The sequence below is a fragment of the Amblyomma maculatum genome, chromosome 1 (assembly GCF_055883805.1).
Source record: "Amblyomma maculatum isolate TAMU_Amacu chromosome 1, ASM5588380v1, whole genome shotgun sequence".
NCBI lineage: Eukaryota > Metazoa > Arthropoda > Arachnida > Ixodida > Ixodidae > Amblyomma > Amblyomma maculatum.
Window position 1 is genome coordinate 244,585,026 of NC_139344.1, and position 71,773 is coordinate 244,656,798.

Genomic DNA, 71,773 nt, shown 5'->3' on the forward strand with positions numbered 1-71,773 from the left:
AATCTTCGTCTCATTGTGCACGTTTGCTTACCGGCTACGCCGCCCCCCCCCCTTTTGTCATGTCTCGGTGAGGACCTCCGGTGATTACCGAGCGCGTGACAGAAATCAATAGATTTTTTCGCATTTTTTCAAGCCTTTTTTATGCCACTTCACTTCCATAAGTACGCCGATGGCCTTTCTGTTCGGATAAAATGCTTGGACTGAGTGGTTAACTGCTGACTTCCTTCGAAAGGTTGCTTGGGACTTACTGCGTGTTGAGCTAGATATTTTCATCAGCTATTAACCCTACTCTGTGTCTTGAGCTTCTTGGAAAGACTTTTGTGCCACTTTGTCATTCACACTTTGGGGAGACATTTCTGTGTCCGCCCTGCAGGACTGACCTGATCAACAATATCGGCCCGAGCTCGACTAGACAGCTGAATGGCGACCCATATGTCTTAACGGCGTACGATTGCCTTGTAGGTAGCAGGAAAGGTCAGCCCTGTTATTCACGAGAGCGCTAACGAACACGAAGACGACGAAAAGGAAAGAGTAAACGGACGAAACAACCTCTATATGCAGAAAAGATGCGGAGAACTCCTCAACCGCGTACGTCCTGTGAAGGCGGGAGTATAAATGTGTTATCGTTACTGACGCTTGTTTTCCTTGCTTTCTATTTTTATTTTTGAATGCTTTGACTTTACTCTTTGTATATTTTGTTCTTTTACTATTTTTATGTCATTATTTTCCATTCTTTTATGAAACTTTCGACTGCACCTCGCATTCACTAGATCTCCCTGTGTTCAGCTCCAGCCAACCAGCATTCGTGACCTGTGAATAGCGCGCGTAGCCAACTGGCAATCTCAAAGTGCCACGTTGTTTCGACTCCCACGCTACCTAAATTTTTCTAGATTCAGCTCATTTACTTTGCTTTATTTAAATAAAGCTTCGTCAGAACGTTGGTGCCAATTCAAATATTTTGACTTGCGTTTGAAGTGGTTCCAGCAACAACCATAGCCCTCCATAAAGAAAATAATGAAATTAACATAAGAAGCGGTGTTTGGAAAGGCGATAGGATACACGTAGTACTGTTAACCACATCCTTAAAGGATATATTGACATACGTGAATTTCGAGCAGTTAGGGTTGCGTTCACCAATAATGATTAGTGATGTAGACGCGAAAAGCAGAATGGTAGGCCTAAAATTAATATGCTTGAGATTAAAGTAACGGTGGGCATAACATAAAACATGCATGAGATTAAAGTAATGTTCAATAGCCAAGGAACAAAACAGGAATTTACGACAGGTAGCAACGTATTAATGTTGTATGCGAATATGTCTACTTGGGACAGGTAGCAACCGCAGATTCTTACTACGAAAGGGAGATAACTAGCAGAATAAGGTTGGAATGGAGCACATTCAGCAAATACTCGCAGATTATGACTAGCAACTTAGCGGTATCACTCAAGAATAGTATATACCACTTCCATCTCACCGGTAACTCCCCTATATGGGGCAGAAAAGTGGAGGGTAGCCAAAAGGATTCAACGTAAGTTGAAGAGTGCGCAGAAGACTATGGAGCAGATATTTGTGTTGTGTAAAGTTTACAGACGGAGATTGACAGGTCATGTCAGTTTACACTACACTGCAAAGCATTGCAAGGGCCAAGAAAGCTATCTTCTTCATGCGGAAATGTAACAGGTAGCATGAACCACGGTATTGAAATGACCAGGAGACTGCTTTTAAGTGCGAGAATGTGAAAAAAATTAGGCTACCTTGTCAAGTGCGAAGACATGCTGCGCTACGTACACACAGAATCATGAGTCATGACTACGCGTAATGTTTGTACAAGCTCTACACCTTACCTTCATTTCGTTAATAAATAAAGAGTCGCTACTCAAGCTACATTGCATAATGACTATGAGTCAGAAGACATGATTTGGATAGTGAGTCATGATTATAAGTGGCGATTGTACCAAGCCTACACCGAGCATCACGTTACTTCGTAAGGTACTAAGTCATGCGACATTGCGAAATGAATTTGAGTCATGAGTCATGCGTATAACAGTGAGTAATGGCTGTGCGTAATGACTGTACAGACTCTATACAACTTATAGCACGTTACGTTTCGAAATTCTCTTGTCTCGCTACGTAGCGTAATAAAAATGAGTAAGGATCTATCTGGGGTCATTCGTGAGTTACGCTTTAACATTAATGGCTATGATATCATCTTACATACGTTGTGGCACCGTTCATGGGCGTGATCACGTCATTCGAATCTTGAGCCACGGACGTTGCCGGAGTTTGGCTTATGGGACCAAAATGATTTCTCTTTAATAAGAATGAAGTCAAGTGCACTGGCAGGCATCCGCCGCAGGTCATGAATGGCAGTTTATCGTCAACAGCTGTATCTTTCCGGTACTCACAAACTAAGAGGGTATAGCAAAAAACGGTTGAAGTTGGCGTGAGGACCGCGCAGTAACGTAAAGAAAGGAAAATCATATGCACAGTCTTGGTAAAAGTCCAGAGCCCAGTTGGTCTGCTTCTGAGCCACTTCGTGCGGTTTGTAAAACATTTTCTGTGTTCCGGATCGTTCGGTGGTAAGATTTTTTGTCCTAACCTCTCCGATTGGAAAGACCTCCACTAAGGCTAAATTAGCGCCACTGCACGACTCAGGAGCATACTCTGTGGGATCTGCACTTTTGACAAGGGCTGTATATGCAACGTACTAAGTGTCAGGAAGAGAGCTGGATTGACTAAGGAATAAACCTGAGTCAATGACATCCCTGTTGAAATTGAGAATAAGCAATAAGCACGAGCAGACTAGGCCACTCGAAGGCAACATAAGCGATGGTCGCTTAGTGTAATGAACTGGGTTCCAAGAGAAGGCAGACTAGACAGGATGCCGCTGAAGATCACAAGCGGGGGGATAAGTAAGTTTGCTGGGTTGAGGTGGGTGCTGCAGCTGGCACGGGAAAGGACTAACTGGTGAAAAACCCTTCATTGTGCACAGTTGTGATAATGACGATCATGATGACGTTGATAGCAATTATTTTTTGCCTTTGAAAACTGCGCACGCGAATTTGGGACGACATGGACTTGGTTTAGACTGTGGAGAGCAAAACACATTCCTCAGTGGCACACCAAGGTCGCTGGCCATAAGCCTGTACAAGTTCTAGATTTCAGGTGCTCTCATGAAGTTGCATAATAGTTCAGAGGAGGTACAGAAACGTGGGAGCTCTTTGCACTAAGCCACCTAATTGGCAAAGCAGAAATTTCGTTTTTGCTTAAATTATATCGTAATTACCAATAATTTGTCGAAATTAGAGTTTTCTGAAACATAGCCTTCACCTACATAATCATCACCTATCAGTACAATGCGTATTTCTTCTCTCAGGAACTGTGAACTTGCGACAATATTACTTTAACGGCTCTTGCCTCCTAGCCGGAAGTGAAACGTTAGTGCTGATAGCTTTCCTTCAGTGGTGTCTGAGTTTGCAGGAAGCACAGAGGGGGAAAAATGCAGCTTATACCCTTAAGCTCTGCTGTTAGGTGCATATGGCGTGGTAGGGTTGAAGGCTCTCGTCTGCGGCCCCTTTTGCGGTGCCTCTTTCGCGTACATGTAGCTTCTACTAGATTAATTACCAATATCTTAATTTCTGCCTCTGGTATTTCACACAGTCTTATTAGCATACAGTATTAAGCTACCACTTTACCCATTTACCGATCGCAGGCGACCACCCGACACTCCGTTTTAACCAAGGCACATAAACCTGCTTGGATGGCCCAGTAGTAGAGTGCCTTACTTGGCATCAAAGAGGTCTGGAAGGTTGATTCTTATTCCATCTTTGAGGGACGCCTCAAATCATGAGGAACGCCTCTACTCTGGCGCGCTCTTGGCCTGAGTCTCTTCGGTACATTAAGCTTCTCATACCACCGTGTATAGGAGCCAACACGCAGCAAAATCGAAGCACTCTACTTACACTCACGAGATTTGGTTCGCTGTTTCATGAGAGGTAGTACATAAGCGGCAAGCCGCGGAACAGAGCAGCAAGATTCTTTCATTTTCACACCTGTGTAATTCTCCGCTATCACGGCGCGCGTTCTCCTGCCGACTCCGTGATGCGCGATTTTTCCCGCGCTTATGATCGGAATTTCGGTGTAATTAGGCGCTCATATATATTGCGGAGTCTGTAGCAGCGTGATACACAATGCATGTTAAACAGTGAGAGAAAATGAAGAAATCAGGACCGTTGCGCTCACCTGGTAGTCCCGATATTTGTACTCAACTTTATCTTGGCCCACGTAGCAGTAAGCGAGGATCGTGAGCACCATGCCAGGTATCACGTTGCCCTCGTGCACCGCGCGCCCAACATAGGTGATCGCGCATCCCGTGTTGTTGCCTCCGGGCACCGCGTTTACCGGGATTTTGCCTCTTTTGCAGGTCGCCCAGACGCATGGAGACTTGTAGCTGATCGCTGCGAGGCAATTTCAAAATTCTATCACATCCGCTGGTGAAACCTTTTGCGCAATGCAACCCTTTAGAAAGTGAACTCCATTTGAAGCTGTGTCTTCGCGCACGTTGTACTGTGGTTCTTCGGATGCTCAACAAGACGCACTCGTTACGGTGACAGGAAACGCAAGATGATCGTGCATAGAAATTTCTTAGCTAATAACCTTATGAGTTTAAATCAACTCGGGCTGCTTTGCTTGTGGGACATGCACCACCGTTCACGCAGGCTCCCAGCCAAATGCTACTTGGCACTTATAGTAGATACATAGTTGTCGAACATAAACTACTTATTCAACACCGGCCCTGCCCATACGTCAAATTACGGCTGCCCGAAATTTCACTTCACTTGATGGTACAGATATTTTTTAACTGAATTTATTTTCGTTGCTTACAGTTACACCTTATAGTGAACACGTAAGCCAGCGGTGTAAAAAGCTTACCAGAACAGTTGTGCCGCTGGCCTTTAAGCCATACCTACATCACATCAACTGTTGTTCGCTGTGTTATAGGCGATGACACACCATGGACCGCGGACACTTAGAGTCATCTTAGAGTCGAATATAATCCTATTCGTTTTAATCAGAAGCCTTAATTCGATGTATTATAATAAGCTACTAACCCTTGGTGAAGCTTCTATGCTCGCGGCGCCCGTCTTTGTCGCAGAAGCAGTGATATTTGATGTATGAAGTTCTAATGCAGTACCAGAGCGGAGGTGGAGGGATGTGACGCCAGAAAGGAAAGAAATCACTCCCGGAACAGGTCTGGCTTTGTGGCACGCCCTGCCCACAGGAATCGCTTCCGGCATAGTTGTGGTCCACTAATGCTGGCTCCCCGCACGAGTGATTATTGGCAAAGTTCTGGTTTGGCGATGCTGCCCGTTGAAACGGAAGCTCCTCGGCGGTGTTCTGGTCCCGCATTTCTCTATGCCTACATGGGTCGTGTCTGGTACAGTTCTGGTCTGGTAAGGCTTTTTGTCCATCCGAGTTCCCCACCGCACAGTCCTGGTTCAACGATGGTCCTTTGCTATAGGAAGCGTCGTCACCACAAATCTGGTTCGGCGGTGCTGTCTGCTCACATGAGGCGTCCATGACTCATCAGAAGCAACACCCGAGTCACCAGAGTTGACTTGTACTGCAGGAGACGGAAGTCCACGACGGTCCAGCTGCCCTACGCCTATTTTTCTCAAATATTTGCGGCAAGGTGACGTCCGCAAGCTGCCGGCTCCGCTTGTTCTTCTTCTTCTGCCTTGATAAATGGCACATACCCACGAAGGGGGATTGGGTTCAGTGTGGACTGCCAAGTGTCCTACATATACTGAATTAGTGCAATAAATTATTTATAGTGTAAACAATACCCTAATATTTAAGATTACACAATTGAATGAAAGGAAAAAAATACGGAGCAAAAAATTTGGAAGTTTGTAAATTTGGAATACAATTAGCAAGGGAATCTGTCCGTAGCTGCTCGCTGAACGAAGGTGCGTGCACGAGTCCACGAGAACAGAAACACGATGTCTGTGGTACTCGTATTGCATGCGTATTGCCATTCCCTGAAAACTGCAGCAAGGGAAGTGCCGGGTGGCGTAAATAAAAAATGAAACCCAACAAAAAGGAAGTCAATAGCTGTATGTTTTCTGAGTATACATTGAAGGGCACAAACTAAAATGCATACGCAATAAAATAGTTTTATGGATTAAAATTCCTTGCTGAAATCCTCTGATCATGCCAGTTGCGTCCGTCGCGCTATTATCAGTACGTTGAATCTAAACGAATAACAGCGCATTTAAAGAACGCTCTACCCATCGCGTCTGTGGCGCAATAGATTCACGCCACGTACGTGATTGAAATGCATGTGCTCGATTCGTGTAGGTACAATTTTTTATTTTTTTTTTGTAAACGCACAACTTTCAAATAATATACGACCGTATTTCCTGGAGTATGTTCCCCTTTAGGTTGCATAATCGCATGTTTTTGGTCTCAACAGCAGCAAATCCAGCCGCGAACGCAGCCATAATATGACGGTAAGGCAACGGTTACACTATACAATTACCTTCACTGTAATCAACTCCTGTCTTCAGTGAGTGTATGTTCCCTTTAGGTTGCGTTCAGACAGAGCTCTCAGCAACAATCACCTTTTAACATGCTTTAAACTCTTTTAACCAGTTTACGCCACGTCGATTTTTGAAATTAACATATTCAATGTCGCAAAGATGGCGCGATGGACGCCACCGATATCTTATGCTCTTTACAGTAAGTAATTTTAATCCATACAACTATTATATTAATATTTCATTTCAGTTTCCATACAGCGCTTCATGCTCAAAGAAAACGTAGGGCTGTGTTTTATTTTTCAGTGACGCACCCGGCACTTCCGTTGCTGCAGTTTTCGGGGAATGGCAATACGCGTCACAGACCAACCAGCGCACGTTTCCACGCAATCCCACTTCTGACACCACGCACACCTCTGCCCTTCAACTACTTCGTCTTCGTTCCTCCGTGTTCCTCCGTGACAATATCGAACATAGCATTCTCATTCAGTTTAGGTTAATAGAGAAGCTTGAATACCATGCCTAAGCGGTTGCTGATGATGGCGATGACAATGAAACTCTTGAATTTCTTATCTCTTATCTTCTAGCAGTTCTTATTCGCAGGCCACGTATCCCGTAAAGTATGTACTTCTACTCTTCGGAAATCCCGTCGTGTGCATCAAGAAATTTTTCAGCTTAACGAATGTTACAAATGCAGGTAGTTGGTTGTGTATATTTAAATTATCAGCGCGCTGACACGGTGCTTAAGTGCTGCTCGCCTTATTTTCAAGAAATGATTACCATCATGTTCCAGTAAATATATTCACTTGTTTCTGCGGATTTACCACATATTCCACACGTCTGATCTTCTTGATTAAAGTTTCTTTTTTTTTGCGAAAGCAACACTACACCAGCCTGCTCGGCTCGTCGCGTAGGCTCGTATGCCGTAGCCGCAAATGACAGGAGCTGCCAACTTGGGTCTCTCGTTTCACATGCATGGGAAGATTATGTCTGAATCAGCCTGCCAGTAGTCTGGTATTCACGTTACCCCTATAGGCCACTCAGGCACGTTCATACGGCTTGGTTAAAGCGGGGCTTTATATGTGGGATGGTAGCCTACGCTGTCGCGCGTCATACCCTTAATGGCAGTGCTTAAGTGTCCCCCATATTATCTGCAATAAACGCCTTTACCACCACCACCTAAAACGCCGGTGAAATTAGATGCCTTCAACGGAACGATGGTTGTGTTCGATGCAACGTTCGGTTGCCCGCAGCCAAAGCTTTCGCTCCACACTCGTAGGCCGTAGCCACAAATGGCGGGGACAACGGAACCTTCAGGAGACGACGTGCAGAAGAAATGGACGAAGAGCGCGCTGCACGTCTCGAGAAAGGAAGGAAGAGGGCTTTGGCCGGAAACGTCGAAGGTGGTCGGCGCGCAGACTTTGCACAAATAGTGGGCGAACACGAGTCGGCAACGCGAGAGTTTCGGTTTCACCGCCGCTTCACGAACAACCCGTTTGGAAGTGTGCGTTCTGTGTGCGACCGGCTGTGGCATAAAAATGATCTAACACCGGTGAGGCAACTTATGCATCCGACTCATTTGACCTCAAACATAGCCATGCAGCCATTGCTTTTGCAATTCAACTACGGTTAACCAGAGCTCGACCACAGCCAACTTTTGTAGCTGCGTGTTCTAAGGCACCCTGATCTAGCTTCAGATAGTAGGGCACTGCCTCTTGAGTGGAAGGATATAATTTGCGAATTGAAGAGTATAGTCGTTAGCCACCCATGGTGAGGAAGCCCTGAGAATGTAAAGAAGAAGACAACATACATTCAGCACTTTCTGAGCAAGTTGAAAAGCTTTCGCGTTACAAAGCTGTTCGAAAACAGCTGAGGTCGAGGTCAGAATGAATGAGATTGTGAGAAGAAGATCCTCCGCTCAGTGCGTAAAGTTCAGGTCGCCCGCTCTAGGAAGAAACTTCCCCCGTGATAGCCTTAATTAAATGTTGTGTCCTTTGTTCTCTAAATGGTGAGCTGTAATTTGCTCCTTTTTCCACCATACTGTCCAAATTACATCCAATCACATTAAATATCGGCACGAGCTGGATGAAATTTAGATATTCTTCAGCTTTCACATTTGCAATATGTTGACTTTATATTGCAGCATTTATTTCACTTATATTACAGTAGGTGAGAAAGGGGTTTTTGCTGGCTCTCGCCCGTAGCTCGTAGCTGCCTACGATACTGATCACAATTACTTGAATTTATTGGGACTGCTTATATGCACATTTTTCAGTGAATATCCGCAGTGATTGTGTAGCTTTTTGAATTAATTTATAGTGGTGACTCCAGTTCATTTTGCCATTCATGTTGATCGCCTTGATTCACCGGTTTATTTCAAGGACGCGTTGTCATCCTATAAATTGTGTGTAGTACGTGTAATGTTCGGTGATTTTCGGAATAACACCACGGCTCGTGAGCGTTGGTGCCCAGTTGTCGCAAAAAGGATAGAATGTGCCGCTGTCAGGCATCAAACTGTCGATATAAACTTAAGTCACTCATAAACGAAGGCTGGCAGTAATCACAAGACCTAAATTACACACCTACGCCGGCAGTTTCACACTCAAGCGAAGTTCTTGCTTTGCTTATGTATGTCCGTGCCATATGCTTTAGGCGGCTCAGTGCGCTACTTACTTGCCTCAGTCCGCTGTGCAAATCACTATTTGAACCAATTAAGAGCGATTCACCCCGAATGAAACACTGTGTTAAACTGCGGATGTAAGGTTTGCATCTCTGTTGGCGCTTCCTCTTGTTGCCTCTTTCTTAAATATTCCATGGAATGTCTGCTAAAGTGGATGAGCAGAAGTGGTTGCGTGGTCGGCGCCATGCACAGCGATGATGTAATACCGGGCAAAATTGTCCGCTGACGAGACTTCTGCAACGTGTCCTACGACCAGTACGAGCGGCAGGAATTACCAAGTAATCAATGCGCCATTGACGTAGGTATCCTTTCACGAAAGTCTGTATTTGCATATTTATAGTCGTCAATACTTCCAAGATGTGCTTTTGAAGCTTTGTGTTTTTGTGAGCATTTGGTAGCAGGGAATTCGTTCGGAATATGCTGCACACGTGTCGCAATGTAAAACTATTTTCGCTGGTCCAGGAAACGTTGCACGTGTTATGAGGTTTTTCAAATTGACATCACTCCGCAATAAATGCTGACTTATCCTTACACTTGAAGGCATGGTGTTGCGCCGGCTATCGATACGATGATTTAAAATGGCTTCGTCGCCATGCCACACCTAAAAGAAATGATAAGGCCTCGTTTGGTTTACGGGGTTTAACGTCCCAAAGCAACTCAGGTATGAGCGACGCCGTAAATAGTGTAATGAAGGCCTCCGAAAATTTCGCCTAACTCAGTTTTTGAACGTCCACTGGCATCGCACAGCACCCAGCACAAAGGCTCCTAGCTTTTCGCCTCCACCGAAAAGCGACCGCCGCCGCCGCGATTCGATCCCCATCCCTGGATAATCGAGCACCACTGCGCCAACACGGACGGACAAAATACAAAATGCCTGTCTGCTATCTTCCCAGCCATCCCGAGGGGTGAAACATTTGATGAACATTATTAGTATGGAAAGAACTTGAGCTGACCATATCTCAAATTCCCGTGTTGAAACCTTAGTTTGGGTCCCTTAGATTCCTTTTGTGTTCGTGTAACCTGGTCTTCAGGCATCTATGCTATCTCCCTGTTCGGCTTATATAGATGTTTCCGCAAGATACCGGAATCGAATATACATCTTTTTCGCAAATCACGAGACGTGGACGGCGCCTCGTAAATGCAGTCGGGTGCATGTTCGGTGTCGGAAGTTACTCCTTTACACAACTGATGCAGTTTATTGGAGCCTGAGAAGACGATATCGACTCCCTCTCTGTTTCCTATTCTCCTTAGTTTATATGAACCGGAAGTAAGTGTGGTATCACCGCTACGTTAACTTCTTCGACGTTGATTTCTTCGACGGCCCCTTTCCAGGTGAACTCAACCCTTTCATGCTTGAAATTAATTAGCCTCAAGCTTTGGGAACACTATATGGGATACAGCAATCATAATAATGCCCTAAAGCGGGTTTCTACGCAGAGTATTCGGCGGCGATCGGTTTCTGTGCCACATACAACCGTCGTTTCACGTGAGTATTTCAACTTTTTTGAAGCGAAAAGCTTCCCTATGCTAGTCAACTCCATGTCTCGCGTGTGCCGGCAGGCTGAGTTGACATAGCCGTCCCATGTGAAACGAGAGACCCAAGTTCGCAGCTCCTGCCGACCACACAGCGACGAGCGGTTAGACCTGGCGTAGTATTGCTTTCGCAATAAAAGCCACCGCTGCGCATGCGCAAATCACGTGACGTCACAGGAGAGTCGCAGGTCGTCCGAGCCGCCGCTGCCGCCGCAACCGCCTCCGCGACTACGCCGGTTGGCATTTAGCCGCCGCGCGCTTTCACCGGGCTGTGTTTATGTCTATAGAGAAGTGTAACGGTGATGATGATGTGGACTGGGAATAAAGTTTAATCCTATGTGCTGTACGGCTGCAATCAATGTTTCACCGTGATGATAAGCCATGGAATATCTATAAGGTGCAACCGTGAACAACAAGGTAAGCCACAACTACGCCAAGGAACCACAAGCTAAGCCACGACTTCACCGAAGCTTTTCATTTCTGAGATCCAGGCTTAACCAAGCTAAGCCACCACCAACGTTTTTCTTCTAAAGTCCAGTTATGTGCTCCCTGAGCCGGTTTGAAGCTTCATTTACCCCACGAAATAAGATCGCGATATCGCGTTGAATATATCAGTCAAGTTTCTCCTTTGCAGGCGAAGCATGAGAGGTTGGCTGCTCTTCTGCTTTGACAGCGTGTTGGATGCGAGGATCGGAGGCAATGGAACTGGCGGCTTCTCAGAATGACTAAAAGAAGAAGTCGGAATGGTAGGAAAACATTTTTGGTGTTGGCTGAGGCTTTGATGAAGCGTTTAGTTCATGAATTCGTTTTGGATAATGTGTTCGCAGGTACTGTTAGTCCAAATGCATTAAATTATCCATGAGTATGATGAGCGCAATGACCACGGTGAAGGCGATGGCCATGTGTGTGATGGAGGCTTCTGTGCTCTCCATGCGATTGATAGTGGTTCCATAGTGGCTCTGCCCGCAATGCCTATGCACGAATGACCAAAATGTTTTCCGTCAGCGCGTTTTCATTCACAGCCATTTATGTTCGGTGATTTTCATTTCAATAATTCGCGATTTGTGATGCCGCCAGACGGATAAGGCCATCGGGAGCACTTCCGAACAGCGGCATTTTTGCGCACATTTTGAAAACTTTGGTGAATTGCCTACACCATACTCTCCAACATATACCCGCATTGCGATGACTGCTCAAAATAAGCAATATGCCCTCTGCTGCATGCGACGTTCACCAGCCATTTCAAGTAGGATTGAGTGCTACTGTAGCTGAAGATGCTGTATGGGCTTCTGAGAAGTTGACTGTCTTGCAGACGAGGACTTCGTAGTCGGTATAGCGATGCTCGACGCCGCCGTAGGTGACTATCGCGCAGCGCTGAGAAGGCTGCAGCCTGCCGGCAGTCTTCATTCCCTTGTAGAGAGCGCGTGCAACGTAGAGCGGCTCTCTATCGGAGGTCATGCCCCCTTGGATGGCTCTTTTCAGCACTGCGCCATCAGTCGCAGCCTGCCACTCCAGGCGTGCACCATCGGAAACGAGCGCCTGCGAATCAGAGTTTCAACACCGAGTGTGATTACACTGGATCTGATTGGTAACACAGTATGCCATCAATCAAACGACGTGAGAGGCGGGCAAAAAGGGTCTGAAGAACAAACCCTTACAAAAATAGATATTGAATTTCTGTTACGCACGTTATGTGTTTTTGATGAGTCATCAACCTCTCAAAGGAGATTCAAGATTAGATGTGTTTTAACGTCAGATCCGCAACAGACTTTCCTTTGAGGTCACACAAGAAGTTTTGTGCTTGGAAAACGCAACAGTATTTTTGGGTAGGAGCTAGTGTGGAAATACATTGACTTTCTCAAATGAGGAAAAGTATACATCACTAAGTGAATATATATTCTTTCCTTGTTAACTGCACGCTTTCAGAGCCCTAAGTTTGCATTTCTGTTTAGCATATGTAGGATGTTGCCTAAGAAACAACTTTTATGTGTTTTAACATGAGATCCGCAACAGACTTTCATTTGAGATTACGCAAGAAGTTTTGTGCTTGGAAAACACAGTATTTTTGTATAGGAGCTAATGTGGAAATACATTGACCTTCTCAAATGAGAGAAAGTATACATCACTAAGCGAATGTATATACTTTGCTATGTTTTCATTTCTGTTTAGCATTCACTGTAAAAACAAAAACAACTTTTTCGACATTTGTTTCATTCAAAACACGTTTACACCCTGAGTCTTGGGTGTTTGTGCCATTGCAAATCACTTCTTGCGAAGCGAAGGGGTGCTATGTTTGGACAATATGCTTTAGGGTGTTACGGGCAAGGATATTGTTGTGTACGCGAACCGACGCACTGCCAACCCGCCTCCAAGCAAGCGGACGCACGGCCGCTCCATTTCCAATGCCTCCTTGCACCTGCGAGGAGGCCGCTTCGGAAAGACCAGCAGGGGTACCCTGCCTGCGCCAACGACGACGCGCGGACGTAACCCGAGCCGTGCGTTGCCTCGGAACTGGACCGTCGTGGGAGCATGTACGCGACCAGGGCACGAGAAGCATTGCCTTCTTTATAATGCATGATATTTTGCGTGTTTCTTAAGCTTTCGAGCTCCTTCTTGCTCTGCGTATAGATTAGCCGAGCCCTCAGTCATCGCATCGCTTCCCGAAATGTTTAGATACAAATAAGATTTAGTTACCAGTAAAATAGTGTCGGCGCTGCTGCGCTTGCCGGTATTGAAGCTTGGTCGCACTTTTTTTTTCCTTAAATGTTCGTGCTACAGCTCAGTGCTCAGCGAAAATTACGCCCAAGGTAGTAACCACCGAAGAGCCAGCGCTGATGAATTTACCAGCGATGCCAAACTCGACATGTTAAAATGACTCCAGTGGACAAAATAGTGCGCAGAGGTATCCAGAACATTAGATGCAAGTTCTAATGGTCAAGAAGTTGTAATTGTTAGAGCAGCCGCAATTGCCTGTACACTTCGAAACATGCTTCGAAACATTAAAGTCCCAATCTTATGGATGCAGTCAAGACATAAGAAGCAAATACGTTACCAATGTTATCAGTTCTCCCGAGTGGCCGAGTGGTTACCGTAGAAAGCTACAGATTAAGAGGTACCGAGTTCGAATCGCGCCAGAGGTGCAGTTTTCTTTTCGCTTAGTATTTTTTTATTTTTTAGATTTTTTTAATGTAGTTGAGGACCTTCGCTACGTTTTAGCTTTTACTTTTTATCCAAAAGTGAAAGCCATCAGGCGCTCATTGGTCAACACTCATGAACAACACACAAGAAATGCACACATTAGGTACCAACCAGAAACACGGTGGCCAACTTTCTTGTGAAACTCATCAAAAATGCATCAAGAAAATGTATAGAAATGTTAATGTGCATGAGGAGAAATGTAATTAACATTTAATCAGAAACTCATTAAGCTTTTTTGTAAGGGAAGACACCTCATTTTTTACATTTGGAGACGTTCTGAAGTGGATAGGCGATACTGCAAAAATAGCGAGCTTCAGTTGATTTGTCGCGCTGTGCAAGGAGCCATTTTATGTATCCTTACTGCTACCCTCTGCTGAACCTGTTTTGAAAGCTTAACCGTTACATTTTCACTCGAGTAGCGGCTCACAATTCGAAAATCAGTTTCGCACTAACCCCCAAGTTGCCAGCAAGTGGGGAAGACACTAACAGCACATCGAAGCAACCAATGGCGCAGATGCAGCAATAACACATGTACCATCATTAAACACCCGCGCTAAGTGTCTTGGCAGTTCCCATCCGCCGACAAAACAAGACACCATTGTATTCAGGACATGCAGTCGCCATGTACCAAACACGGACCAATCCCAACACCGGCATAAAAAACAAGCTACAGATCTTTTGCATTTCTAAAAAAACACACACACAAAAAAAAAAACAGCAATCGCCATACTCGCAATTTTGCAGCCACCTTTATGTCACTCCCCGTCCATAAGCAGGCATATTTCCTTCTGTTCGGATAAAATGCTTGGACTGAGTGTTTGACTGACTGACTCCCTTCGAAAAGTTGCACCGGATCTACTGCGCGCAGCGCTACACATTTACATCAGCTTTTAACCCTACTTTGTGCGTCAGCTTCTTGGAAACACTTATGCGCCACTTTGCCGTTCACTCATTGGAACGACATTTTTGTGTCCGCCCTGCAGGACTGACCTGATCAATAATACCGGCCCGAGCTCAACTAGACCGAATGGCGACCCAATGTCTCTAACGGCGTACGATTGCCGTGTTGGTAGCAGGAGAGGTCAGCTCTGTTATTCACGAGAGCGCAAACGAACACCAAGACGACGAAAAGGAAGTAGTAGACGAATCAGACAACCTCTATATACAGAAAAGATGCGGAGAGCTCCTGAACCGAGTACTGAAGGCGGGAGTATGAATGTGTTATCGTTAGTGATGTTTGTCTTCCTTGGTTTATTTTTTTTTTTTGATGCTTTGACATTACATTTTGTGTATTTAGTTGTTTAAACTAATATTTATGTCAATATTTTCGATTCTTATATTAAACTTTCGGCTGCACCACGCATTCCCTATATCTCCCTGTGTTCGCAGCTCCAGCCAACGGGCATTCGTGACATGTGGATAGCGCGCGTAGCCAACTGGAAATCTTAAAGGGCAACTCCAATGGTTTTTTCATCATTTAGTGTTTTTAGATGAATTACATTCCTTGGCATGTCCTGACTCCAACACAAAAAACCGTTTTTCGAAATTCCAAGTAGAAGTATTTTTAAAAAAGAAAAACAGCAAATCGAAACCGAAACTGCTTTCACGGCCAGAAACGACGTCCCAGTTGTAGAAATGGTGACGTCACACTCAGTATTAGAAAAACACTCGTACGTGCGTTGGATGGTGAAAATAAAGCATGGAAATCATGACGCACTGCATAAAATGTCTGAGGCAGTTCAATATAAGCCTCACAATTTCATAATCACGCGGGAAGTGGACAGTAACTCCGGTATACTGTGTGTGACGTCAGAAACTCAGTGTTGCCCGCAGAAATACTCTCAACTTAGGCCATGAAAGCGGCATATTTTAAAGCCATGTTGCGCGTGAACGGATTATCGTATGGCGCCCAAATTTTGTGGAATGCGTCAGGACGGAGAGGAGAACCTATGGTAAAATTTTTACTAAAATATTCGAATGTCAAAAAACCTCCGGAGTTGCCATTTAAGGGGCCACGTGGTTTCTACTCCCACGCTACCTACCTAACTTTTTCTTACTTCAGCTCATTTATTTTACTTTATTTAAATAAAACTTCGTCAGAAAGTTTGTGCCGATCCAATTATTTTTACTTGTTTTTGAAGTGGCTCCAGCCGCAACCATAATTCCTTCATAATGAAAATAATAAAATTCACATAAGAAGAGGTATTTGGAAAGGAGATAGGATACAAATAGTTCTGTTAACCACTTCCTTAAAGGAAGTATTCAGAGACGGGAATTGCGACACTTAGTTAACGGTTAAGGGTTCATGGAGAACACTTCTGCAATCTCCTATTCACCGTTTACCAATAATGATTATTGCTCTAGAGAAGGAAATCAGAATGGTAAGCCTAAAAATTAATATACATGAAATTGATGTAACGGTGGACATAAAATTAATATGCAGGAGATTAAAGTAATGTTCAATAGACTGGGAACAAAACAAGAATTTACGACAGGTAGAAACATATTAAAGTGGTATGCGAATATACTTTGGACCGGTAGCAACCGCAGATTCCGACTACAAAAGGGAGATGACTAGCAGAATAAGATTGGGATGGAGCGCATTCGGCAAATATTCGCAGAATATGACTAGCAACTTAGCGGTATTGCTCAAGACGAGTGTACAACAGTTCCATCTTACCGGTAACTCCCCTATATGGGGAAGAAAAGTGGAGGGATTCAACGTAAGTTGAAGAGAGCGCAGAAGACTATGGAGCAGATATTTGTGTTGTGTAAAGTTTACAGACGGATATTGACAGTTCATGACAGTTTACACTACACTGCAAATCATTGCAAGGACCAAGAAAGGTATCTCGTTCATGTGGAAATGTAACAGGCAGTATGGACCACGGTAGTGAAATGACCAGGAGACTGCTTTTACATGCGAGAATGTGAAAACATTAGGCTACTTTGTCAAGTGCAAAGACATGCTGCGCTGCATACACACCGAGTTATGAGTCATGAGTGCGTGTAATGTTTGTACAAACTCTACACCTTACCTTCATTTCGTTAATAAATAAAGAGTCGCTAGTCATGCTACACTGCATAATGACTATGAGTCAGAAGACATGATCTGGATAGTGAGTCATGATTATACGTGGCGTTTTTACCAAGCCTACACCTAACATTACGTTACTTCGTAAGGTAATAAGTCATGCGACATTGCGAAACGAATTTGAGTCATGAGTCATGCGTATAACTGAGTAATGACTGTGCGTAATGACTGTATAGACTCTCTACAACTTATAGTACGTTACGTTTCGAAGTACTCTTGTCTCGCTACGCAGCGTAATAAAAATGAGTAAGGATCTATCTGGGGTCATTCGTGAGTTACGCTTCAACATTCATGGCTACAGATATCATCTTACATATGTCGTGGCACCGTTCATGGGCGTGATCACGTCATTCGAATCTCGGGCCATGGACGTCGCCGAATTGTTGCTTACGGGACGAAAATGATTTCTCTTTACTAAGAATGAAGTCAAGTGCATTGGCAGGTATCCGCAGGCCATGACTGACAGCTTATCGTCAACAGCTGTATCTTTCCGGTACTCACAAACTAAGAGGGTATAGCAAAAAACGGTTGAAGTTGGCGTGAGGACCGCGCAGTAACGTAAAGAAAGGAAAATCATATGCACAGTCTTTGTCAAAAGTCCAGAGCCCAGTTGGGCTGCTTCTGAGCCACTTCGCGCGGTTTGTAAAACATTTTCTGTGTTCCGAATCGTTCGGTGGTAAGATTTTTTGTCCTATCCTCTCCGATGGGAAAGACCTCCACTAAGGCTAAATCAGCGCCACTGCACGACTCAGGAGCATACTCCGTGGGATCTGCACTTCTGACAAGGACTGTATATGTAACGTACTAAGAGTCAGGAAGAGAGCTGGATTGACTAAAAAATAAACTTGAGTCAATGACAGCCCAGTTGAAATTGAGAATAAGCAATAAACACGACCAGACTAGGCCACTCGAAGGCAACATAAGCAATGGTCGCTTAGTGTAATGAACTGGGTTCCGAGAGAAGGCAGACTAGACAGGAGGCCGCAGAAGATCACAAGCGGACGGATAAGTAAGTTTGCTGGGTTGAGGTGGGTGCTGCAGTTGGCACGGGACAGGATTAACTGGTGAAAAACCCTTCATTGGGCGCAGTTGTGAAAATTACGATCATGATGATGTTGATAGCAATTATTTTTTGATTTTGAAAACTGCGCACGCGAATTTGGGATGACATGGACTTGGTTTAGGCTGTGGAGAGCAAAACACATTCCTCAGTGGCACACCAAGGTCGCTGGCCATCAGCCTGTACAAGTTCTAGACTTCAGGTGCTCTCATGAAGTTGCATAGTAGTTCAGAGGAGGCGCAGAAACGTGGGAGCTCTTTGCACTAAGCCACCTACTTGGCAAGGCAGAAATTTCGTTTTTGCTTAAATTATATCGTAATTACCAATAAATATTCGAAATTAGAGTTTTCTAAAACATAACCATCACCTACATAATCATCACATATCAGTACAATACGTATTTCTTCTCTCAGGAGCCGTGAACTTGCGACAATATTACTTTAACGGCTCTTGCCTCTTAGCCGGAAGTAAAACGTTAGTGCTGATAGCTTTCCTTCAGTGGTGTCTTAGTTTGCAGGAAGCAAAGAGGGGGAAAAATGCAGGTTACCTTTAAGCTCTGCTTTGAAGTGCATATGGCGTGGTAGGGTTGAAGGCTCTCGTCTGTGGTCCCTATCGCGGTGTCTCTTTCGCGTACATGTAGTTTCTACTAGATTATTTACCAATATCTTAATTTCTGCCTCTGGTATCTCACACAGTCTTATGAGGATACAATGTTAATCTACCACTTTATCTATTTACCGGTCGTAGACGATCACCTGACACTCCGTTTTAACCAAGGCACATATACCTGCTTGGATGGCGCAGCAGTAGAGTGCCTTACTTGGCATCAAAGAGGTTTCGAAGGTTTATTCTTATTCCACCTTTGAGGGACGCCTCAAATGATGAGGAACACCTCCAGAGCTGGCGTCCTTCTTGGCCTGAGTCTCTTCGGTACAATAAGCTTCTCATACCACCGTCTATAGGAGCCAACACGCAGCAAAATCGAAGCACTCTACTTACATTCACGTGATTTGGATCGCTGCTTCATGGGAGGTATGTAAGCGGCATGCTGCGGAACAGAGATGCAAGACTCTATTATTGCATACCTGACCAATTTGCCGCTCTCACGGCGAGTGTTTTCCTGCCGTCTCCGCGATGCGCGATTCTTCCCACGCTTGTGATCGCAACTTCGGTATAATTAGGTGCTCATATATAGCGGAGTCTGTAGCAGCGTGATAACACTGCATGTGCAATAGCGAGAAAAATGGAGAAGAAATCAGTGTCATTGCACTAACCTGGTAGTCCCAGTATTTGTGTTCCACTTTATCTTGGCCCACGTAGCAGTAAGCGAGGATGGTGAGCACCTTGCCAAGTATAACGTTGCTCTCGTGCACCGCGCGCCCAACATAGGTGATCGCGCCTACCGTGTCGTCGCCTCCGGTCACAGCGTCTACCGGGATTTTGCCTCTTTTGCAGGTCGCCCAGACGCATGGAGACTTGTAGCTGATCGCTGCGAGGAAAATTCAAAACTCTATCACATGCGTATGTGAAAACTTTGCGCAGTGCAACCCTTTAGAAAGTGAACTCCATTTGGTTCTTCGGATGCTCAACAAGACGCACTCGTTACGGTGACAGGAAACGCAAGATGATCGTGCATAGAAATTTCTAAGCTAATAACCTTATGAGTCTAAATCAACTCGGGCTGCTTTGCTTGTGGGACATGCACCACCGTTCACGCAGGCTCCCAGCCAAATGCGACTTGGCACTTATAGTAGATACATAGTTGTCGAACATAAACTACTTATTCAACACCGGCCCTGCCCATACGTCAAATTACGGCTGCCCGAAATTTCACTTCACTTGATGGTGCAGATATTTTTTTAATGCAATTGTTTTCGTTGCTTATAGTGAACACCTTATAGTGAACACCTTATAGTGAACACCTAAGCCAGCGGTGCAAAAAGCTAACCAGAACAGTTGTACCGCTGGCCTTTAAGCCATACCCACATCACGTCAAATGTTGTTCGCTGTGTTATAGGCGCTGACACACCGTGGACCGCGGACACTTAGAGTCATCTTGGAGTCGAATATAATCATATTAGTTTTCATCAGAAGCCTTAATTTGATGTATTATAAGAAACTACTAACCCTTGGTGAAGCTTGTATGCTCGCGGCGCCCGTCTTTGTCGCAGAAGCAGAGATAGTTGATGCATCCAGTACTAATGCAGTACCAGAGCAGAGGTCGAGGGATGTGACGGCAGAAAGGAAATAAATCACTCCCGGCACCGGTCTGGTTTTGTGGCACGCTCTGCCCACAGGAATCGTTTCCGGCATAGTTGTGGTCCACTAATACTGGCTCCTCGCACGAGTTATTATTGGGAAAGTTCTGGTTTGGCGATGCCCGTTGAAACGGAAGCTCCTCGGCGGTGTTCTGGTCCCGCAATTCTCTGTGCCTACGTGAGCCGTCCCCGGTACATTTCTGATTAGGTAAGACTTTCTGTCCATCCGAATTGTTCACCCCCGCACAGTCCTGGTTCAATGATGGTCCTTGGTTATAGGAAGCGTCGTCAGCACAAATCTGGTTCGGCGGTGCTGTCTGCTCACACGAGGCGTCCATGACTAATTAGAAGCAGCACCAGAGTCACCAGAGCTGACTTGTACCGCAGGAAGCGAAAGTCCACGACGGTTCAGCTGCCCACAGCCTATTTTTCACAAATACTTGCGGTAAGGTGACATCCGCAAGCTGCCGGCTCCGCTTCTTCTTCTTCTTCTTCTTCTTCTTCTTCTTCTTCTTCTTCTTCTTCTTCTTCTTCTTCTTCTTCTTCTTCTTCTTCTTCTTCTTCTTCTTCTTCTTCTTCTTCTTCTTCTTCTTCTTCTTCTTCTTCTTCTTCTTCTTCTTCTTCTTCTTCTTCTTCTTCTTTTCTTCTTCTTCTGCTTTGATAAATGGCACATACCCACGAAGGGGGATTGGGATCAGTGTGGACTGCCAAGTGTGCTACAGATACTGAATATGTACATTAAATTCTTTATCAAGCAACAATACCCTAAGTTTTAAGATAACACAATTGAATGACAGGAAAAAAATACAGAGCAAAAAATTTGGAAGTTTGTAAATTTGGAATATAATTAGCAAGGGAATCTGTCCGTAGCTGCTCGCTGAACGAAGGTGCGTGCACGAGTCCACGACAACAGAAACACGATTTCTGTGCTACGCGTATTGCATGCGTATTGCCATTCCCTGAAAACTGCAGCAACGGAAGTGCCGGGTGACGTAACTAAAAAATAAAACACAACAAAAAGGAAGTCAATGAAGCTATATGTTTTCTGAGTATACATTGAAGGGCACGAACTAAAATGCATACGCAATAAAATAGTTTCAAAATTGCTTTCAGAAATCCTCTGATCATGCCAATTGTGTCCGTCGCGTTATTATCAATACGTTGAATCAAAACGAATAAGAGCGCATATAAAGAACGCACTACCCGTCGCTTCTGTGGCGCAGTAGATTCACGCCACGTACGTGATTGAAAGACATGTGCTCGATTACTGTAGGTGCAGTTTTCTTATTTTTTTGTAAATGCACAACATTCAAATGATATACGACCATATTTCCTCGAGTATGTTCCCCTTTAGGTTGCATAATAGCATGTTTTTGTTCTGAACAGCAGCAAAACCAGCCGCGAACGCAGCCATAATATGACGGTAAGACAACGGTTGCACTATACAATTACCTTCACTGTAATCAACTCCTGTCTTCAGTGAGTGTATGTTCCCTTTCGGTTGCGTTCAGACAGAGCTCTCAGCAACAATCACCTTTTAACAAGCTTTAAACTCTTTTAACGAATTTACGCGGCGTCGATTTTTGAAATTAACTTATTCAATGTCGCAAAGATGGCGCGATGGACGCCACCGATATCTTATGCACTTTACAGAAAGTAATTTTAATGTATACTATTATATTAATATTTCATATCAGTTGCCATACAGCGCTTCATGCTCAAACAAAACGTAGGGCTGTGTTTTATTTTTCAGTGACGCACCCGGCACTTCCGTTGCTGCAGTTTTCGGGGAATGGCAATACGCGTCACAGACCAACCAGCGCACGTTTCCACGCAATCCCACTTCTGACACCACGCACACCTCTGCCCTTCAACTACTTCGTCTTCGTTCCTGCGTGTTCCTCCGTGACAATATCGAACATAGCATTCTCATTCAGTTTAGGTTAATAGAGAAGCTTGAATACCATGCCTAAGCGGTTGCTGATGATGGCGATGACAATGAAACTCTTGAATTTCTTATCTCTTATCTGCTAGCAGTTCTTATTCGCAGACCACGTATCCCGTAAAGTATGTACTTCTACTCTTCGGAAATCCCGTCGCGTGCATCAAGAAATTTTTCAGCTTAACGAATGTTACAAATGCAGGTAGTTGGTTGTGTATATTTAAATTATTAGCGCGCTGACACAGTGCTTAAGTGCTGCTCGCCTTACTTTCAAGGATATAATACCATCATGTTCGAGTAAAGATATTCACTTGTTTCTGGGGATTTACCACATACTCCACACGTCTGATCTCCTTGATTAAATTTCCTTTTTTTTTTTTTTTTTTGCGAAAGCAACACTACACCAGCCAGCTGGGCTCGTCGCGTAGACTCATATGCCGTAGCCGCAAATGACAGGAGCTGCCAACTTGGGTCTCTCGTTTCACATGCATGGGAAGGTTATGTCTGAATCAGCCTGCCAGGACTCAGGTATCCACGTTACCCCTATAGGCCGCTCAGGCACGTTCATACGGCTTGGTTAAAGAGGGGCTTTATATGCGGGCTGGTAGCCTACGCTGTCGCGCGTCATACTCTTAAAGGCGGAGCTTAAGTGTCCCCCATATTTATGCAATAAACGCCTTTACCACCACCGCCTAAAACGCCGGTGAAATTAGATGCGTTCAACGGAACGCTGTTTGGGTTCGATGCAACGTTCGATCGCCCGCAGCCAAAGCTTTCGCTCCACATTCGTAGGCCGTAGCCACAAATGGCGGGCACAACGAAACCCCCAGGAGACGATGTGTAGAAGAAATGGATGAAGAGCGCGCTGCATGTCTCGAGAAAGGAAGGAAGAGGGCTTTGGCCGAGGACGTCGAAGGTTGTCGGCGCGCAGAATTTGCACAAAGAGTGGGCGAGCACGAGTCGGCCACGCGAGAGGTTCACCGCCGCTTCACTAACAACCCCCTTGTAGTGTTTGTTGTGTGTGCGACCGGCTGTGGCATAAAAAGAATCTAACACCGGTGAGAGAACTTATGGACCCGACTCACAATTGATCTCGAGCGTAGCCATGCAGCCGTTGCTTTCGCAATTCAACTACGGTTAACCAGAATTAAACCACAGCCAACCTTTGTAGCTGCGTGTTCTAAGGCACCCTGATCTAGTTTCAGATAGTAGGGCACTGCCTCTTGAGTGGTAGGATATAACTTGCGAATTGAAGAATATAGTCGGTAGCCACCCATGGTGATGAAGCACCGAGAAGGTAAAGAAGACTACATGCATTCAGCATTTTCTTTCTGAGGAGCAAGTTGAAAAGCTTTCGTGCTACAAAGCTATTCGAAACAGCTGAGATTGAGGTCAGAATGAATGAGATTGTGAGAAGATCCACCGCTCAGTGCGTATTATAAAGTTCAGATCGCCCGCTCTGGGGAGAAACTTCGCCCGTGGTAGCCTTAAGTAAATATTTTGCCCTTTGTTCTCTAAATGGTGAGCTGTAATTTGCTCCTTTTTCCGCCATACTGTCCAAATTACATCCAATCACATTAAATATTGGTATGAGCTGGACGAAATTTAGCTATTCTTCAGCTTTCATATTTGCAAAATGTTGACTTTGTATTGCAGCATTTATTTCACTTATGTTACAGTAGGTGAGAAAGGGTTTTTTGCTGGCTCTCGCGCGTAGCTCGTAGCTGTCTACGATACTGATCACAATTACTTGAATTTTTGGGGGACTGCTTATATGCACATTTTTCAGTGAATATCCGCAGTGGTTGTGTAGCTTTTTGAAATAATTTATATGTGGTAGCTCCAATTCATTTTGCCATTCATGTTGGCCCCCTTCATTCACCGGTTTATTTCAAGGACGCTTTGTCACCCTATGTATTGTGTGTAGTACGTGTATAGTTCGGTATTTTTCGGAATGACACCGCGGCTCGTGAGCTTTGGTGCCCACTTGTCGAACAAAGGATAGAATGTGCCGCTGTCAGGCATCAAACTGTCGATATAAACTGAAGTCACTCATAAACGGAGGCTGGCAGTAATCACAAGAGCTAAATTACAAACGTACGCGGGCAGTTTCACACTCAAGCAAAGTTCTTACTTTGCTTATCTAAGTCCATGCCAAATGCGTTAGGTTGCTCAGTGTGCTATTTACTTGCCTCAGTCCGCTGTGCAAATCACTACTTGAAGCAAGAGCGATTCACCCCGAATGAAACACTGTGTCAAACTGCGGATGTAAGGTTTGCATCTCTGTTCGTGCTGCCTCTTGTTGCCTCTTTCTTAAATATTCCATGGAATGTCTGTTAAGTGCATGAGCAGAAGTTGTGGCGTTTGTTTAGACTCGATACATTCTGAACGTAGGGAGTGGTCCCTTTTCATGTATGCTGCAGGATTTCGTGTAACATAAATCAGGGTGACCATGACCAAGCTCGACCTTTGTTTTATTGGCTCTTGGCACAACGAACGTCGAAGACGCAGAAGAATGTTGTGCGTGATGAAGTCGTCGTTAACGGACTGTCTAAGACCAATAAAACTAGCTAAATTGCCTCGCAGCTAGCCAAGCTTCCCTATCAGTGGGTTTTGTGCCGGGGAAAGGACCTATCGGTAAAAGCAATGCCAGGTGTCAAAGAGAGGGGTGGTGAAACCCTCTTCGTGGGCCGCGCTATGCACAGCGAATACCGGGCGAAATTGTCCGCTCCCGAGGCTTCTGCTACGTGTCCTACGACCAGTACGAGTACTACTGTAGGAATTACCAAGTAATCAATGCGTCATTGACGTAGGTATCCTTTCACGAAAGTCTGTATTTGCATATTTATAGTCGTCAATACTTCCAAGATCTACGTTTTAAACTTTATGTGTGCTTTTTTTCGCATTTAGTAGCAGGGACTTCGTTCGGAGCATGCAGCACACGTGTCGCAATGTAACTATTTTCACTGGTCCACAAAGCGGTGAGCACATTATGAGGTTCCCAAACTAACGTCACTCCGCAGGAAGTGCTGACTTAACTACAGCCTTACATTTGAAGGCTGGTGTTGCGCCGGCTATCGATACGATGATTTAAAATGGATTTGTCACCATGCCACACTTATAAGAAATGATAAGGCCTTGTTTGGTCGTTTACGGAGTTTAATGTCCGAAAGCAACTCAGGTATGAGTGACGCCGTATATAGTGTAATGAAGGGTCTGAAAATTTTGTCAACCTCGGGTTCTTTAACGTCCACTGGCATCACACAGCACACAGGCTCCTAGTTTTTCACCTCCACTGAAAAGCGACCGCCGCGGCCGGGATTCGATCCCGCATCCTTGGGTCGAGTACCACTGCGCTGCTGCGGACAGACGAAATGCAAAATGCCTGTCTGCCATCTTCCCAGCCATCCCGAGGGGTGAAGCATTTGATGAACGTTATTAGTATGGAAAGAACTTGAACTTACAGCAGAAGACCTTTATCTCACAAGATTTGTGTACAGACACCAATGTAGCACATTCTTGTATGCTGAACACCGCCGAACTATCAGATTACCCGTGCAGCGTACTTATTTTAATTTTTTCGTGAATAGCCTTATTTGGTGTTTTGTGGTTATTTATAAGTGCGGATGTACAGATCGATGAGAACAATTTTGGCGGAAAGAATTAATTTTAAAACGTCATTCCGTCACTAAACTGCCTCAAAGTTGTTAATAATAATAATAATAATAATAATAATAATAATAATAATAATAATAATAATAATAATAATAATAATAATAATAATAATAATAATAATAATAATAATAATAATAATAATAATAATAATAATAATAACTGGCTCACAGGAAGGGAAAGGCGCAGCATCTGTCACGCTTGTGTCTGTGGACACCTGAACCGCGTCGTAAGGAAAGGGAGGAAAGGGAGGAAGATGAGAGTAAAGTGGAAAGAGAGAAAGAGAGAAAGAGGAGCCATAGTGGAGGGGTACTGAGTAATTGCGACCAACTGGGGATCTTTAGCGTGCGCTGACATCGCAGAGCACACGGACGCCTCTTCGTTTCGCCTCCATCGAAACGCAGCCGCCTAGGTGGGGTTCGAACCCGGGTATTCCAGACAGTAGTCGGGCGCCTTCTTACCACTGCACCACCCCTGCGGGGCAGTTCTTGAAGCAATTTTAGTTATAACTCTGGATTTATAACACGTCCGAAATACAGCTGTATGGATATAAACCGCATTGCAAACTCCCTCCTTTAACGAAGACTATTAAAAACGGCTTGAAAGAAATATCTTGAAGTCTCGTGTTTCTTATTAACAAGGTACTACCACAGTGCAGAGCTGTGTACCATAAATAGTAATTTCTATATTTCGCAAATTTTATAAATAAAGCCACGTAATTGAAACTACATAACTTGGGCCCATTCGATGAAAAGAATCCCATCGCGCCCAGTGTTGAAGCGATATCGAACATTTTCGTCTGTAGAAATTTCTTAAGTATTATTTTGCAACTTCTGAAGTAATGCTGCAAGATAGGATAGTTTCCTCACATCCATTTTTGAACGAATAGCCACAGTGCAAAATCAGTACAACGCAATAAACAAGGCAGGAAAAAGAAGGAATACACACAGTACTTCTGCCTTTTTTCTTGTCAATTGTTTTTTAACGCTGTACCTCCTTTCCTTAGACACTGAAGAGTAAGAGAATAGACACTAACGCTGGACGAATTACGCTTGATTAACTGTTAAGTGTTGTCCGCGAGCCTCGTTCGTACGCAGTGTAACCATTAAAGATGGCACATTTGCGTTTTGCGTTGAAATTCTTTCGCAGGCACTTGTCTGTGACAGTGCCGCCCTGGAGTGGCTGCCGGCTTCTGGTGATGACCTGCCGAGTGCAGCCGGACTTCCTCTGGCGAGCCACTCTACATTAGCCATACCCTTCACAACGGAAAAATGACCCTCGGTAAGGTCCATCCGTCCTTCAAGTTCATGTACACTCCATACAATATGAAGGAGCGCAAATACACAGAGTATGAGGTCTTGGTCTGCAAAACAGTCAACTTCTAAGGAACCAAGAACGAAGCAGTGCTGATACAGGAATGTAAGATGTTCTAAACCCTAAAAACGATGCCTAATTATCCAGTGTGTTGCGCGACCCGGCCGATTTCGGTAAAGCTAGGTAAGCGGCATGTGCTTGGCGATAGCCGCATGTCTAATAATAGAGCTGAACGTTGAGCTAGTTGGTCACACATCTCTTGTAAGAAGGCAGAAGAGCAGGTAACAACACAAAACATAAGTACACACAAACACAAGGACAACGCTGCACTGACAACTATATTGACAAGAACCTGCACATCTTCCTTCATTTCACTTCTGCAGCCAACCTCTTCCTTGTCTTTAACGTCCTGCCGGTTTGCGCAGAAATTCTAATTCCTTCTTCAACAATACCACTCTAGGCATACTGACACAGAGGGGGCCAAAGCGTTTGCGCACGTTACACTGGAGGCAGAATGAATCGGTGTATAAAAAAAAAAAATCTGAGCCACAACAGATGAGATACACAGGTGCGGACATAAGTAGACGAAGCATGCTTTTTATTTCAAATGGCAATCATGCCTTCTGTATTAGAGATATGAAAATGCTAGGTGTCCTGTATGAAAGCGCACTGGTGTCTATTACCGGTATGCACGTGCCACGACTGCCAGTTTCAAATACAGACCGTCTGAAATTTTTTAGAAGGAAATAACATGCTCTGTTTGCTTTTATCTGCACCGGTACATGCGTCTGCAAAGTCCAGCAAACCCCCAATTCATTCAAATAGTAACTTTCCCTCTACATGATACCAAGCCGAACTCACACCACTGAAAAGTGGTCACAGAAGAGCGCAATACTCCAAATGATAGCCTTCGTAGACACGAAATTTAATGACTCATTACCTTTGTCCGCACAGAGTGCAACTGGCCCAATTTGGGGAATCAAGCTATTGTAAACACGAAGCAACTTTGCACCCAGAAGTATGGAGGTATGGCTCACACACGTGGGGAGCCAGTTCACGCACAGCAAATATTCCAAGCTTCCTTCTTTTTCCAGACGTTTGTTGAGGACGGACACGTCGAGCCCCTTTGTACAATAGAGCTTTCACCAGGCCGTGGTGAGATGAGGGCATTGTCCTAAAGTTCCACAATTTTAACATGGTCCGTGATTTTGTTTCGTTATCCTCTCGTCTTTGCTGATAGACACTCGCGCCGTTCTGCGGAAGCAGTAGTGTGGGCGACATCCGCGGCTTAAATCTTCCCATAACTTTGAGATATTTTTTCCCTCTTTGGCATGTGAAGATATAACTACTGACAGACGCCGGCCCACCTTTTAACAGCAGAAAAGTGACATAACTGGCAGTGGAACTGTGTTTCGTTCTAAACAAAATGACATCTTATTCATCTCTGGCCGATCACACGTCAGAGGCATTTGGTGATTTAGGGGCATCAGGAAGGTTGGTGAAGTCCTTCCCTAATCTAATCTAGACAACATAGACCTTTATGAGAGAGAACTCTCCATAAAGGTTCGATAGCCGAGAGTTGAGAGTTTCTTTTTTTTTTTTTTTTTTTTTCTGGCTCGCACGATGAATGCATTTTCCACAACTTACTTTGCAGATCTGGCCTGTACAGGTGAAGATCGAGACTAAACCTTCTTTGAATCCCCCCCTTTCAGAACTTGCAAAGCCGCCGGCTACGGTACTCCTCTGCTTAAAACTAAAGAAAATCATTCAGAGAGCGAATACCAAGCGACTACGGACGTAAGTTTTACTTGCATGGTTACGTCATTCTGCGATACATGTCGCTGGGCTCGGAACCGGCACGGGGGTCTCTAGTTCAGTAGTGCATTCGTCATGGGCGGAGAAAATAGCATGATCGGGATTGAATAGGTTCCCGTCCCATAAAATGGGAGCACTCAGAACAGAGTGGGATACTGCTACACACTTACATCGGACTCACGCCGTGTAGGCACAGGCGAATACAGGAGCTCTAAATTTCCCCATAGCAGGGCCGCAAACCTTGCTCGTATTGCCCCGCCGCCAGGCAGTAGAGGCCGGTGTGCCACTGGGTTTCGTGCAGCGGAAACTTGGGAGGTGCGACCCATTTCGTAGGGCTCTTGGCGGTGGTGGGCTACTGAGGAGAGCGTCACGTTCTTTCGGCGCTGTGTCTTTCGGAGATCTCGAGATACCGGGTGAGTGAAAAGAGCAAAAATTATCTCAGTTTTCTCGCACCTATTTCCATCTTAAAAACCGCTACATATATAGGTATATATACTGTTACGGACGAGGAAAAAGCGGGTAGTGGCACGAGCAGAAGCGCTCGCGCTAGGCCCACCGCAATTCATTAAATCACCTCTGAGTCATCGACCATCTTCTCTCTCTTTTCTCTGTGTGCATCGGCTTGCCACCCCGTAACATTTGGTGGAGATGCGGGGTACGTCATCATCACTCGTCATCCTGGCCCAGAGCATCGGCGCCCTGCGTCTTCTTGTGCCGTTGGTAGAAGGTCTAGGAGTCATCACTTGGCTGGTCCCCAGCCTGCCGGACCCGATGCTACCTCTTCGTTCCACCGTCCCGTGCCTCGCCCCGACCACAAGACACGACGAAGGAGAGACTGACACGAGACGCCACCCACACAACCACAAGACACGAAGAGAGAGCTGAACACAATACGGACGCACTGACCCGATGTGCCGACAAAAGATCTCAATGACCAAAACCCCACGACCTACACTCGAAGACATCACACCTGCCCATGCCATGTAGTGCGTGCCTGGGCCTCCGTCATCGGGTCTTGGCGACCTGTGGCCCGAAAGAATCCTCGGCCAGGCTTCATCGGGAATCATCGTGTCGACAAGCCGTTGTCTTTTTCCCTTTTCCTCTTTTTCTTAGGCCATCTAGTCACGCCCATTGTCATGCCATGGATCGCATCAACATTGGAAAACTTCCTCGTCCACGATCGGGGCGATCACTTGTTGGCCCCGGGCAATGTTACGGACGAGGAAGAAGCGGGCAGTGGCGCGGGCAGGAACGCTCGCACTAGGCCCCACCGCAATTCATTAAATAATCTCTCAGTAATCGACCATCTTTTCTCTCTCTGTTCTCTGTGTGCATCGGCTTGCCATCTCGTAACAATATAATCTCCTACGCATTCATCTGCGTAAGTGGCCGTTAACTTGCTTCGTATTTATCTCGTATTGAGTCTTCTAATTTCCTCTACATTGATCTGTGGATTAGCTTAACAAGGGCTTCGAATCTGGAAGCCTTGATGTCATAGGTAGTATAAGAGGGTTGTCACAGGTCCCACTCCGCCCGCGTTACATCAAGTTCTACATGACACTTGGGGTATCACATGAAGTCCTCGTCCGCTACTGTGGAGGAGGGTGTTGGTAGCGAACGTACCCAAGAAGGTAGAAGATTGAACAGCAGCCGCCATAGCTTAGTTGGCAGAGGACTGAACGCGCAATTCGGAGGTCGTGAGTTCTGATACCACCGGCGGAAACGTGGCAGTTTTTTTTTTACTTTCTAGCCAGCTACATCCACAATTAATTATTTATTAGCATTGATAAAAACATCTCCTACGCTTTCTTTTATGCTAGTGGCTGTTGGCTCCCTTCGTATACTACATTACTAGAGAAAAGTGAAAATAAACGTTAGAAATAAACGCTTAGGCGTTCAGTAGTATTTTGAGCATTGTTCTGGAGATTTGTTTTGTTTTTGCTGGAATATACCGGGGAATGTTTATAGGTGGAAAACGCACCTGTTATTCAAGGCAGTAGTGCCCAATATCTGGCAGTCAAGTCTCCGGGCTGCAATAGTCCTTAGGTAGATTTAGTAAAGTAATTTTATTTCATGACGTGCAATGTAACAGCATATGAGTGATAAGCAGCGTTGCCGCTCCTCCGATTTACTATGGCATGTGTGGATAAGAATTCACAAAAAATACAACAATTCGCTCCAATACGTTAGACCCAAACGTAGAACATGCAAGTTACACGGCACAAATAGCTGCAATTAAACGTAAATGGTATCAGTCACCGAAAGCTAATCATTACGTTCTACTTTTTATTTACCTTCTTTTCGATCCAGTGGTAATTTATTGTCGAGTACAGACAGTGACACATGCTGGGCTATTGATTATGACGGGACCTTGTGGCCCACTCCTGATAAGTAACATGAACGAAAGTACTCTCTCAGCACCCGCTCCGGAAATCGCCGCTCCTTGTTTGTCCTCCAATTTTCCCGTGCGAAGATAACAGATCAATCATTTGATACGGTAAGCAATTTTGCCGCTCATTCCCAACGAGAACTAATGTTTCATGGATTCCGTCACATCAGCCCGTGGCTCCTCAGAAGTTGAGTACGTCACAGACAAGGACCTCGTACTCGGCGTACTTGTGCTCTTTGCCATCGTAGGGGACGTACAAGCACTTCAAGGACGGATGGACCTTGCCGATGGTTAGCGTGCTTCCGTGGCGGGCACGGCCGATGTAGAGTGGCTCGCCGAGGCCGGTCACACCCCCTTGGATGGCTCCGCTCGGCACTTGACCGACAGATGCTGGCAGCCACGAGAGTGGAGCGCCGTTGGAGACGAGCACCTGCGAAACAAAGCAGCGATTTCCATGTTGTATGGTGCCATCCGTGTTTCTTTTTCTGCGTTCAGTCATTTTTGATAGCGGCAGCGTAAGGTCGACCCTTAGATAACTGTGGACTTTTATCGCAAGCCATTTTAGTAAACATTTTAACAAAAGAGAATTAAACTTGAAAAATTAACACTGCTGTTTACGGTTCACGACAACAGACAAATGGCTATTTTAAACTCATGCCGCTCTCATGCAGTGTTTTTGTATACACTTTTTGGTTATTGTGTACAGAAAGCAAATGCGCAGTAGTTCTGAAAATTCAGAAACTTTGAAAGCCCAAGCTCCGACAATTTCTTCTTCTCGCACAAATAAATTGTCCAGCACAAAGTTCTAGATAGTGATTTCATCAGCGACACCCACAGGGTGCCAGTGGCCGGACATTTGAACCTTCGGAGAGAGAGAGAGAGAGAGCCAGAAGGCCGGAGGGTGGGGGGTGTCAACATAAAGGATGTATGGTTACATTAGACTGAGGTCTGATATCTGATCACCTTTTACTTCTGAGGCATCTATCGGATATTGTCAGATAGACTGTTATAGTCATGTCGATGCATGGCAACACGGTACTTCTAAAAGTTTTGCTGCGCTCGTAGTGAGTAGCTAAAAACGCCATATAAAACCAATGGGCAGCCTTTTTGAAAATAATTGTGAAGCTGCTCCCGAATATTGCAACATATACCTTCATGGCCCTATGATACAATTGGTCTAAGATTTCGATATGTAGAGAAAATTTGCTTTTGAATTTTCTGCTGTTCCGAAAACGAGAAGTTAAGGCTTTCCTCAGAAAACAATTGGGGTGTGTTTTCAAGTAATTTTGAGGCAGCTGTTAAGAATGGCAAAATACTTTATGAACATAATGAGTGAAGAGGTCTAAACCTCGGATGCATTGAAAAATTTTCCTTCTGAAAAGTGAGTCCGCTATAGAAAACCAATGGGGCACGTTTTTGAAAATAAATTGCAGTATAACTATCGAACATATACGGGTGTATTCATTGTTATCATGATGTTTAACAATATGCGAAACAATTGCATTCAGAATGTCCGAGAAATTGCGCACTTTCTGAGTGTGGGTTATAACTAATCATAACGCTGTTGCTTAAATAAGATAACTTCGTGGCTAACAAAAGGGGCGGGGGGGGAAGGAGGGGCTCTTTTTACTTTTCCCGCGGCTTTATAATGATACTGGAAAGAAAACTGGAATGCGAAAAAAAGCAAAACATGTGATTATATGCAATAAATAGCGCATACAGCTTGTTCGGTCGAAGATGCGCGCCGTCGTGTCTTAGGTTTGAGAGGAAGGCGCCAAAACTTGTCGCGAAACAAGACGCACATAATTTCGTATCAAACTAGGATGCAACCGTTTTTTGCACAAAGTTCAGGGTGGTGCCATATATATCATTTTATTTTCCCTTTAGCGTCCATCTAGTAGTCAACCGAAAACGTATGTGCCTCCAAATCTGATGGCAGTAATTGTAAGTGTTGCAGTGCGCCGAGAAATGAAAGAAATACGGCACCTTTCGGTTTCCCAAAAATCTAACCTACTAAATATAATTAGCACTTTTCCAAACTCTGTGCCAATCTCTGAGTACAAAATCACCCAGCAAAACCATGAAAAACCATGATTTTGCACTTCTTAATATGTTTGGGCAGGCATAAGCCCCTTCTAATTTTACGCGATAGCGTATACACCTCGTTCTGCCGAATGGAGGCTATTACTGTGACCTGTCATCGCGCCTTTGACCATTACTGTGACCTGTCATTTAACGTGTCGGAAAAGCATGCACACTATTGCGTCAAATCTTTGTGCGCTGCTTAAGCGTCTCCATAGATTTTTTGTTCGGACGAAGAGACTCAGTCATGACGACAGTTCACTTACCTGGTATTCCTTGTACTTGTGCTCGAGATCTTCGAAAGACACATAACAGGCACCATGCGAACGGGACACTTTTCCCGGTAGCACGTCACCGCCATGGGCGACACGCCCTACGAAGAGGGTCGCGCCTCCCACGTCTTTACCGCCAGACACAGCATTGTTAGGGATGCTGTCTCCGCGGCACAAAACCCAGTGGCATGGTGGGCTGTACTGGCTGGCTGCGAGGTAATATGAGTAAGGGCTTATGACACCCTTATGTGGAAATTCCAAGCGCGTCTAGTAGTGGGTGTCTACCCCGGTGGGCATGACTGTCCTGAGTGCTCTCGTAAGGGCCTAAGGAATTCAGTGCCAAGCCATGCCACTTCCTCCACCTCTGGCGCATTCACTAACATACATACCGTGCAGATTTCCAGACAACCAATCTATATACGCCGCACATTGTGGTGCAACCACGCAGTTAAAACTTCCGTCCGTAGTCGGCCATATGTGGCTGCCGTTGATCGGAATGGTTCTTTCTGCGCTGTCAGTGATTTCTCTCGTATAATGGGTGCTTTAAGTAGTGTGACTGCAGTAGCCTCTAAATGCTGAAATTCGCGATAAAGAAATCAGGAACATGGTGCTTTGGCAAACAGCGTTAAGCGAATCAACTCTACCGCGCTTGTTATCGCAGCATCTCTCTAATACTCTTTCTCTGCTTGTCGAGGGTGTTTGATTTCATGCATGTGACGCCAGCCAGGAACTCGTATTCGGGATCTACACGGAGTCCTTTTTGCCTGATTTAGCGCCCAGCATAGTTTTGAATCATACTGAATTTGCGTCATATCTGTAGTTCTGTTTATATATGTGATTGCACTCGGTTACATAAATCAGTGAAAAAAAAAAAAGTGTAATTTCAATTTTTGCTTTTAGATTAAGGATATTATGAAAATAAACTACCAATTTGTCACTCATGAATACCTTTGGGCTCAACAATGTCTGTTTCTTTAGACACAGGTAGTTCGCGGGTCGTAGTTGTCTCGTTTCAGTCTGTTTCTTTTTTCCCTTTCATGGCTCCTTTACACCGCGTTCATTTGCTGTCCTTTTTAAACTACCAATAAATACCATTAAAATACCATTAACTTGCTGTAACTTCCAAGATTACACGTTGTATGGGTACATGGGTCGCTACGCAGTGCTAAAATCAATAGTCTGACTTAGAGTCACTATGCTGAGCTGCAATTATCCGCGATCACAGCTCTTTTAGTACAACTGTCAGTTTCCGTGCTTTTAAAAGTAACGCAGTTAGCGATTTTTAAGGGATATATATTAGGAGTAGTTTTTTTTTTTTAATTTTCATCGCAATCTGCTAGATCGACAAAGTAATTTGTCTAAATTGACATTGTTTGCTTGAGCCGAAAGCATTACACACGACTTTCATCGACTTTTATAAGGATTTTTTTTTATCTGGTATCAAGACCTGAAGTGGCCCCATGGAAGGTGAACCGTCATGTAGCTTAATGACTGGATCTGAGTGCGGTACCTGCTCCAATTTGAAAAAGAAAAAGTCGATTTTCAAGATAGTGAGCACACGTGTGAGCATAGCAATAGCCGACGATTGAAAAATAGTGATTTTTTAGGCTAATCGATGTTTTTGGTATGTTCTTGGAAATCGTAGGATTCGTTTTGTACAATTTCCCAAACCCAGAGGTGGGGATGTTAGAGCGCGGGCCCGATTCCCTTTCGTGTAGTTGGTCTCCTTTGCCAAATTCAAGGTCCAATGTGTGTAGGCCTTAACGCGCTTAGGCTGGTTCACTAGATCATTGTGCCCTTGCGCTTCCAAGAACTTATTCTGCCGACATGTGCTTGCCATGTCCACCCGGTTTCGTGAGTTATGATCACCGTTGCATCTTCGACGGCGCTGGTGGAGCGGAAGGATTTGAGGGGCGACAAAACGTCGGCCGGCCGGCAGGAGCACGGAGCAGTCATGCCGTTTCCGGCTGGAAGAAAACAAAAGTCGCAAAAGCCGCTGAAGAGGACTGCGAAGCGCACTACGGGCCGAACAGAGGCGAACGCCGGCAACGCGATGCCCCGTTCGCAGAGGAGGATGGCGATGCTCGTGAGAGGGACGGCGTGAGCGCCTCCGCAAGTTCGGCTCTTCAGGAGAGACAGTGAAGTCGTGCAGAGATAGGCGATTAAGAAATACGTAAGATCGCGCTGGTAGAGTCAGCGATGCCGGACCTCACCTCAGCCGTTGTAAACTGACCGCTAGCCGATACTTCCGAGAAGCCCAAGGCCCCGACTCGTCACATCGATGCCTGCCGAGACGCCCCGAGAAAAGAAAAAAAAAAAAACCGATCGCGTGACGCACCGAGCAGGCAAACACAGCTGACGAGATGAACGACACCCCGTCTGACGTGAGCGCAGCACCGGGGCCGGGCCAACGTCCCCAACAAGCTAGTGGGTGAGTGGCATCTGAGCCTTCACCCATCAGGCAGAGCAGAAAATCAATAAGGTTTTTGCCAGAATGTTGACTGTTAGCTCTGTTCTCCTCACTTCAGCAGAACGTAAGGTACTATCTCGAGTTGCTTTGTGATCGCCCTATGGGGAAGATCACAAAGGAACACTGGATTTGCTATGTAAGTCCATTGATCCGACACTGATTATGAGGGATGCCGTAGTAGAGGGCTTCAGAAATTTAGGCCACTTGGGGTTCTTTAGCAAGCACTGACATTGCAATATACACGCGCTCCTAGCTTTTCGCCTCCATCGAAAAGCGGCCGCCGCGGTCGGGATTCGCTCCCGCGTCCTTGGGTACAGCTGTCGAGCGCCCTGATCACTGAGCCACAGCGGCGGGGCGGACCCAATAAAGCACCCACAGAAATCGAGGGCTCGATAAATTTCCGTCCCTATATTACTTCGCAGAAGTCAAGTGTATCAGAAAGAGGTGAAGATTATTATTCAGGATAAAAACATTCGAATGGTCATAGCCCTGGTAACAAGTGTACCGGCACTTTCACATGCGTGATTTTTTTAAGGAATCCATCGCTTCTATGAAATTGCACCCGCAATATATTGTCGAGCCCTCCCTTATCGTACTTTGCATTTCATTTTTCATTGACGCATTAAATCATCAGGTAACAAAACATGCTTCCTGCAGCTAAGCAATTCAACACTCACAAAAACACTGACGGTGCCACCCCCCAACCTTTTTTTTTTTTTTTTCTTCCTAGGCGGTATAGGCAGGTGTCGGTCCGGGTAGCAATATCGCTTGCGCCACGTATACGCAACACCATGGCGTAAGTTTCTACTTTGTACGCGATTTATTTCAGTCGAGGACTTCCTTATCCGCACGCAGTTTTCTAATAATATTCGACTAAATTCCCTGCAGATATTGGCCTATTTTATGCCGCCCGCAATGAAAGCTCGTGAGATAGATGCAGCGCCCATACACTTCCGAGTTCACTCAAAGTCAAGTGCAGTTAACGATGACCCAAATTCCCTGCCGATAACTACTCGTCATGTAATAAGCCTACATATGGGCTGACTGCATGTTCTGCACAAATCAGCGCGTAATCTAGGAGAGGAACTGAAAAAAAGGTGACTATAGTGAATGCTTTTTCTGCCCTGTCTTCCTTGCATTCCTTCTCCTAGCTTTTGCGCTAAAGCATTATCAAAGCGAGCTGATTACATTGTGCATGTACGTCGCCGTTCAGGCAAATGGCTAGAGGTCTCCTCGGTATGAACTGATATCTTAGTGTACATTCGACCTTATCGCAGTGTACAGTCGTGCGGCTAAGCCTCTGTTTTATGGAACTGCCTCTGAAACAATTATAATATTGGCATAACAATCACCAATAGAGGAGAAGGGTGCATGAAGTGCACTACTGCTTTTTTATGACAACCGATGTGAATAATGGCTTAGTTTTTCCAGACGAACTGAGCTATCCACAGTGTCAAGCCTTTTGAACACATGGGTTTCCGAAATTACATGAATGCCCTAAAGCGGATTCACTGCAAATTAACTAGCGAGAATACATATCTGTTCCACATGCAACTATCGTTTCGCGTTTCTGTATTTCTAAGCTTTTTCTCTGAACGTCCACTTGGATGTGCTCTGAGCCGGTTCGAAGCTGCTTTGACGAGTGAATTAAGGTCACAATTTGGTGTTAAATATTTCCGTCTAGTTTAGCTTCTTTACAAGTGAATCATGCGAGCTCGACTGCTGTTCTGCTCTGATCATGTGTTGCATGTAAGGATCGGAGGAGAAAAACTGGCTGCTTCTCTGAACGACCATGGGAAAAACGGCAATGTAAGAAAAACGTTGTTGGCGTCACCTTAGGCATATATAAAGCAATGAGTTAAGGAAGACTGGCTAATGTGTCCTCGATTAGTGGTGTTGTAAATGCATTTGATAAAAATTCATGAATATGAGTGCGACAACCACGGCGATGATGATGTGGATGATGGAGTCCCGCTACAAGCGTAGATCTCTGCTCTCCAAGCGGTACAGAGTGCTCCTTTTAGTGGCCCCGCCCGCAATGTCTAAGCACATATAGTCGAAATACACTCATTCAGTGTCACTTCTTTTTAATCACAGCCAGCCATTTCTTCTCGCTCATTTTGATTTCAATTTATTCACAATTTCAGTCATGCCGCCAGGAGCGCAAGGTAACCGCCCTCGCTTCCAGACAATGCCATCTGGCGCATATTTCTGTAACTGGGCGAATTTCCTGTACCTTATTCATCTTTATGAATAAAGATTTATCTGTCTATCTCTATCTATCCATACCCTTCAACGAAGACTGCGCAAATTAAAGCCATATGCCCACAGGTACCTCCGTCGTTCGCGACCAATTTCCGGCAGGATTCACTGCTATTGTAGTTGCAGATGCTGTTTGAGATGTTCTCAGAAGTTGACTGTCTTGCAGACGAGGACCTCGTAGTCGGTGTAGCGATGCTCTTCGCCGCCGTAGGTGACTATCGCGCAGCGCTGAGAAGGCTGCAGCCTGCCGACAGTCTTCATTCCCTTGTAGAGAGCGCGTGCAACGTAGAGCGGCTCTCCATCGGAAGTCACACCCCCTTGGATGGCTCCGTTCGGCACTGCGCCATTAGTAGCCGCCTGCCACTCCAGGCATGCACCATCGCAGACGAGCGCCTGCGAACCAGAGTTAAAAAGCGGAGTGTGACTACACTGGCTTTGATTGGTAATACACTATTCCATCGATCAAATGACGTGAGAAGCGGACAATAGGGTCCGAAGAACAAAGACACCTCATTTTTCACATTTGGAAACGTCCTCATTTTGACAGGCGATACTGGAGAAATAATGAGCGTCACTTGATTTGTCGCACCTTTTCTTTTTGTTTTTATGAGCCATTTGTTGGATCCTTACTGATACCTTCTGCTGAGTTTGTTTTGAAAGCTAAACCACTACATTTTTACGCGAGTAGCGGCCCTCAAATTGAAAACAAGTTTCGCACTAACCCCCAAAGATGGCAGCAGGTGGGGAAGACACTAAGATCACATCTAAGCAACCAAATGGCGCAGATGCTTCAATAACACATGCACCATCATTAAACACCTGCCCTGAAAACACAAGTCACCGTTGCATTCAGGACATGCAGTCGCCATGTACCAGATTCGGACCTAGCCCAACACCGGCATAAAAACCAAGCTACAGATCTTCGGCATTTCTCAAAAAGAAAAACAAAAAACAACAACCGACATCTTCGCCTTTTTTCAAGAATATTTTATGCCACTCCACGTCCATAAGCAGGCAGATGTCCTTTCAGTTCCGATAAAATGCTTGGACTGAGTGGTTGACTGACTGACTTTCTTCAAAAGGTTGCACAGGACTTAGTGCGCGTAGCGCGACATATTTTTCACAGCTTTTAAACCTTACTTTGTGCCTCAGCTTCTTGAAATCACTTTTTTGCCCCTTTGCCATTCACACCTTTAAAATATATTTCTGTGTCCGCCCTGCAGGGCTGACCTGGTTAACAATACAGAGACAAGCTCAACTAGACAACCGAACGGCGACCCATATGTCTTTAACGGCGCAACATTGCCGTGTAGGTGGCGGGAGAGGTCAGCCATGCTATTCACAACAGCGGAAACGAACACGAAGACGACGAGGAGGCAGTAGACGAAGGCGATAGAAAAGATACGAAGAGCTCCTGAACCGCATACGTGCTGTGAGGCCGGGAGTATGAACATGCTAGCGTTAGTGAGGTTTGTTTTCTTTGCTTTCTATTTTTATTTTTGAACGTTTTGATTTTGCTTCTTGTGTATTTTGGTAATTCAACTAATTTTTTATGTGAGTTTCTAGTCGTTTATTAAACTTATGACTACACCACGCATTCACTACTTCCCTGTGTGCAGCTCTAGCCAACGGGCATTCGTGACCTGTGGACAGCGCACGTAGCCATCTGGCAATCTGAAGGTCCCACAAAGTTTCGACTCCCATCCTATCTAAATGTTTCTAATTTCAGCTCATTTACTTTCCTTTGTTTAGGTAAAGCTTCGTCAGAAAATTGGTGCCCATCCAAATATTTTGACCTGTCTTTGAAGTGGCTGTAGCAGCATCCATAGTCCTCTATAAAGAAAATAATAAAATTCACGTAAGAAAAGCTGTTTGGCAAGGTGATACGATACCCATAGTACTGTTAACCACTTGATTAAAGGAAGTATTCAGAGACGTGAAGTGCAAGCAGTTAGGGTTATTGGTTCACACTTCTGTAATCTCCTATTCACTGATGACGTTGCGTTCACCAGTTATTATTATTGATCTAGACAGGCAAAGCACAAAGTAGGCCTAAAAAAGGGCCAGGAAATGTGTCTCCTTCATGCAGAAATGTAACAGCTAACCTAGATCACGGTAGCGGAATGACCAGGAGACTGCTTTTGCATGCGAGAATGTGAAATAAATTCACTATTTTATCAAGTGCAGAGTCATGCTGTGTTACATACACTATGAGTCATGATTATGCGTAATGGTTGTACAAACTCTACACCTTGCCTTCATTTCGCTAATAAATAAATGGTCGCTACTCATGCTACATAGCATAATGACTATGATCATTTTGAATGGGAAAACAGCTCAAAAGGACGAAAGACAAAGTAACAGAAGCACACAAATCAACTCGCCCAACTCAGCACCTACTGCTGTAGTGACTATGAGTCAAAAGACATCATTTAGACTGCGAGCCATGCTTATACGTGGCGTTTATACCAAGCCTACACAAAACATTACGCTACTTCGTAAAGTACTGAGTCATGCGACATTACAAAACGAATTTTAGTCATGACTCATGCATATAACTGTGAGTAATGATTGAGCTTAATGTTCGTACAGACTCTCTACAACTTATGTTACGTTGCGAAGTACCCTGTCTCGCTACGTTGTATAATAAAAATGAGTTAGGATTCATGACTATCTGGGCTCATTTTGTAGTTAAGGTCATACATTCATGGCTATCATATCATCTTACATACGTTGTGGCACCGTTCATGGGCGGAATTCGAATCTCGTGCCATGGACGTCGCGGTATTTTTGCTTATGGGTCCGAAATGATAGATGATTAATGAGAATGAAGTCAAGTGCATTGGCAGGACCGCAGGCCATGAATGACAGCTTATCGTCAACAGCTGTATCCTTCCGGTACTCAGAAACTTAGAGGCTATAGAAAAAAGGACCGAAGTTAGAGTGAGGACAGCGGAGTAACGGAAAGAAAGGAAAATCATATGTACCGTCTTTGTCAAAACTCTAGAGCCCAGTTGGTCTGCTTCTGAGCCACTTCGTGCGGTTTGTAAAACATCTTCTGTGTTCCGAATAGTTTGATGGTAAGAAGATTTTTTGTGCTACCCTCTCCGATGGGAAAGACCTCCACTAAGGCTACATCAGCGCCACTGCACGACTCAGGAGCATACTCCGTGGGATCTACACCTTTGACAAGGGCTGTATATGCAACATACTAAGAGTCAGGAAGAGAGCTGGATTGATTAAGGAGTAAACCTGAGACAATGACATCCCTGTTGAAATTGAGAATAAGCAATAAGCACGACCAGACTACCTTAGATATGCGGATGATACCACTTTAATGGCAGAAAGTGAAGTGGAACTCAAGAGACTTCTGATGCGCGTACAAGAAGAGAGTGAGAAGTTTGGGCTTAAACTGAACATTAAAAAGACAAAGATCATGGCGTCTTGCCCTATCAGGTCCTGGAGCATCAAGGGACAAGGAGTGGAAGCTGTCACAGATTTTCTCTTCTTGGGCTCCAAGATTACCCCGGAAGGAGACTGCAGCCATGAAATTAGGAGACGCCTCCTTCTGGGAAAGAGAGCCATGGCTAGCCTTGACCGCCTCGTAAAGAGCAGAGACATTACACTGCCAACCAAGATCCGTATAACTCGTGCTATGGCATTTCCAGTTGTGATGTGTGGATGCGAGAGTTGGACTGTGAAGAAGGCTGACCGCCGAAGAATTGACGCGTTTGAATTGTGGTGCTGGCGGAAACTCTTAGAGTTTCTTGGACGGCCAGAAGATCAAATCAGTCGATATTGTCGACCATAAACCCTGACTGCTCATTGGAGGGTCAAATTCTAAAGTCAAAGCTCAGCTACTTTGGTCATCCGATGAGAAGAGAGGAGGCGCTGGAGAAAGATTTGATGTTGGGAAAGGTTGAGGGTCACCGGAGAGGTGTAGGCAGCGACCGCGATGGTTAGATGGCATCCTCGAGGCACTGCAGATGACGTTATGTGATGTTAGGAAGATAGTGAGAGACCGGAAAGCGTGGCGTGACATGGTCCATAGTGTCACGAAGAGTCGGACACGACTGAACGACTGAACTGAACTGAACGACCAGACTAGGCCACTCGAAGGCAACATAAGCGATGGTCGCTTAGTGTAATGAACTGGCTTCTGAGAGAAGGCAGACTAGACAGGATGCCGCAGAAGATCACAGGCAGGCGGATAAGTAAGTTTGCTGGGTTGAGGTGGGTGCTGCAGCTGCCACGGGACAGGACTAACTGGTGAAAAGCCCTTCATTGCGCGCCGTTGTGATAATGACGATTATGATGATGCTGATAGCAATTAGGTTTTTGCCTTTGCAAAGTGCGCGCGCGAATTTCGGACGACATGGACTTGGTTTAGATTCTGGAAAGCAAAACACATTCCTCAGTGGCAGGCCAAGGTCGCTGATCACCCGGCCTGTACATGTTCTAGACTTCAGGTGCTCTCATGAGGTACAGAAACGTGGGAGCTCTTTGCACTAAGCCACCTACCTGGTATGGAAAGAATTTCGTTTTTGCGTAAAATATATCGTAATAATAAATGATTTGTCGACATTGGCATTTCCTGAAACATGGACTTATAATCATCACCTATCAGTCCAATGCGAATTTCTTCTCTCAGGAAACGTGAACTTGCAACAATATTACTTGCCCCTTAGCTGGAAGTGAAACGTTAGTGCTGATAGCTTTCCTTCAGTGGTGTGTGAGTTTGCAGGAAACAAAGAGGAAGAGGAAGAGCAGCTTACCCTTAAGCTCTGCTTTTAAGTGCACATGGCGCGACAGCGTTGAAGGCTCCCGTCTCCGCCCCTTTTGCGGTGCCTCTTTCGCGTACATGTAGTTTCTACTAGATTAATTACAAATCTCTTAATTTCTGCCTTACTTATCTCACACATATTTATTAGCATACAGTGTTAAGCTACCAATTTCACCATTTACAGGTCGTATAGGTGACCAACCGACACTTCGCTATAACCAAGGCCCAGGAGTAACGTGCCTTACTCGGCATCCAAGAGATCTGGAAGGTTGATTCTTATTCCACCTTTCAGAGACGCCTCAAATCATGAGGAGCGCCTCCCCCTCTGACGTCCCTCATGGCTTGAGTCTATTCGGTACATTAAGCTTCTCATACCACCGTCCACCCTCTATAGGAGCCAACAAGCACCAAAATCGAAGATCTCTACTTACACCCACCTGACTTGGATCACTGCTTCATGAGAGGTACGTAAGCGGCAAGCGGCGGAACAGAGCTGCAAGATTCTTTCATTTTCACACCTGTGAAATTCTCCGCTATCACGGCGCGTGTTCTGCTGTCGACTCCGCGATGCGCGATTTTTCCCGCGCTTGTGATCGGAATTTCGGTATAATTAGGCACCTATATTGCGGAGTCTGTAGCAGCGTGATACACAATGCATGTTAAATAGTGAGAGAAAATGAAGAAATCAGTGCCGTTGCGCTCACCTGGTAGTCCCGGTATTTGTGTTCCTTTTTGTCGTGGCCCACGTAGCAGTAGGCGAGGATGGTGAGCACCTTGCCAGGTATCACATTGCCCTCGTGCACCGCGCGCCCAACATAGGTGATCTCGCCTCCGGTGTCGTCGCCTCCGGGCACCGCGTTTACCGGGATGTTGCCTTCTTTACAGGTCACCCAGACGCATGGCGACTTGTAGCTGATCGGTGCAAGGCAGTTAAAAAAAACCATCACATCAGGTGGTGAGAACCTTGCATATTGCAAAGCTTCTGAAAGTAGAATCACCTAAAATTTTCGGTTTTCTCATGGAACAGTGGTTCTTCGAGTACTCAACAAGATGCACTCGATTCGGTGTCACGAAACACAATATGGTCGTGCATACAAAATTTCTAAGCTAATAAACTCTTGAGTGTTTATTAACTCGGGCTTCTTTGCTTGTGGGACATGCACCACCGTTCACGCAGGCTCCTAGTCAAATGTGACTTGGCACTTATAGTGTATACATAGTTGTCGAACATAAACTACTTATTCAACACCCTGCCCATACGTCAAATTATGGCTGCCCGAATTTTGACTTCATTGATGGTACAGATATTTTTTAACTGAATTTGTTTTCATTGCTTATAGACCGTTTTCGCGGCGAGGAGGAAAATAGCCTCGAATCGGAGCACGCTGCGCGGCTCCTCCTGTCTGGTATGTGGGGACGCGGGGATAGCAGCGGGGGCGGCAGGGCATTCTACGGAGAAAGGGTACACGTTGCAGTCTTTTGCACACAGGGTGTCTTGAATAGCCGAAAAGTATATAAGCCGATTAGCTGATGTGAGCGACCGCTTTCTTTCCGTTTTTTCTTCTTTCACCCCTTTCTTTCCTTCATTTCCTTGATCGTTTCATTTCCACCGGCCGCAGTTTAGCTACTAAGAGCTGCCGCGGTTAGCACAATCTTTTTTTTACTCAGTTGTTTGCATTCACAAAAAATAATAACCAAAAGGAGATGATTAACTGAAGATAAAAGATTAACAGCGGTGGTATGCGCGTGTGTCGCACTACAGCTCTTCCACTTGCAACTTACTCAATTGGGCGAAGACGAGCAGCTTCTGAATTCAAGCCCCAACCGAAAATGTTTCGCTTTGGCAGCCTTTCGTGCGAGTTCCGAACACTGTGTTTGTAGAGTAGGGACCGGGAAAACTGAATACCCGTGCAACAATGGCAGTCTTTGGGTAACAAGCGGATGATATTTTTTGCGGTAAATATTTACGAGATGCTGCCACATAAAGAAGAACTATTTCAATTGTCACCTGAGGTTAATGCAAGTATGAAAGAACCTGTCCCACTTGACGGCAACGATATACCAATAAATTGGTTGTCAACGTATTTAGTGAAACAGCGCTAGTTTTTTTTTTTTTTTTTTTTGAAAACACGCAGATCGTAAGATTTTGCTGCCGATAATAAATGGGAATATGATCATAAGAATAGCAGAGATCGCTCGCAGTAAGCAAACCTTGCGACGAAAAATTAACTATATAATTGTTGACAAAAGCAACTTTTGATGAGGTCATTATGGGACATAATTTAAGGTCAGTATTCCACAGGTATCAATTTTCTATTTTATCTTGTGTTTGGATGTCAGCATGACGGCAGCGTCCGAAAAATGCAACTAACGCCCAGTCAGATAAATTGTAGGATAGCAGCTCCCGCCGTTGGCAAGTCATTGCCACTCCCCGCACATATAGGCAAACAGGTGGTTGATTCATGTAGGCAATGCTGAAATCCGATTGCCTGGTAGTGGACGCTTGAACAACCTGCCTGATTGTCACCCAACAAAAGTAGCCAGGGTAGAGTAAATGGATCCGAATTGGATAATGGATACTCAAGAATAGAACCCCAGTGGAGGTGTGGGAACTTCCGCAGTAGCCGCTCAAGCAGTAAAGAGTATATGAATGATCGGTTGACCCAAGAAATGTAGTGCGATTAACATTGCTCCTAAACGTGACGTGAAACGGCTACATTCGCTTTCTTTCTTTCCTCAAATTGTTACGGTAAGCCGTCTCTAGAATCATTTAAGAATAAAACGTAGATCGAATGCTGCCCTCGTGGCCAGTGGTGCGCTGCCGCCTCTCTGTTCCACATAAAAGTTACACACTATTTGTAGTCAGGCTTGTAGCCTTCAGCTGACCTGATCAGGAGCATAATGTTTTGTCATTTCAGACCGAATGAAATTTTTTTCTGAAATTTTTTTCTCTTTCAGCTAGGTACTTTAAGAAAGAAAAAACTTTTCATGCGAAAGTTCCAAAATGCCGATTTGCGCTACTTGTCGCCTGTTCCGCGGATGGGACCCAACATACAAGCATGGCGGTTGTTCATAACTCGGCCGCTAGATCGCGCCACATCCCCAAACTGGCAGCGCCTATGATAAAACGGTCTATAGTGAACACCTAGGTTACACTGTTCTGGCAAGCTTTTGTACCGCTGGCTTTTCCACATCATGGCGACTGTTGTTCGCTGTGTTATAGGCGCTGACACACCGTGGACCAACTTATTCGTTTTCATCAGAAGCCTTAACTCGATGTATTATAAGAAGCTACTAACGCTTGGTGAAGCTTGTATGCTCGCGGCGCCCGTCTTTGTCGAAAAAGCAGAGATAGCTGATGCATGAAATACTGATAAATACAATTCATAAAGCCATTATTCATGTTGTGAATATGGTCACTTATTATCACTAGGTGTTCATAGATGCGGAATATCCGATACCTGAAACCACCGACATGCTTTCCGATATGCCCGATGTTGGCGTTGCTTTGTCAGCTACCGAGTCGTTCGCTTCCCTGTCCCCTCCGTAAGTGTCACACATTAATGCCGAAACATCACTAATGTCCCTCTTGAGCTATTGAAAAAACAGATATCCAGCGTAACGTGTGCATCATTGTGTGCCTGCTTTGAAGGTACGTATTAGTCTTATATGCTGAATTCTCCGGAGAAGCTCGTAGAACTGAGCGCAACTGATAGCTCATGTCCGAATCAGTGAGGCCTTGGACACTGGGTCAAGGAGCGTTGGCTTGACGGGTGCTATGCAGCACTGGTTGCAGACATATAAACGAAGGACCCGAGAAAGAGACAAAATCTAAACAATGAAATGAATTTAAAAAATATCATTTGAGGTAACGAGATCAAAAAGAAAATAACGAGGGAATAAAGACGGACTTTTGCAATTTGAACGAGCAACCTCAAAACTATGGCTCAGTAATATAGGGAGCTTGTATGCAATCGCACGAATATTCTAGCACGTTGGTTACTAACCGAGGGAGCTGCTTCACGATCTGAATTTGGAATATTCACCGCACCCATTGATCTCACACTTCACACTAGAATGGCAAACGCTTGTACGTACTATTTCGACAATACCAATTAGCAACATATCCAACAGCCACGACGCATCTGTTTAGCCAGCAAGAAAAATGCATCATGAAGCCAGGCAGTCATACTTACATCCGTAGTTCGCCATTGTTTATAAGCTGTGGTGGTACGGTCTTCACTACCACTATAATTTGCCTAGCGAAACGCGGTCTATATATACAGCAGCACAGCCAATGAGATCCATCAGACATTGCTGGAGATAAGCGAACCATGAACTCGTTATAGAGATGGGATTAAGATTGGTTTGTGTGCAGAAACGGGTCATCTCACTATTGTTTTAGGCCATCGATTTTTACCTCTGGCTACATCAATGTTTTTAATGTTTTAATGTAGAGAGCATATCTTTAATATATCGGCTGGTAATCGGCGGTCGATGAGGATAGCGGCGTGGGTTCTAAGAGAGGAAAAGCACTTCAGTAGTCGGCCCAGCCTCGGGGAGATAACACGAGGGAATATGCAGAGGTAAAGTGGCCGCAGTTGACGCAGGAAAAGGCGAATTGTAAATCATTTGGAGATGTCCTTGACCCGCCGCGGACGTACAACAATGAGGACGTTATCTTTTCAGTCTAAACGTAATGGATTTGCGGAGTGTTCTTGCTGACCGAAGGCAATTATCGTCCCTTCATAAACATATTCTGCTCTGCGATTTGTGCTCCTGTGACGGCCATGGCTGTACTTAGCAAAACCTTTTAAGCGTTGCATGCCTGCAGAAGGGGGGGGGGGGGGGGGGAGGGTTAAAAGCGATTTTAACCTTATCGGTTTTGAGAATTAGTGGCATATATATTTGGGCGCAATGTTCGTAAATAGAAAACATTTTTCATCTCATTTCAAAAAACCCATACAGAAAAATTGAGTTCTGCGTTTATCGAATGAAAGCGCAGTGTTTTATGTATATTTAACATAACCTTCAGCATTGATGACAAAAGACAATGTTGATCATACGTTTCTGCGTTTACGTTTTTCTTCTGAATTTTACTACGAATATTTAACGTACAAACATAATTAAATTAACGGAATGCAGTACCAATACCTTGCCATTGGACTGCAACAGTAGCAACCATATTATCTAGAATATTGTCAGTGAGGAACGAAGACGAAGTAGTTGAGGGATAGATGTGTGCGTTTTAGTGCCGGTGCTTCATCATTTGTTAATGCATAGCTTGTATCAACGTTCACAGGGGCTTACACAAGGCGAGATATCCATCGGCGTAGCATCACGGCTCCCGTCAACAAAGCTGGCAGGCTCTTGATCATAGGGTCTTCCTTCTGTGACTTCATAATGACTGAAAATCTGTCGTGGCTAGGGGCGTATACCGGGCAGGTGCTGACAGGGTTCGTTCGGTTGCCATGCAGGACCACTGCAGTAGGGAAATATCTGGAGCCCGGGCACGAACCAGAGCGGAGGTGGAGGGAATGTGAAGCCAGAAAGGAAAGAAATCACGCCCGGCACAGTTCTGGCTTTGTGGCACGCTCTGCCCACAGGAATCATTTCCGGCATACGCTTGTGGTCCTGTAGTGCTGGCTGCCCACACGAGTCATTCTTGGCAGAGTTCTGGTTTGGCGATGCTACCCGTTGAAACGGAAGCTCCTCGACGGTGTTCTGGTCCCCCAATTCTATCTGCCTACGTGAGTCGTCTCCGGTACAGTTCTGGTTCGGTAAGGCTGCCTGTCCATCCGAGTTCCCCACCGCACAGTCCTGGTTCAACGATGGTCCTTGGTCACAGGAGGCGTCGTCAGCACAAATCTGGTTCGGCGGTGCTGTCTGCTCACATAAGGCATCCATGACACATCAGACGCAGCACCCGAGTCACCAGAGTTGACTTGTACTGCAGGAGACGGAAGTCCACGACGGTTCAGCTGCCCTCAGCCTATTTTTTTCACAATACTTGCAGTACGATGACGTCCGCAAGCTGCCGGCTCCGTTTCTTCTTCTTCTGCCTTCATAAATGGCACATGCCCACGAAGGGGGATTGGCCAGGGTTCAGTGTGGACTGCCAAGTGTCCTACAGATACTGAATCAGTGCAATAAATTATTGTCAAGTAAACAAAAACCTAAAATTTGCGATCACAAAGTTGAATGGAAGGAGAAAAAAATACGGAGCAAACAATTTGGAAGTTTGTAAATTTGGAATACAATTAGGAAGGGAATCTCTCCGTAGCTGCCCGTCGAACGAAGTTCGAAGCTCGAGGTTTTATTGGTCGATTACGTCATGAGTTTGAATGCTAGCGCTAAAACACTTCACATGCATTACCTACAGCCTCTACAAATTTGAGTTCTCAGAATATCACGGAATTCTCTAAAAGTGACGCAGCGGCCCTTTAAGCAGGACTAACCATCGTGTGAAAACTAGTATGTTAGCTTCGTCAGCAGTACTAAAGCAGGCCGTAGAAAGAAGTGAAAATTCAAGGTCGCAACGCAACTTCGACGAGGCGTAATTGTGCGCTGGCTCTGAGCGGACTCTTATATAGCTTTACAAAAACAGCACAGCATCGTGCGTTCAAAATAGCATATAGATTGTCCTTGATGTGATCTCATATCGAAAAGTGGCTAAAGCCTCAAAAATTAACTCTCATTATTTGCGGCGGCCAACGCTGCATGAGTAAATTACAACAGGGAGAATTAATATTATGTACTTATCATGCGACTCGTGAGTACCGCTATAGAGCAATGTCGCGAACCTCGCATTTTCCACCATGCTTGCGTGATTGGTCTGCAGTCTGTGAACGCATTCCATTATTCCCAATGCAGCAATCATTTTTTTTGCTGTCCTTCGAGAAAGCGGCCAGCTGCTAAGTTCTTGAGAGTTATGGCGGCACGGGTGGCTTCCATGAGCCATTCTATATAGTGCGCCGACAGTTTGGGGCAGTTCCTCTCTAAAAACTGAGATCGCATCGTAGAGTTTAACCCACCTCGTTTCACAATACCGCAGTAAGCAGCAGAATGATTTCAAGGCGCTTTCAAGATGCCTTTTCAGGGCCGCACTTCTTTTTGGTGATCTCCTGTAGAAAGCTGAAACGACCCTGATCATAAAACGTTCAATGTCACTGACAAAAGTTCAATGTCATGGCTAGAGCTAGGTTCGTGATATCTTTTTCTAAAAGAAAACTGCGGCATCAAAAACAAAATACATATTTATAGCATTTTTAACAGTAAAAGTTGCAGTAAAAGGTGCAAGAGTAAACTTTTAACATTACGAATTTTCAGGAACGACGTTTTCCACCTCTTCCAATATATGATTTGTGTGTGTGTGTGGGGAGGGGGGGGGGAACTACGGCAATTGTAAAACTAAGATTTATTCCTTTGTGTCAACAGATGTGCCCATCACATATGAAAATTTCTTTCAGTACAAACAAGAAAAATATATCATATTGGACCTCGATCGCCGTACTTATCTGAACACACCAAAAACAAGATATATCAGTATTTTTTTTTTATTGCATGTTGGAGCAGGACATCACAGCCGGGGCGAGCCGCCACATGATGCGACCCTATCGAGTCACTCTGTGTTGTGCTCTCCTGATACCTACAGCGCGCACTGAAAAAGAAAGAAAAAAGATGGTGGGGGTTAAGGCATGGCTTGAACCTTATAAGAGAGTTATAAGAGCGAAAGCTCTATGTTTCTCTGGCGACTCATTTCTATCGAACGCACGAATCCATTATTTGTAGAGGCGTCGTCGAATCATTTCCTAGGAATATCCTTACTTCCCAACTATTATCGTCCAATTATAGCGGCTATGTCATCTGGCCACTCACCGTATAGTTTGCGCTTAGCATGGACAAGTAGTTATCTCTCGATATATCGATGTCGTCATCGACGAAGGAGCGAAGAAAATCTGCTACTCCTTTTTTTTTTTTTTCAGTCTAGCGATTAGCTGATATTATGAAAAGATATTCTAAAGTACGCATCACAGGAATAGTGAAAACATTTAGAGAGCACTTAAAACCTCTCAATAGCACTAAGGCACAATCCTCTCGGCAGCCATCATCGGTGGCGATGTCGGGCTCTCTTTGCGCCGCATGGTTTCCCAGCTGCCGGCAGGAGGCGTGCGGCGGTGTGTCAGCCTAGAGGTACTATAAAATCTATATAGTAACTCTAGGTCAGCCTAGAGCGACTGCCTATAGAGTCATCTGCAGATCAGTGGGGTGCGTTACGAGTCGCTCTATGGTCCTGACATACGGCGCAAGGCGGCTGCGGAGATGGTGCTGCCGACACCGCTCGGCGGAGTTCTTCACACGTACCGGTGCGGACAAATGTACACGAAGCGCGCTGTTTGCTCCTAAAATTTTCACCGCATTGCATAAATGAAACTGGCAGTCGTGGTATGTGCGAACCGGTAGTAGTAGACGCCAGCTAGTGACCGCTTCCCTCGTAAAATCAGTTACAGTACACGGAGGGTTGCGTACATGTCCGACGAACAGCTGCTCTTTCGCACCTTGCATAAGGTGACACACCTTGTTTGCCTCCGACATGGACGGATCTTCGCGGTTGAAAAGCCGAGTAATCTCCTCAAACATCGCGACGCTCTTATTAGACCGCTGCGCTCCCTACTGTAAGCCAGTTAAGCCATCTCTTTACTTTCATATCTGCCGAATATTCCGAGCAGCTGCCACCGTAAATCTTTCCAGAATAAACAAACAACTTGTGCTCCTAGTCCCATGTATTAAACGCAGAGACCCGGTCGTTGCTGCTCAGCCAGTCCTCAGTCTCACCGTCCTCAAATTTTTCGTGCGAACACGATCCGCCGACACTCTCTGTCCACAATTCATGTCCATGCGTCCTATATCTCGCAAGGACGTTATTGCAGGCTAGTTGGTGCATTTCGTAAAGTATGTTTCAAGCTCACAGTAACGGGAGACAAGAAAAAGAGTAGACAGGATAAGGTGACAGGGAGCGCATAGCCCTGTCTACTCTTGCGTCCCGTTTCTTGCGTCCCGTTGCTCAGCGCCTAAAACATAGTTTCTATATCTTTGTTGGTTATTATTTCGTTTTAATTTCTTAAGTTTGAATTGTTTCCCATGGCATTGTTTCTGTAGCCGTCTTGTTAAGCCTTGCTTCACTGTAGCTTAATTATTTGCATATTCACTGACAATCTTGGTGTATATTTATATACACTAATACATCCCCCCCCCCCCCCCCCCCCCCAACCGAAAAAAAAAAGGGGGTTTGTTCAAAATCACGCTTCTGGTGTTATTTAAAAACGAAAGATGAACAGTACACAAAAGCCACTGCTTTCGTGGCCAGGTAAAATGAAACGCTCATGTTAATAGACTTCTTCATTTAAGGGAATTGCCCGCCGTGTTGGTCGAGTAGTTAGGGCTCTAGACAGCAGAGCCCAAAGGTGGGGAATCGAATCCCGGCCACGGCGGCCGCTGGAAGCGAAAAGCAATGCATCTATGGGCTGGGCGATGTCAGTGCACAATGCTACTTTGAACGCTCAATGCCGATTTAGACAGCTGGTCGCAGAGCCAGCCCCAGCATATGTCTCGTGGAAGTTGCGTTGTGGCCTTGAGTATTTCACTTCGGGCGATGGCCTGCTTTCGTACTGCTGACGAAGCTAACGTACTAGTTTTTACACGAGGGTTTGTCCTGCTTAATCCCTTCTATTGCTGAGAGGTTCGGGTATTCATCGAGACATCGACAAGTGACGCCTATGTTAAGGCAGCTCACAAAAACTGACTTCAAAGAAAAAAGCATGACGAGTTTTTTTTTTTTTTTTGTTACAAAATGTAAAATACCGATGTAATTATTTTATGACTGAAATAAAGTTATTAAGACAGCAGAGAATAAAACCACATGGCGCCGGTGGTATTCGAAATCACGACCTCTGAATTTCGCGTTTGGGGCTTTACCATCTGAGCTCCGCCGATGGCTGCTCAACCTTCTATTTTCGTAGGTATTTATACTGCGTGTAACCAATCCCTGAGAGTGTTCACCGGCACCACCCTCACCCGCAGCGGAGGACGTGGAAAGTCCTGCTTTACCGCTACTATATCGTGTGGAGCGTAATTTAACTGGGAGGCTGGGAACTGTGCTAAAACCCTCTTATGCTACCTATATGGTGTCAAGGTTGCCAGAATCCACGCCTTCGTCCAACCAATCAGCAAAAAAATCTGACAGTTACTGCACCCAGTCGTTTCCTTAAACGTGCTTTTTAATTTTCGCGCGTTTCTTGTACGTGCGTGTTAAATGAGTGCTTGACGTCCTATATTGTTTCGATACTATAATTAAACAAACATGTCTTGAAAGTAAGGCGAGCAGCAGTTAGGCACTATGTCAGCACGCTGCTCCTTTGAAGAAACACAACCAACTAGCTGCATTTGTAACATTCCTTAAGCTGAAGAATTTCTCGATACACACGACGGAATTCCCGGAGAGCAAAGGTACATACTTTACGGGGCACGTGGCCTGCGAATAAGAGTAGCAGATAAGAGATAAGAAATTCAAGAGTTTCAATGTCATCGCCATCATCAGCGACGACTTAGGCATGGTATTTGGGCTTCCCCATGAGCCTAAACTGAATAGGCATGCTATGTTTGATATTATAGGTAATATGGTTGCTGATGTTGCGGTCCAAAGCATGGTATTGGTATTGCGTTCTGTAAATTGAGGTATATTTGTACGATAAATATCTGTAGTAAATTCTATAAGCACATTTCATTTTATATCATTACTCGACGATGCAACTTAGAAGACATTTATGGCCGCATTTTATCTTCCCATTCATTCCTTTTAATTTCCTCACGATTATTTGCATCTTTTCCTCCCCAATTCCCCTTCCTACACAGAGTAGCATGTCAGCGAAATTTAAACGCCGGCTAAAATATCTGTTCTTCATTAAAAGATCTCTCTCTCTCTCCAGAAGAAAAAAAATTAAATGCGGAAACGCATATATGATCCACCGTTTTTGCAAGTACTTTTAAATGTTATTTAATATGGAGCCCCGACGGAGAAAATTTAATTTACTCTTCTCTTGCCTGGACGTTGAAGGTTATCATAAAGTACATGCATAAAGTACAGCTCTTTCGTGCGATCAACACAGAACTGAATCTCTGTGTTTCAGTACTTTAAAATGAAATAAAAGAAAAAACAAATTCACTATTAAAAACATTGCACCCAAGTATATATGGAACTAATTTTGAGGCTAATAAGGTTAAAATCGTATTTAACCCCCCCACCCTCCTCTCCCCAGCAGGCATGCAACGCTTAAGAGGTTTTTGCTAAGCACAGTCATGGCAATCATAGGAGCACAAATTATAGAACAGAACATGTTTATGAAGGGATGCTAATTGCAATCGGTCAGCAAGAACACTCCACAAATACATTACATTTACACGGAAAATATAGCGTCCTGATTGTTGTACGTCGGCTACGGGCCAAGGACATCTCCAAATGATTTGCAATTCGCATTTTTCTGCGTCAACAGCGGCCACATCACCCGCACAAATTCCCTCGTGTTATCTCCTCGAGACAGTGCTCCCCACTGCAATGCTTATCCTATCTTGGAACCCACACCGTCACCCCTAGCGACCGCCGATCATCGGCCGATACATTCAGAATATGTTTTCCACGTTATAACAACAGATGCAGTGAGATGTAAAACCCTTTGTCCTAAAACAATAGTGAGGTGACCCGTTTTTGCACGCATACACCTCGGCCCTAATCCCACCATCATAGCGAGATCATGGTTCGCTTATCTCTAGCAATGTCTGGTGAATCTCATTGACTGTGCAGCCGTATATATAGGCCTCGTTTCGGTACGGAAATTATAGTGGTAGTGAAGGCCGCACCACCACTTCTTATAAACAATGGCGAACTACGGATGTAAGTATGACTTCCTTGCTTCATGATGCATTTTTCTTGTTGGCTAAACAGATCCATCGTGGCTGTTGGATACATTCCTAATTTGTATTGTCGAAATAGTACGTACAAACGCTTGCCATTCTAGTCCTGAAGTGTGAGAGCATTGGGCGCGGTGTTAACTCCAAATTCAGATCGTGAAGCAGATCCTTCCGTTAGTAACCATGCTAGAATGTTCGTGCGGTTGCATACAAGCTCCCTATCTACTGAGCCATCATTTTGAGATTGTTGATTCAAATCACAAAAATGCGTCTTTGTTCACTCGTTATTTTCTTTTTACATTCGTTACCTCAAACGATATTTTTTTTATTTATTTCCTTGTTTAGATTTTATTTCTTTCTCAAGTCCTTCGTTTATATGTCAGCAACCAGTGGTGCACAGCACCCGTCATCCGAATACTCCGTGTCCCGGTGTCCAAGGCCTCGCTGAGCCCATAACCAGATATAACATTCGCACATGCGCTATCAGTTGTGCTCATTTCTACAAGCTGAAAGACATACGCTGCGTGCTGCATTGGGTCGTCTGGACGCTCCCCCTTTACCGGAAGGGAAGATCTTGGGACCATGGCCACCAAATTCATCTGCGCTCAAAGCCTACAAGGCACTTCGCTTTTTCAGAGTGGCTAGCCTGATTGACAGACTGTGACTTTCTCACCTCCTCTCTTCTTCTATCCTCCCCCTTTAATCCCCCCATACCCCTTCCCCAGTGCAGGGTAGCCACCCGGAATTATTTCTGGTTAACATCCCTGCCTTCCGCCTCCTTTTCTTCTCCTCTTCCCTCCGGATAATTCAGCATATTTGACTAATACGTCGCTTCAAAACAGACGCGCAATGACGCGCACGTTACGCTGGGCATCTGTTTTTTCAATGGCTTAAGAGGGACTCTAGTGATGTTTCGGCATTACTTTATGGCACCTACTGAGGGGACAGGGAAGCGAGCAACGACTTGGTAGCCAACAAAGCAACGCCAACATCGCGCATTTCGGAAAGCACATCGGTGGGGTCAGGCGTCGGATATTCTGCATCTAAGTAGCACCCGGAGATAAAAAATAATCATATCGATAACATGAATATTGGCCTTATGAATGCGATTTATTTGTACTGCATGCATCAGTTGTCTGTGCTTCTTCGACAAAGATGGGCGCAGCGAACACAAGCTTGACCAAGGGTTAGTAGTAGCTTCTTATAATACGTTGAATTAAGACTTCTGATGAAACGAATATGATTATTTCATTCAAGCAGACTCTAAGTGGCCGTCGTGTCCACAGTGTACCGGAATCTATAACACAGCTAATAACATACGACCTGGGTTGAGTATGCTTCTAACGATAGTGATACAAAAAGTTTACCAGAACAGTAACCTGTTCACTATAAGCAGCAGAAAATTATGTCCTCTAAAATATTGGCACCATCAAGTGAAGCCATATTCCAGCAGTCATAGTTTGATATGTTCAGCAGGGTGTTGAATAAGTACGTAATGTCCGACAACTATGTATATACTATAAGTGCCAAGTCGCATTCGGTTGGGAGCCTGCGTGAACGGTGGTGTATGTCCCACAAGCAATGCAGCCCGAGTTTATTTAGACTCAAGATGTTATTCACTTAGAAATTTCTATGCACGATCATCTTGCATTTCGTGACACTGAAACGTGTGCATCTTGTTGAGTACTCGAAAAACAGCTGCTCAACGCGAAAACAGCAATTTTTAGATGATTCTACTTTCAGTAGCTTTGCAATACGCAAAGTTCTCACCAACACATGTGATGGGGTTTTTGAAATTGCCTTACAGCGATCAGCTACAAGTCGCCATGCGTCTGGGTGACCTGTAAAGAAGGCAACATTCCGGTAAACGCGGTGCCCGGAGGCGACGACACCGGAGGCGAGATCACCTATGTTGGGCGCGCGGTGCACGAGGGCAATGTGATACCTGGCAAGGTGCTCACCATCCTCGCCTACTGCTACGTGGGCCACGACAAAAAGGAACACAAATACCGGGACTACCAGGTGAGCGCAATGACTTGAGTTCTCCATTTTGTTCACTGTTTTACATGTATTGTCTATCACGCTGCTGCAGCCTCCGCTATATATATATATATATATATATATATATATATATATATATATATATATATATATATATATATATATATATATATATATATATATATATATATATATATATATATACATACATATACATATATATGATCGCCTATTTATACCGAAGTTGCGATCACAAGCGCGGGAAGAATCGCGCATCGCGGAGTCGGCAGCAAACCACACGCCGTGATGGTGGCAAATGCCAGGTGTGCAAATGAAAGAATCTTGCAGCTCTGTACAGCCGCTTGCCGCTTACGTACCTCTCATGAAACAGTGATCCAAGTCACGTGGGTGTAAGCAGAGAGCTTCGATTTTGATGCGTGAATTGGCTGCTATAGACGGTGGTATGAGAAGCTTAATGTACCGAAGAGACTCAGGCCATGAAGGACGCCAGAGTGGAAGCCTCGGTAATAATTTCGGTCAACTATAGGCTCCTATAGCTCCTATATGATTTAGCCTACATATGCACGGTTGACTAGTCTGCAGATGCGGCACCGCCATGAGCGCCGGCAGCAGCCATGAACGAAACTTGATGGCATGGAGGTATATATACTAATAGGCTATATCCGACTCAGATGGTTGTGCTCTCTCCTCTAATGTATTTAGTGAACCCTCACGGGACTGGTCTGCGCAAGCAATGCCGATGCCATCACTTTGTTCTCTTCCGCCCGTGTGGACGGCCCTTGACTTTTCACTTTCTGAGCTATTTGTTTGGCAATTTGGAGACATTCTAACGTGACTTTAAATGCCTCGTTATCCAGAAAATCCGCGGCGCCGGCGTCCGTGTTGTGAACGAAAAATGACGGGCATGGAGATGGCAGGTTGTAGCTGGCAGCTGATTCATGGCTGGGCACTAATTCTGCGATGGTTTGTTCGGCGACCACGTTATGGCATAAATTTGGCAGGAGCTGCCAACTCGGGTTGCTCATTTGTAGTGGGAAGGTGGAATATAATTGAATCAACCGTACAGCTGGATGTCGAGTCAGGCAGGCAACTCCAGGGACACGCGAGCTCGTTCATATGGCTCGGTTAAAGCGGTCCTTTATGCCAGGTCGTCACCTACGACTGGTAGGCGTATAACGTGATATCTTACCGCTGTATGCTTATAATAATGTTCAAGCTATCAGAAGCACGAATTAAAGAGTGCTAATTCATCTTGTAGAAACTGCATATACGCGAAAGAGGTATCGCAAGGGGAGACGTAGATGGGGACAATTAACGCTATCGTGTTACATACCCTTAAAAGCGACGATTAAGGGTCCATCATATTTTTCTTTGCTCTTTGTTCCCTGCAAAACAGACCTCAATGGAGGGACGCTATCAGCAATAAAATTTCCCTGACCACGAAGGGGCAAGAGTTGTTAAAGTAATATTGTCGCAAGCCTCAGGCTTGTGTCCTGTTAACATGATAAAATTAAGGTATAATTTGCACAAATATTACTCTCAGTCATGACTTATAACCAAGCAGTTATGTAACGCAGCATGCATGACCGGCAATTTACAAAGTAACATAACTGTTTTGCGTTATCACTCATAAGTAGTCTTAAATACCTCTGCCATTTTTTTTTCTAGGTCATTCACTCCCCATGGTCCAGGCTGCTAGCTTTTGCATACCTGCCTGAAAAAGATACGTTTGCTGGCCCTTCCAATGCTTCGTAGTACGGTGTAAACTGTAGTGATCTTCCGAAACTATCGAACATTTTACTATTTACTCTCATGCCCCACCATTTTCATTTGCCTTTGTGGGTTCTCTTTCATACTTTGGATTTCTTCCTTTCAGTTGCTTACCCAAGCAACATCACCAGCGAATCAGAAATTACTGAATTACTTGCTTTTATCCCCAAAGCTACCTAATCAAGTTATCTGAATGCCTCCTGCCTGTAAGCACATAATGAATAGAATATATACTGTTAGGCACAGCCGCCTCCTTTAAGGGGCCGTAGTAATGAAGAGATCGTCTCCCGGCCTAACACTAGTCCAAGATAGAATTATGTCGCTTTTTTTTATGGAAGGCTATGCCGCGGCTGTACAGCCGCTTATCAATATTTGGGAGTAAATTTCCTTATTTCGAAATTCCTGTTTCACTGCTGAAATTTTGACTAAGTTAAATGTTCCTTGCGATATCTATAAATCACTATACACCAACACTGTTTTCAGGGAAGTTTTATGATTTCACGGTATACCATCATTCGAAAACGGATTCTGAAAGTCTGAAACGCCGTTCCAAAGGCGCAGCTTGTTTAAAACACCGCGAAAGGTATTGCGGTAAGACTAGAGACTAGGGTGCGCGACTCATTAAAACACTTGTTCACAAAACTTATAGACAAAATGTTCTCGTTCCGTAACATTTTTCTCGCTTCCAGGGGACCAATTTGCGAATGTAGTCGGCCGAGCGTTAAATAGCTGTGACGAAAGCGGATTTTTGAGCAGTTTCATTCGCCCCTACTGAATTTCGTCCGCACACTACATCCATGCTCAAAAAAGAAGTTTTTTTGTTATCGGTATTCCTTGGAGTTGACAATCACACTACTTGTTTGATATGCTGCAAGCACCTTGGGTGCCGCTTATCCAAGGGACTCACTGCCTACGACTGGTCAGCGATCCGATCTATTCTTTCGCAACTGTGTGCTGAAAGTTTTCTGGCCAGTGTGCACACTGTTTGAAATAAAAATTTGCAGGTGCGCCCACGATTCGTTAGGGGGCAACATTAGCGCGGAACGTGTTCCCACTGGTTCTCACAGAAGCCGCGCTATTATATGGCTAATGATCAATGAAACCTGTAGCTGCTGAGCGCCGAGCATAGTACGAAAACCTCAGATTGGTTAAGTGAGACAGTGACGTCATTACCTGGAGCACCAAGTTACAACCGGCGACCAAATTTCTCTTAGCTTACGTGACATTACAGTTCTTCATCAGCCTTTCTACACTCACCGCAGGGCAAACGCTTCTCCCTTATTCCCCCAACAACTAACCTTGTCCTGGACCAGTTGCAACCATGTAATCTCCACGAGCTTCGTAATCTCATTTGCCCACCTAACTTTCTGTCGCCCCTTGCCACGTTTGCATTGTCATAGTATCCACGTTTAGCGACCATCGATCTTGTTGATTTGTGTTACATGCCCTGCCCATACCCATTTCTTCTTGATTTCAACTTAAATGCCATTAACTGGCATTTGTCTTCAAACCCACTCTTCGTGATCTCTTTTTGTTACCATTACACTATACCATTTTCCACTCCACAGCCCTCTGCGCTGTCCCTAATTTAAGTTCAACCCCTTTCGATAGCCTCCAAGTTTCTGCCCCATGGAACTGTAACATTAAGATACACCTGCTATATATTTTCCCCTTGAGGGAAACTGGCAAGCTGCCATTTGTAATCTGAAAGCTCTTCCCAAACGCGCTCCAGTTCAAACTTTTCAACTCAATGTTTTCCCTTCTTGGTTCAGACCTGTTGCCACTACCTTTTTTTAATAGACGCATTCGCCTACCACCTTCGGCCCCTCGCTATACATGTCGTAAACTACTGTTTCTTTCCGAAGTTGTTGATCGATTCTTTAGTCTCCTGCATAGTAATGTTTAGGCCTTCCGTTCTTCTTTGCCTGTCTAGATCATTCATCATTTGTGAGTTGTTGCCTGGATTGCTTAGCAATGTCAAGAGAAAATTGCTGTTAACAGAGGTATTCTCCATCAACTCTTAACTATACTTGTTCCCAAACCAGGCCTATGAAGACTTATTCTAAATATGTGATGGATTTCGTTTATAGGAATTTTATTTTATTTCTATATGGCTCGAGGACTATGTTGATGCGCAGCCACTTCAGAAATAGGTAAAGTATTTGGGTTAGTGCCAAATTTTTAAGGACCATTTATTTATTTATTTATTTATTTATTTATTTATTTATTTATTTATTTTTATTTATTTTTATTTATTTATTTATTTATTTTTATTTATTTTTATTTATTTATTTATTTATTTATTTTTATTTATTTATTTATTACATACTGCAGACCCTTGGGTCCAAGCAGGGGTGGGGGGGAGGGGGCAAGATGCATACGAAGTGCAAACAACACAGACAAAAAAGTGTTACAGATTTATACAATGTTAGTCGCTCTGTATAGCCATCTGTAAAATATTGTTTCAGTCTGATACTGTCCGAGGGAAAAAGGAAAACGTAAACGTGTCAGTTCCAGCATAATAGGGTGTCAGTGAGCCACGATGATGTCTTGTGTGGCATGTTATTGCAGGAGATACATAAGGGGAGTGGTTTATTGCAACCTTATTTCTTATCAGGAGAGAAAGGAAGAAAAAAAGATTCATGTAACCAAATGAAAGTGAATGAGCTGAAATCGAAAAAAAAAATTTGTTGGGGGTGGCAATTGAAATGAGGACCTTCGGAATGCCACATAAGCACGCTATCCACAGACCACAAATGCCTTTGTCCTGCGAGGAGCAGAGGCGGGCTGGTGGACCTAGTGAATGCGTGATGCAATCACAAGTTATAGTGAGATTGAAAGAAAAAAAAGAAGAAAATGATGGAAGATAATAAAATAAAGAATATAGATGAACGAAATACGTAAGCAGAAAAATTGAAGAAATTAATATTTAAAAAAAAAGGCCAAGAAAACAAACACAGCTAACGATACCACATTATGAACTTCGCCTTCTTTTAGCACGTACACGGTTAAAGTGCTGTCCGCATCTTTTCTATCGCGTCTGTCTCCTCCTTCATAAACTGCTTCCTCTTCGTCTCCTTCGCTTTCGTCCATGCTCACGTGAATAACACGAATAAGCTCGCCTCCTAGCTACGCAGCAATAGTGCGCCGTCAGTCCTCAGGACAGACACAGAGACATGTTCCCCAAAAGAGTGAATGTTAATGTGGCACAAAAGTGTTTCCATAAAGATGAAAGATCGGGTTAAAATCAGATGAAGATGTGTAGCGCACCGCGACGCAGGTCCCATGCAACCTTTCGTTTCGCGTCAGTCAGACAACCAGTCAGGCCTAACAGAGTGCCATCGGCCTGATTACGGAAATGGAATGGCATACGAAAGGCTTGTAAACCTACGAGGATGTGTATTCCTTTCTCAGGTCACTTCATTATAACTTAATTGTTTCAACCGGCCCCCTTACCTACCCTCTCCGGCACGGCACTCAAGTATCCGGGAGAGGAGTACTACTAGACTGACCATTCCTTTCTCTTTCTTTTTAAGAAACGCAAAAGGTTTTAAGCTTGGTTTTTGTGACAGCGTTTGGATAGGTCCAAGCTCTGTACAGATAGAGATTGCATGTCCTGAATTCAATAGTGTCTTGATTTGTTGGCGGTCGGGAACCACCAGGGCGGGCGTTTTATGATGGCGCATGTGTTATTGTCACATCTGCGTCATTTGGTTACTTCGGAATGCTTCTTTTTTTCCTCCACTTGCAGGCCCCGTTTGGGGTTAATTCGAATCTTCTACTCGCCTTGTGGGCCGCTACTTGCGTCAAAGCGTAGAAGTTTAGCGATCAGAGTAAACTTAGCAGGTGGGAGTGCTAAAGCTCCGACGAATGTCTAACGAAAAGCGCAACAAATAAAGTGAAGCTCGCTAATTCTCCGATATCAACTATGAAGATGAGAACTTCTCCAAATTAGAAAAATTAGGTAACTTTCAGCTTCAGAACCTACTGACTTCATGACTACTTCATGCCAGTGTAATAACACACCGCGTGTTAACTCTGGTTCCCAGGCGCTCATCTGCGATGTAGGTGACGTTGGGGTTACTGAGAAACTTGTTCTCGATTTGTGGGCCACTACAATTATAAAAATGCAGCGCGTAAGCTTTCAAAACAAGCTCAGCAGAGAGTAGCAGTACGGCTACAGCAAATGGCTCATCGAAAAGCGCGACAAATCAAGTGAAGCTCGCTATTTCAGCAGTTTCGCCTATTAGATGAGAACGCCTCCAAATGTGAAAATTAAATGAGGTGACTTGGTTCTTCAGACCCTATTGCCCGCCTCTCACGTCGTTTGATCGATGACACCCTTTGTTACCAATCAGAGCCAGTTTAATCACACACCTCGTTGTAACTATGGTTCGCAGGCGCTCGTGTCCGATGGTGCATGCCTGGAGTGGCAGGCGGCTACTAATGGCGCAGTGCCGAACGGAGCTATCCAAGGGGGCATGACCTCTGATGGAGAGCCGCTCTACGTTGCACGCGCTCTCTACAAGGGAATGAAGACTGTCGGCAGACTGCAGCCTTCTCAGCGCTGCGCGATAGTCACCTACGGCGGCGAAGAGCATCGCTACACCGACTACGAAGTCCTCGTCTGCAAGACAGTCAACTTTTGAGAAGTCCAAACAGCATCTGCAGCTACAGTAGCAGTGCATCCTGCCTGAAATCGTTGGCGAACGACGCATGCACTAGATGACATATTGCTTTAATTTGCGCAGCCATCGCTATGTGGGCCTATGTTGAAGAGTATGGTGCAGGCAATTCGCCCAAGGTTTCAAAATATGATCAAACATGGCGCCGTCTGGAAGCGCTCACGATGGGCTTACGCTTTTGGCGGCACCACAAATCGCGAAGATATTGAAATGAAAATTACCGAAAATAAATGACTGTGAATAAAAAAGCCATACTTGTGGGATTCGGGCTTGCCGTGGCTGCACTTTGAGCGGCCGCCGCCCGTGCCCGGTTGTTCTCTTCGTTCCCTTTCTCGCGCCGGAGGCGGTGGAGAGATGTTCGGACGACTTGTCACTGCCGTTCGGCCACAGCTCTGTCCTGGCGTCCCAGTGGCTGTTCTCATTGGCACCTTTTGGCGGGAACACGGCACCGCTTCGACGGCCGCGCTCGCGCAACAGTCCGAGCGGAGCCCAGAGAGAGACCCCTCCGAGAAATCGCAAGGTGCGTACACTACTGTTGTTGTATGCCGGCCTTTGTCCGCGAAGACCAGTGTGTACTCGAGTTCGCCCGCTCCGGGTCGTACCTGAGAGCGAAGCTCGAGCATGTCGATCGTGATCCAACGATCCATGACAGGCGTACCTTGTGGTGGTTGCCCACTCGCTCTCAAAGGAACCCTCTGGTCACTGAGAGAGAGAGATCACAGCACCCCCTTGCGTGCTTGCGGCGTGCATTCTTTGTCACTGCGTACGTTCAGGGGAGCCTTGCTCCTCGCGTGCTCCCGGGACGCGGTGACTGAATGTTTGTGTACCGCTGGAGGACGGTGTTGAATAAACGTCTTCTGTGCCAACTAGCAGACTTGTGTTTCTGCAGCGAAGCGCTCTCCTCCCTACAGAGGTTGAGTGCGCGCTGAGGTATTTCAGTGTGCGCGTGGTGACGGCTGATCAGGGTTTTGGCTCGCGCGACGCTCGAACCCGCGGTGGTTGGTGGCCCGTGACCACGTAGAAGCCAGATACTATAGGAGTGCATTTTGGCCATTCGTGTAATAGAGGTTGCGGGTGGGGCCACCATGAGAACCAATATAAATCGCTAGGAAAGCAAAGATCCATGCTCGTAGCACGCCTTCATCACCCACATCGCCATCGTCATCGTCATGGTAGTCACGCTGATGGCAATAATGGTTTTTAATGCATTTGGAACAGCAGTACCTGCGGACATATTATAAAAATGACTTCCTAAATTAATCGCTTTATCAATGCATCAGCGAACGCCAAAAAAAGTTTTCCTACCATTCCCCCTTTTTCATTTCAGTAAATGTGAGCAGCCGCCAGTTATATCGCCGCCGATCCTCACGTCCAACACGTCGTCAAAACAGAATAGCAGCCAAACTCTCATGTTTTCCTGTAAATGAGCTAAACTAACTGATGCTGGTCTATAGCCTTTAGTCTGCGAGAAAGGATTTGACTGAGTCGAAATTTAGTAGTAAAGCAAGCATTCCGGAATTATGCACGATGTAGACGAGGCATAGGAAAAGTTACTCCGAAATATTTATAGTGTCTCTTGCAGCCGGCATGGTCCTCCATTACGAAAGTAACAAAATCCAAGTCTAGAAAAGTATCAGGCCAGGAGGCGATCTCTCTAGCAACTACGGCCGCTCAATGGAAGTTGCCGTGCCTACTAGTATATATACTATTCATTGCATGCTTATAGGCAGGAAACATTGAGAGGAGTGGATTAAGTAAGCGTTGGGGACAAAAGGTATTAAACTTGTAATTTCAGATTCCCTGATGATGTTGCCTGCACAAGTAACTGAAAGGACGTATTCCGAAGCATTATCGAGAACCAAAAAAAAAAAAAAGAACAGAATGGTGCGGCGTGGGTGTAAAAAATTAAATACGCAATAGACTCGGAATTTCACGACAGTTTACACTGGACTGCAAAGCATTGGAAGGGCCAGCAAATGTATCTTCTTCATCCAGGTATGAAACAGGTGGCCTGAACCACGGTAGCGAAATGACGAGGAATAAAATACAGGAGAGACATTTATATTAGTGTTTTATGCATATATAACAAACCTTCAACATTGATGGCGAGAGACAAAGTGCAGATTAAATTTTGTCCGCCGATGGTCTATATTAAACAGAATTTTCAAGGTTCATACAACGGTTGATCATAAGTTTCGGCTTTTAATTTTTTTCTTCTGGTTTTTACTACGGATATTTGACGTACAAACATAATTCAATTTACGGAACGCAGTACCAATACCTTTGCCATTCGACTGCAACATTAGCAACGATATTATCTATAATATTGTCGCGGAGGATCGAACGAAGATGAAGTATTTGAAGGACAGAGGTGTGCGTTTTAGTGCCGGTGTTTCTTCATCATTTGTTGATGCACAGCTTGTATCAACGTTCACAGGGAGCTTACACAAGGCGAGATATCCATCGGCATAGCTTCATGGCTACCGTCAACGAAGCTGGCAGGCTCTTGATCTAAGGGTCTTTCTTCCGTGACTGCATGAAGTACTGCAAATCTGTCGTGGCTGAGGGCGTATACTGGGTAGGGAAACCACTACTAAGCGATGCATCCATTGGAGTAGCACCATCGCTCCCATTTACATCACTGGCAGCCTCTTGTTCTGAGGGTGCTTTTTCAGTCACTGAACAATGATGCTGATAAGGTTTCGTGTCTTGGGGAACATACCCTATAGGGCAACCATAGTAGGCTCATTTCCAATACTGCCGACAGGGTTCGTACGGTGGCCATGTAAGACCACTGCAGTAGGGATATAGGTGGAGCCCGGGCACGAACCAGAGCGAAGGTGGAGGGATGTGACGTCAGAAAGGAAAGAAATCACGCCCGGCCCAGTTCTGGCTTTGTGGCACGCTCTGCCCACAGGAATCGTTTCTGGCATAATTGTGGTCCAGTAATGCTGGTTGCCGGCACGAGTCATTCTTGCCAATGTTCTGGTTTGGCGAAGCTGCCCGTTCAAACGGAAGCTCCGCGGCGGTGTTCTGGTCACACAATTCTATCTGCATACGTGAGTCGTCTCCAGTACAGTTCCGGTTCGGTAAGGCTTTCTGGCCATCCGAGTTCCCCACCGCACAGTCCTGGTTCAACGATGGCCCTTGCTCATCGGAAGCGTCGTCAGCACACATCTTGTTCGGTGGTGCTGTCTGCTCACATGGGGCGTCCATGACTCATCAGATAGCAGCACCCGAGTCACCAGAGTTGACTTGTACTGCAGGAGACGGAAGTCCACGACGGTTCAGCTGCCCTCAGCCTATTTTTTTCACAACAATACTTGCAGTACGATGACGTCCGCAAGCTGCCGGCTCCGTTTCTTCTTCTTCTGCCTTCATAAATGGCACGTGCCCACGAAGGGGGATTGGCCAGGGTTCAGTGTGGAGTGCCTAGTGTCCTGCATATACCGAATCTGTGAATAAAATAATTGTCAAGTAAACAAAAACCTAAGGTTTATCATCACAAAACTGAATGAAAGAAAAGAAATACGACGCAAAACATTTGAAAGTTTGTCAATTTTGAATATAATTAGCAAGGGAATCTGTCCGTGCCCGTCCAACTAAGGTACGTGCACGTGTCCAATAGAACAGGAACATGGTGTCACAGACCAGCGCACGTTCCCACGCGATCCCACTTCGGACAACACGCACACCTCTGTCCTTCAACTACTTCGTCTTTGTTCCTCCGTAACAATATTAAACATAGCATGCTCATTAAGTTTAGGTTCATGGCGAAGCCTAAAAAACGTGCCTAAGTGGTTGTTGATGATGGCGATGACCAATCTTGGATCTATTATCTATTATCTGCTACCGGTTCTTATTCGCATGCCCCGTGTTCCGTAAAGTATGTACTTCTGCTCTCCGGAAATTCCGTCGTGTGCATCAAGAAATTCTTCAGCTTAAGGAATTTTACAAATGCAGGTAGTTGGTTGTGCATCTTCAAAGTAGCAGCGCGCTGACATAGTGCCTAACTGCTGCTCGCCTTACTTTCAAGACATGTTTGTTTAATTATAGTATCTAAACAATGCAGGACGTCAAGCACTCATTTAACACGCGCTTACAAGAAACGCGCGAAAATTGAAAAACACTTTTAAGGAAACGACTGGGTGCAGCAACTGTCAGATTGGTTTGCTGATTGGTTGGACGAAGGCATGGATTCTGGCAACCTCGACATCATATAGGTAGCATAAGAGGGTTTTAGCACAGTTCACAGCCTCCCAGTTAAATTACGCACCACGCGATACTATAGCGGTAAAGCAGGCCTTTCCATGTCCTCCGCGGCGGATGAGGGTGGTGCCAGTGATCGCTCTCAAGGATTGGTTACATGCAGTGTAATAACCTACGAAAATAGAAGATTGAGCAGCCATCGGCGGAGCTCAGATGGTAAAGTGCCGGCTGCGAAATTCTGAGGTCGTGGGTTCCGAATCCCACCGGTGCCATGTAGCTTTCTTTCTCTGCTGTCTTATAATTATATTTCAGTTATAGATGAATTACATCGGTATTTTGCATTTTTCAATACAAACGAAGCTTGTCTAAGCTTTTTCTTTTTGAAGTAAGTTGCTGTGAGCTCCCTTAACATACATCACTTCTCTATGTCTCGATGAATAGCCGAACTTCTCATCAACAGAAGCGATTAAAGGGAAACTGCACTGGTTTTAGATTTCGATGAGTTTCGAGGGGTCGGACGTTTATAGCTTGCAGTTTAAGCATGCGAAATATCTTGGCGCTAGCATTTGAATCAGTGGCCCAATTAGCGATTCAAACCACGACCGTTATCAGGCTTCTCTGCCCCGCGCAGCTGTGGGTGGGAGGGGCATGATGACGTCATTGACGGTACCAGTACATTTCCCGCATAGAAACATTTGGTTTGAAAAGTAAAAAAAAAAAAAAACTCTATCGAAAGCAAAGCCCTTTCTTTGTTCGGCGGCGTCAGGAAATGCACCGCTGGAAGTGAGCGAGAACAAGGATAAGGATGTTACCGTCCGTGACGTCATTACCAAGCTTCTCTGGAGACCTTGAGTGGTGTGAGGGGAAGCTCGAGTTTTAATCGTCGATGACGCCATCAGTTTGAATGCTAGAGCAAAAACACTTCACATGCATTACCTGCAGCCTCAATAAATTTGAATCCTTGAATATCGCGGAATTCTCGAAAAGTGACGCAGCTGCCCTTTAAGCAGGACAAACCCTCGTGTGAAAACTAGTACGTTCGCTTAGTCAGCAGTACTAAGGCAGGCCGTAGAACGAAATGAAAAAGTCAAGGTTACAACGCAACTTCGACGAGGCGTAATCGTGCGCTGGCTCTGAGCGGACTCTTATATACCTTATCATAAATAGCATAGCATCGTGCGTTCAAAATAGCATATAGATTGTCCTAGTTATGATCTCAAATGGAGAAGTGGCTAAAGCTTTCATTCACTCTCATTGCACTCAGTGCGCCGACTGTTTGGGGCAATGCCTAACTAAACTCAGATCGCATCGTAGCGTTTAACCCACCTCCTTTCACAATTCCGCAGTAAGCGGTAGAACGATTTCAAGGCTCTTTCAGGATGCGTCTTCAGGGCCGCACTTCTTTTTGGTCATCTCTTGTGAAAGCTGAAACGACCGTGTTCAATGTCTTTGCTTGAGCTAAGTTCATGATTTTTTTTTTCTAAATCAGAATTGGGACATCAACAACAAAATACATATTTATAGTGTAGTGTCACACCAACGCTCGGTGAATGTCGACGGTGACAAAAACGACAAGCGTATGTGGAAAAGGCGCGTGCTACGAAGAAGACGGCTGACAAAGAAGAAGACGCAAGAGACTGACGCGCTAGTTTAACGTTCGACGAGAACACCGACCTCAGACTGAACGTACTCTTACAATAACATTTTTAACAGTTAACGTTGCAGCAAAAGTTGCAAGAGTAAACTTTCAACTTTACGAATTTTCAGGAACGGCGTTTTCCACCTCTTCCGATATACGATTTGTGTGTGTGTGTGCGGGGGGGGGGGGGGGGGGGGCGGAGTACGGCGGGTCTTGTAAACCTATGATTTATTCCTTTGTGTCAACAGATTTGCCCATCACAACAGATTTGCCCATCAAAGTAATGTCGCGAACCTCGCAATTTCCAACATGCTTGCGTGAATATTGGTCTGCAGTCGGTGATCACATTCCATTATTCCCAATGCAGCAATAATTTTTTTGCTGTCCTTCGAGAAAGTGGCTAGCTGCTAGGTTCTCGAGAGTTATGGCGGCACGGGTGCTTCCACATGTCTAAAGTGCGCCGACTGTTTGGAACAATACCTCACTAAACTGAGATCGCATCGTATAGCGTTCAAACCATTTCGTTTCACAATACCGCAGTAAGCGGCAGAACGATTTCAAGGCGCTTTCAATATACCTCTTCAGGGCCGCACTTCTTCTTGGTGATCTTCTGTAGAAAGCTGAAACGACCCTGATCATAAAGAGTTCAATGTCACTGACAAAAGTTCAATGTCAGGGCTGGAGCTAGGTTCGTGATACTTTTTTTCTAAAAGAAAACAGCGACATCGACAACAAAATACATATTTATAGCATTTTTAACAGTAAAAGTTGCTGTAAAAGTTGCAAGAGTAAACTTTCAACTTTACGAATTATAAGGAACGCGGTTTTCCACCTCTTCCGATATACGATTTTTTTTTTCTGTGTGTGTTGGGGGGGGGGGGGGGGGGAAGTACGGCGTGCCTTGTGAAACTAAGATTTATTCTTTTGTCTCAACAAATCTGCCCATCACATATGAAAATTTCTTTCAGTACAAACAAAAAAAATATATCATGTTGGACCTAGATCGCCGTACTTACCTGAACACACCAAAAACAAGATATATAAGTAGTACTTTTTTTATTGCATATTGGAGTAGGACATGACAGCCTGGGCGAGTCGCCACATGATGCAACCCTATCGAGTCACGCAGTGTTGGGCTCTCCTGATAACTGCTGCGCGCACTGAAAAAGAAAGAAAAAAAGATGCTTAGGGTTAAGGCATGGCTTGAACCTTACAAGAGAGTTATAACAGAGCAAGCTCTCTGTTTCTCTGGCAACTCGTGTCTATCGAACGCACGAATCCATTATTTGTAGAGGCGTCGTCGAATTATTTCCTAGGGATATCCTTACCTTCCAACTATTATCGTCCAACTAAGCGTTTGACTGCGTAGATCACAGCAAATTGTGGCAAGCTCTCCAAGAGATGGGAGCTCCAAATCACCTCATCTGTCTCCTCAGGAACCTTTATGAAGGGCAAGAGGCCACAGTCAGAACTGGGCATGGTCTTACTGATTGGTTTCCGATTGAGAAAGGGGTGAGGCAAGGCTGCATACTGTCGCCCTGCCTATTTAACCTATATGCAGAGTGCATCATGAGGAAGGCCGGTCTGGACGAGTCTTCAGCTGGAGTGAAGATTGCTGGAAAACGTATCAACAACCTCAGATATGCGGATGATACCACTTTAATGGCAGAAAGTGGAACTCAAGAGACTTCTGATGCGTGTACAAGAAAAGAGTGAGCAGTTTGGGCTTAAACTGAACATTAAAAAGACGAAGATCATGGCGTCTTGCCCTATCAAGTCCTGGAGCATCAATGGACAAGAAGTGAAAGCTGTGACAGATTTTCTGTTCTTGGGCGCCAAGATTACCTCGGAAGGAGACTGCAGCCATGAAATTAGGAGACGCCTGCTTCTGGGAAAGAGAGCAATGGTTAGCCTTGACCGCCTAGTAAAGAGCAGAGACATTAGTCTGCCAACAAAGATCCGTATAACCCGTGCTATGGTCTTTCCAGTTGTGATGTATGGATGCGAGAGTTGAACTGTGAAAAAGGCTGACCGCCGAAGAATTGACGCGTTTGAATTGTGGTGCTGGCGAAGACTCTTAAGAGTTCCTTGGACTGCCAGAAGATCAAATCAGTCGATAT

The 71,773-nt window shown here is 45.0% G+C and overlaps 4 protein-coding genes across 4 annotated transcripts; 1 reads left to right on the plus strand and 3 right to left on the minus strand.

Moving 5' to 3' along the window:
• Window positions 1-11,995: 11,995 nt before the first annotated feature.
• On the minus strand, window positions 11,996-30,173 carry LOC146206115 (pfs47 receptor-like). Its single transcript, XM_084608552.1, has 3 exons — window positions 30,077-30,173; window positions 19,380-19,594; window positions 11,996-12,292 (listed from the first exon to the last, which is right to left on the minus strand). Exons 1-3 carry the CDS (start codon window positions 30,171-30,173, stop codon window positions 11,996-11,998), a joined length of 609 nt encoding a protein of 202 aa, XP_084464678.1.
• A 1,503-nt stretch (window positions 30,174-31,676) lies between these two features.
• Window positions 31,677-36,307, minus strand: LOC146206116 (pfs47 receptor-like). Its single transcript, XM_084608558.1, has 3 exons — window positions 36,188-36,307; window positions 33,844-34,116; window positions 31,677-31,925 (listed from the first exon to the last, which is right to left on the minus strand). The coding sequence occupies exons 1-3, from the start codon at window positions 36,305-36,307 to the stop codon at window positions 31,677-31,679; spliced, it is 642 nt and encodes a 213-aa protein (XP_084464684.1).
• Window positions 36,308-38,702: 2,395 nt separating this feature from the next.
• LOC146206117 (pfs47 receptor-like) lies at window positions 38,703-44,308 on the minus strand. Its single transcript, XM_084608561.1, has 2 exons — window positions 44,069-44,308; window positions 38,703-38,974 (listed from the first exon to the last, which is right to left on the minus strand). Exons 1-2 carry the CDS (start codon window positions 44,306-44,308, stop codon window positions 38,726-38,728), a joined length of 489 nt encoding a protein of 162 aa, XP_084464687.1. The 3' UTR covers window positions 38,703-38,725.
• A 10,855-nt stretch (window positions 44,309-55,163) lies between these two features.
• On the plus strand, window positions 55,164-64,674 carry LOC146206118 (pfs47 receptor-like). The gene is made up of 3 exons (XM_084590755.1): window positions 55,164-55,311; window positions 57,136-57,350; window positions 63,521-64,674. Exons 1-3 carry the CDS (start codon window positions 55,296-55,298, stop codon window positions 63,767-63,769), a joined length of 480 nt encoding a protein of 159 aa, XP_084446881.1. The 5' UTR covers window positions 55,164-55,295; the 3' UTR covers window positions 63,770-64,674.
• Window positions 64,675-71,773: the final 7,099 nt, after the last annotated feature.

Excerpts from the sequence above, each read along its gene's own strand:
- LOC146206118 (XM_084590755.1), top strand. Across the intron at positions 57,351-63,520 it reads ACAAATACCGGGACTACCAG|GCGCTCGTGTCCGATGGTGC; the intron begins GTGAGCGCAATG and ends TATGGTTCGCAG.
- LOC146206116 (XM_084608558.1), bottom strand. The coding sequence starts at position 36,307 with ATGGGTGAAGGCTCAGATGCCACTCACCCACTAGCTTGTTGGGGACGT. Across the intron at positions 34,117-36,187 it reads CAGCTGTGTTTGCCTGCTCG|ACGCGCTTGGAATTTCCACA; the intron begins GTGCGTCACGCG and ends ACCCACTACTAG. Across the intron at positions 31,926-33,843 it reads ACAAGTACAAGGAATACCAG|GTGCTCGTCTCCAACGGCGC; the intron begins GTAAGTGAACTG and ends TTTGTTTCGCAG.
- LOC146206117 (XM_084608561.1), bottom strand. The coding sequence starts at position 44,308 with ATGGTTTTTTTTAACTGCCTTGCACCGATCAGCTACAAGTCGCCATGC. Across the intron at positions 38,975-44,068 it reads ACAAATACCGGGACTACCAG|GCGCTCGTCTGCGATGGTGC; the intron begins GTGAGCGCAACG and ends TCTGGTTCGCAG.
- LOC146206115 (XM_084608552.1), bottom strand. The coding sequence starts at position 30,173 with ATGATTCCCGATGAAGCCTGGCCGAGGATTCTTTCGGGCCACAGGTCG. Across the intron at positions 19,595-30,076 it reads GCACTACATGGCATGGGCAG|CGATCAGCTACAAGTCTCCA; the intron begins GTGTGATGTCTT and ends TTTTCCTCGCAG. Across the intron at positions 12,293-19,379 it reads ACAAATACTGGGACTACCAG|GCGCTCGTTTCCGATGGTGC; the intron begins GTTAGTGCAATG and ends TCTGATTCGCAG.